Below are 71,628 nucleotides of genomic sequence, written 5' to 3'. Positions count from 1 at the left end.
GCCTAAGCCGTGGCTTGGGGAACCATGCTCTCTCAACGAAATCTCCTTTCTTCATTTTACAATTCTGTAAACGGTGGCGAAAGCGGTGGCACTTTGAACTGCGCGCTGTCTGTTAGGTGTGGGAATGATTCCTTGTGAGTGCGGCTGCAGGAAAGGGCCTTTTGTAGAAATCACTCACAACACACCTCGCACTGCAAATTCATTGTGCAAACGCGTATCATGGTCACCGGGTCTCGCATTAGTGCTCTATTGCAGCGAAAAAAACGCGCGATCGTGGCTTGAACAGGCAAAGATGTAACTGTGTGGCGAAATGGGATAGGGCCCTTGCGCCTCTAGAGGAGCGACGCCTTGCAGCCGTGCACATCGCGTAAAAACGCCGTAGCACACTTCGCTTTACGCTATCTTATGCAGCGCGGGTGGCCCTGTCGGCGTTCCCTCGTTTATCTGTTGTACAGGTGCTTTGCATTCATGCTCTGTGCGGGGCGTCTATCGAAGCGAGTCCCGTGCTCTGTGCGCTCCCTCGCGTAGTGCAGCGACTGACCACAGAAAGTCGCAGCGCTACAGGGCGGCGCAATGTATGGATAAGGTATACTACACGCTCCGCCTTCGCTGTCGCGCCAATCAAGTGGTGTGGTTTCGAGAGAACCTTGCTTGAATGTCGACTGACGTAAGGAGCAGTTTGGTGCCTAAGTGGTGTGGGCACGTATTCTTTCCACTGCGTCACCGCATATGTTACCTTTCTTGAGATGTATGCGCAAATGATAAAGTTTGTGTGATTGTAGGCGGCAAGCAAAGCGTCGAATTTTGAAACATGGTCTCTGTTTGTACGCTTTAATGTCCCCGTTGTCGGACTTTGTGTTTCTTGAAGTTCACCAGTCAGCTAGCTGTGAAGAAGGACTTTTTACACCTTTATGGCTGCTTACCCCAAGATCGCGGTTTCGATTCTTGACGGGTGTTCGATTATAATGTCTACTGGAAGCAATGCCGACCGCCTGCTGATATGCTGGTGTACGCTACAAGGCTCTGATAGCTATCGCGAAATTTTTAGACCAAATAGCTGGTAATTCTTCACAGAGAAAATAAGTTAGTTATGCAACATTACAGCAAGACAAAAGGACATTGGCAACGTGCACCTGCGTTGATATCATCACAAAATGAACCGGTGTGTCATGGTGCCATCACTGTAAGCTCACAACTTTTCTTGATAGGCTCGTCTGTGGTGTGTTATTATTTGTTGTTAGTCTTTATCTAGCGAAGCACTTCCGTTACTAGAAAAAATTTGGCTGTTCTACTTCTCTCATCATTTCGCCGTAAACTTCCCGCTTGTCAGTTTCCCTCTTTGTGTTTTAATATTGGCAAGTTTTGCATTCTCATCGATATGGTACTGCCCGCCGCGACAGAAATGGAATATATACGCCTAGTTGGACGATAAACGTGAGCGTAAAGGGTTCTTTTGTCCGGCATTCATATCAGCCAGGAACAACTGCAACGTGGTTTCACTGTCCAGTGAAACAAGCGTTGGTTATGAGACACCGTGGAGTCGTGCACTGAGTGACGACTGTTAGGGTCAGGCGATCAGCAAGTCTACGTGCCGATTAACCCGATAATGGAAATTCCTGGCGTCCGACAACGGCTGCTTTCCGGCCCATGCAGACAGCCTTGGAGATAGACGGTGATATAAGCAGAGCGCATTGTAGCGATAATGCGTGCAGCCCTAGATCGCCTGCTTGTCGTGGATTTCATGCCGAGGCATACGAGCGGCCTCAGTGAAAAACGTGCCGTCGCTTACTGCGTGCATCTTAGGCCAACAATGAACAAATCTAATGAGTGGCTGTAGAATTATGCATCAGTATTTTTGAACGCGATTGTGCGAAAAGAAAGCCTTTTTATAGGTCTTTATCTGTCAGGAAAGATAGATAAAGAAAAAAAAGCGAAAATAATTGAACCGTCAAGCATTCTCTGGTATCGCGCACGGTCGATTATTGCCCCTCAAGAGCCGTGAATGAAAAATTCCTGCGAGAAATACTTCGTGAACTACAACATATAACCGCACTGGGCTTCGATTTTCGTTCTTTGATTATTCAGATTCTGCCTGCTATACGTCGCCGAACCAAACCTGCTGCTTAGTTCTGTGTCTGTTCCTACGAATTTTCATGCATCCTAGGAATGTCCACTTAAATTGTACATTTATAATCTCGATGCTCTTGCTTTTCTCTTTAGTTAACCACATCGATACGTGAAAAAAAAAGGGGGGCAAACCTGCGGATTCCAGACGCCGTATAACTCCCGGTGACCAGTCAGTGGTTTAGTGCGTAATTCCTGTGAAGTGTGAAATGATCTCAGTCCTCATCAGAGCGGCTCTTGCACGACGTCATTAGCGAGAACCTACGGGAAATAGCGTTGATCGTCGCAGGAAGAAAAATTTGCACTCTTTTTGCCAGCAGAGTTTTACGCCGTTGCTTTTCAGGTGCTCACAGTGTAAATGCCCTTGGGTTATTAGAATGTAATGATGATGGTGATTTCATTTTTAATCGCAGAAATGCAACTTGACCAAATAACGCGATGCATACTAACGAGTATTGTCTGCACAAGGTGGGTGATAAAATGCGTATCGCCCACCTTGTGTCTCTTATCCCAGCTTGTGCAACTAAAGGAGTAATAACACCGTTATTCCTTATATACAGTCCGCATCCTGTTATAGTCCGCACCTGCATGGTGCATAGAATCACGTTGGGTATTCCATGACATATTGGACTATATTGAAAAGGAAAATTCGGTTTAGTACGCACTTGTAAGCAGCCCGCAAAGCCCAAAATTTTAAGATTTGAACATGTATAGCCCGTGGACTGTATACCGGAATTTGCGGTACTTGATCGGCTTTTACTCGCCGTAGCAAACGGCGGACTCTGAGGCACGCCGTATCTGAGAGCGCTGAGCTAATTACGACCACCCAGTGTTCTTGAACGCCTACCGAAATATCAGTGTGCACGAGTGTTCTTGCATTTCGCCTCTGTCCATACGGGGCCTCCGCGGCAGAGAATCGAACCCGTGACCGCGGACACAGGAGCCGAAAACCATTGCCCCTGAGCCATCGCGTTGTCGAGGAAATAACCCAATGGCTGCATTTAAGATATTTGTACTGTGCTACCATAAAATAAAGCACATAAGTTTTGCTCACTTCCCTTCAAGTTCGCAATACCTAAACGAAGCGCTCTTGAATTTGTGTATATGCAGCTTCTTTGAAGGGGTTATCATTCATGGCACGCGCCTTAGTTTGTGACGCGCCTCGCATAGCACCGTTGGTGATAAAGATTCATATTTCAGTCGTGCGTGTAGGTGTATTCCCGTGAAAATTTTATGCTGACACGAGTACTCTCGCAGTCGAGATGGACCTTGTTTTCTTTTGTAAAAAAAAATAGTTCCATTTATTGTGGCGTTAATGAGGCCCCTCAATACGGCATTTACGCGGTATTTTTTTTGTCTCTGTTGGTTCACGCACAACATGCTTTAGTGGAAAGTATACAGCTACCGGTTTAATGTTATCAGGAATTGTGGACGTGCGGTCAGGAACTCTGACATAAATAAAGTGCGGCCTTCCCAGGTGAGCTAGCGCGCAACCACTGATGTACTGTATTCCAAATGTGCATCAGGATGTGCTGCGGGTGCGCCAAGCTGGGAGGCGGGCTCATTTACGCGATGAGTGCAACGGCAACGCTAAGGGCATGTACGTGGGATTGTCGCCATGTTGCGCGGATAGCGGCAGGCGACGCGCGGCGAATTTATCGCGCGAATCTTCATCCCCCTTCTGTCGACTTCGCGAGAGCCTCTAGTTTCACAAGCGCGCAGCATGCCTCCTGCGCTGTGGTGTGGCGTGCGCTTTCGAGCAAGAAAGGAGACGCACAGCACTTCCTCCTGCTGTGTGCGCTTGTACAAAATAGACCGGTGGTGAAGCGGGTGCTCAGTGAAGGTCGCTATAACGCGCCGCCGCAGCCGAATGTGCGAATGATGTCTATCGGATCGCGTGATTCGGCATATCGCTACATCTTGATTCGTGACATCAAACTGGGTTTTTTCTATGGCGGCTGCGGGCAAGCGATAACAAACGCAGCAGTCAGCGCAGGAGTCCATGCACTTTTAGCTCTGAGTGCGTGGGATCTCTGTGGAAAGGGCTGTAATCATGTCGAAATTGTTCTCCCGCAAAACGCAACATGTTGAGTGTAGTACAGAATTATCGGAAAGGTAATCAACTATGCCACAGTGCACATATCAAAATGCAAATCATGATAATGGTGGCATTAATATGGTATGGTATGGTATGGTATGCGGGGTTTAACGTTCCAAGGTTGCACATGGGGCTAGGAGAGGCCCCGTACTGGAGGGCTCCGGATTAATTTCGACCACCTGCGGTTCTTTTAAGTGCGCGGGCACCGCACAGCACACCGCTGTCTTTTTGCATTTCGCCTCCATTGAAATGCGGCCACCGCGGCCGTGATTTGGTCCCACGTCCTCGGACTAAGCAACCGAACGCGATAAACACTTAATCACCTTGGAAGGTGGCGGCGTTAACAGTAGCAGCAACAGCTACAACGCCACTACAGTCGCTGTCAATAATAATAATAACAAGAAGACGAAGAATAGAAAGAAGAAAAACAACCGATTCTTTGGTAAATATCGAAATGAAGACTTTTCCACTTTTATAGGCTCTAAAATCTTACTGAACTGCTCAGAATGTGATTTTTCTTTAAGGGCGCCAGAAATAGGAGGAGCCTTACAAGCCCGGAAATCATCATCTTCCTATATTGCAAGTATTTGGGCTCCGAGAGGAAGATTTTTGTTGACATGTGCAGCAGCCAAGGATCAGTTTTCGCAGGAGCTTTGCACGCCTATATGTTGGCCCTGTACATGCATGCTTGTAGCTATTACATTTGTGCTGTAATTGTTACGTAGGCACTTCCCATCGCTGTAATTTTCTTTTTCTTTTTTCAAATCACTTTTGCTCTCTTTGCTAGCTTAAATTTTGAATCTCCGGGCTGTTTCAGCTTCCAGTTGACATTAACTTGGTATTTAGCTCATGAGAACGCGACAAGTAAACAAGTGTTCATTTTTATATTCTCTTTTTTTAATTTCTTGTTTTAATTCCGCTCTTTAACTTCATACTTTTTGCAACCTCTCTTTGTATGCAGCGAAATAATGCGCGTTTCATTAGCTAACAAGGTTCCTAATGGTTTGCGGGTGGGGTTTTTCACCTACGTAACCACAGCCAGCCCCAGAAAACACGCGTCAGTTAACAGTAGTAGCTAGACGCAGAGCAACCAGCAACAGCACAGCGTTGAAGACTTTGCACGAACCGCTCCTATCGGCCAGCGATGTTCCTCCGCTTCCGGTTTCAACAATGTTTAGGCTGCGTGTATCTTTCCATTCTCAACTCTTCGTACCCTTAAGTCGTTCTCATTTTTTGTCGGCTGGGTGCGGTGCCACCATTTTTCAATGTCAACCATAACTGACGAATCAAAATGGCAGGCTGCGTTATTTTACTTTAACTGGACATCAGCCGAATTCTAAACATCTGCAGCATACGTGACATCGTTGCGCTGAAATGTTTGATCAGAATGGCGAGACTCTGAGCACTTATGTGCAACCTACATGCTGCGTAAAGTTTTGTTGATATCAATCGTGCGAGAGAGAAAATTCAGAGAAAGGAAATGTACTAAGGTCAGACAGAAATATGCTCGGTTGGGTACCCTGCACAGGGTGAGGAAGATGAAAGAAGGGAAAGGTGCAAAGAAGGGAGAGACAGCCCACATAAAGCGCACTCAGAGGAGGATGCACTGTTGTGCAGCTAATATAGCTGCCGTGTGCTGCACTGACGCAGCATTTAACTCTTTCTGTTGAACACAAAACCGACAAGCGTGGTCCACATTTATTTCCAGAAGTCAAGTTTTAAAAACAAGTTTGAGATGTGTAAGACATGGCCAGCACTGTTATCTCTATTTAGCAACAGGTTCCTCGTGGTGGGACGTTGTGGCATCGCGTATTCTTTTAAATGCATCCATTGCCGATGCACATGTGACGGCAGTCATCTTTCGCAACATTCATTGGGCAATCGATGCATGCTGTGCTCCCCACGTGACGCCGTATTGCCTTTTGGCTTGCAGCCTTCGGCCGCTGATTCTGCATAACCGTGACGGTTTCAGGGGTAAATGACCTTTCGTAGTCCGTTCCTGTCTAGTTTCTTCACGCCAGAAGCAGGCTTGGCTGCCGCTTTGGAAAGAGCCCTGCACAAAGATGCCAGCAGCCGAAGATTCTTCTCTCGGACAGAAATATCACAGGTTATGTCAACAGTGTATGTTGAGAGTGCACGTCCGAAGTCAAACGCTGAATGATGGCACATGGGCGCAGCAGTTAATGAAGGCTGCGAATTTGACATGCGCTTATTTTGAGCAGATCAGTAAACTCCGGCCTATTGTACCTTTCAGAAGTGTTTTCTTGCTTGTAAACATTTTATTGTAAAATCGTGCAAAAATATTCTCCATAGTGCCCTTGACCTTCTGCAAAAGGAAGGCTCTTTCTTTGTCCGTATGGCAAACCCGCCGATCAGCTTATGTTTGCGCGCATATTCCACGCCACACAATTTCCCCTTCCAAAACTATTTTTGGCTCTATTCACCTAATTCTCAGACGCCTACACGGACTCTTACAGGCAGAGCCCTAGAGGTGCAGTGGCCTTAGCTCAGATGCAACGGCTTATTGAGCACTGCTATCCCCGCGCTGCCTACATCCTGCCAATTTCGTTGACCGCATACCAAATCGAATGTAGCTCTGTTCTTTGAGGTGCTGCGGGCCTCATCATTATTCACACAGAGTCCGAAGCGTTCCATCAATATTTGTCTTCGACCAGATAGTCTCTTAAAGCTTGTTTACATTAAAATCCCTCCGCACTTGTGAGCCTCGACAGTAGAAAGTCGCGCCGCGAGGGGCGACTCGTTTTTATTTCTCTCTCTCTCTCTCGTTGTGTAGTCAGCTCGATACGCCTGTAGTGCCTCCTCGAGACCTATGAGAGCACCTGTTGTCCACATTAATTCTCTGCCGCGAAGCAGACGCCACAACGATCGGCAACGGCCCACGCACGCGTGCTCGCTCTTCTGAAGCTGCTGTCTACGTTGTAGTTCGTTTCGGGTCACAGAAAAATTGTGGTGAACTTTGACACATGATTTTCATTAGTGAATTGTAAAAGAAAGAAAACTGTGCAGAGAAATAGTGAGCATGATTCTTTGTTCGGGCATCTCGCAAGTGACTGATCTCCAGAGGAGCGCGTCCAGTCCTTCGTCCCGCACTTTCCGGGACAGGTTCCTCGCTTGCCTGAAGGTCAAGGTCGTAAGGTGGCAAGAAGTAGCAGTTTCCAGCCAGGGCAGCCAGAGGAAGCGCCGTTGAGACGGCCGCGTTCCTTTCACACCTGGGCCAATTTTCTTCGCTTCCTTCTGGGAGGCCATCTCCTGCACTTTCTTTGTTCCTGACAGTCTGCACCTGCATGATTCGAAGGCTAAAGCTCACATCTATTACGAGGCTTCATCTGACACTTTCGCTGCGGGAAATCCACACACCACTGCAAAAGATCAGCAGAGCAGTCATGATTGCCACAACATTTTGCTTTGACGGATGATACCGTGAATATCGTGGCGAAAAATTGGTTAGCTTTTAAGGGATTGAATATGTCGATAAAAGCCTTTATTTTTCGTTGGAGTGGGTGGCAGACTGACCCAGTTAAAAACGCGCGTAGAGTTGAAATATAAATTTATCGCACCTAACCATAACTACAAGCTATCATGCAGTCTTCTTTCTACTATTGTTCGACTCAGCGGGGCTATGATGTAGGCCAGTTACTGCGAGACACATTTTTTGTTAACACTGGGGCTTCGGAACAGGGCGGGGGGAAGCAGGAGAGGAGACGCAGACTTGAAGCCTCGTTTTCAACTCTTCCCTTCCAACCTCGTGTAACCAAACTGACGTCTCCGGAGTAGCTGGTCGAAACAATAGGGACAAAAGCGTGACGGCATCTGTGAATGTGAATGAAGTATTTGATAAGATCCGTAATACTAAGGCCTAAAAGGCATCTGTAAGGCATAAAACTGCAAAAATTAATCTAACCTTCAGTGTGTCCCGCACGTACTTTAAGTGTATGTGCAGAGTTGATTATATGAATACTTTATAAGGCTGATGACAGACATTGTCGTTCGACTTTTCCTATAGATCCTGCTGGCCGGCCTGGTAATCGGCGTGGGATCGTCCACTGAATTGCTTCCTGCTGGCACAGGTGAAGCGGATAGCAGCAACAACGTAAGACATACCCCTACCATCTACAAAGTAATCGGCCCCGTCGCCTTAAAGGCTAGGGAAAGTGTCGATGAGAAGTGATGATTTTGATGCTTAGTACCATTTCCTCCGGCCTTTGATGTGGTTTACGAGGTTATACTTTTTTGCGGTGTGAGTGTAAAACTTCGTCTCTCATCTTGCTATTTTGATTTCAGGCACAGAGAACTGAAGTCGTAGCCGGTACTCCTGCAGTGTCATCGGAACCGTTGGTGGCGAATCCGGTAGAAGCATTAGAGAAACTTGAAGCACCAGGAGGCGCTGTTATCGATGCTGGGCACAGTGACAGCGCCAGAGGCTTCGCGCCTGTCCCCATAGGCATGCCCACCCACGAAGCTCTCGTGCTCATACCGAGTCCCATGTTTGAGCCGTTTGCATTACCCTTCCATATGCCCGTCCCTTATGACCCCGTGTCGCGTTTCTCGCCGGGTGTGCCGTACGTAATACACAGGCACCCTGCCCTCGGCGCCGGCGCTGGGGGATACCCGCTGGAAATATACCACCCTGCAGTACCGTTCCTGCCAGAACTCTCCTATCTGCCGCCGCTGCCACCACCTCCGCCGGGATACCCGCCGTTGCCACCCCTGCCAGGGCGTCCCGGCGGGCCTCCGTCGCCACCTCAGCTTCCCAAACCACAGCCACTGCCTCCCCTTCCAAAGCCCCAGGTACCGCCCCCGCGAAGACCTCAGCTGCCTCCTAAGCTGCCGATGCCGCCCAGGCAGCCACCGAAAATTCCGCTGCCGAAGCCTTCCCCTCCCGTCAGGCCAGCTCCTCCAAGGCGGCCCCCGGCGCCGCCGAGGAAGCAGCCTCGACCTCCAATATCCAAACCCGCGCCTCAGCCGCTGCCAGTGCCGAAACCTTTGCCGGTCCCAAGGCCTCCTTCTGTGCCCAGGCCTCCGGTGTTGCCCAAGCCCGAGAGAAAACCGGATCCCGAGACGGGACCGGTTCCGTTGCCAGAGGATGGGGACGACACCGAGATCGCCGACCCGCAGTCCGATCCACCCGTGCTCTCCGAGGAGAACGCCCCTGGGCGGAGGCTTTTCCCGAGTTACTCCCAACCGGACGCGATTCAGCCCCGCGTTATTGCAGACAAGGTCGGAGGCGGCAGCGACACCACGGGTGACACTGTCGGGCCTGACGGTGCAGTCGACGTGAAGTCTCAGCAGGGATCCTTTTACGATGGCCAAGCCGTCGAAGTATAATGCGTGATGAGCACATGCTACATATTGATGTCTCGCAATGTATCTGCCTCTTGCATTTTGAACATGAGCTGTTTAACAATGCTTTTCAGCGCTATAGTGAAATGAAAACACCGAATTGCCCTAAGTGCGCAAACTCATAGGCTTGTATTACTCATTGAAACGCGTATTTATTTCTATTCACGCGATAACTTTCTCCATTTTCAAGGCTGACTGTTGGTGGGAAAAGAAATACAAGAGAACGGTCTTTATTGGGGCGTCCTTGCGTCATTATGTAGTGCCATACGAACTACTAGAAAGCAATACCTTAATCCAGTTTTACTACTTGCGTCTAAATACGTGTGTTTGTTTATTTTACGGTGTGTGCAGTGTTGTGTCGCCTGATCTGGCGACTGGCCTAACAGAGGCCATCCAGTGCATAGCCCTTCTGTGACCGTGCTTGACAGCTGCAGTTTATCCTGCATAAGTCTTCGCTTTTGAGAAGGGCCCATTCTGAAGATACCTCGAGAAACGAGCGAAGAGCCTTTAGGGTTCCTGGCACGGAAAAGCGCCGCCACAATTATACAGACAATGATATCCACACTTTCCTTAGGTCGCCAGCGTGTACTAAGTGACGCTGGATTGAACAACGACGCCGCGTCTTTACGCCTATTGTTTTAAATATTGTCGTCAAGCTGCACGGTCTTGTTCTCCCTTCAGGAATTAGTACGATTAAGCGTGCGTGTGTGACTGTGCGAGTGCGAATAAATGAAAACAATTGACAATAAACACATGTGAATTGTGTTTTCTTGTTTTGGAAGCTAGAGCCGAGTAGACGACAGTCTGGTCAAAAATTTCGTCTTGATATGCGGCATTCAATTTTTTTTTCTCCCAGTTGAAATACCTTCATTGCTTATTAAACTTTTACTGCTCGGCGTCTAGTAGTTTGGGTATAATGTATACAGTACGATGGTGGTGAGAAACATTGAATTAAATATAATAGGCCGGCAGAAAAATCTAAAGGCTGATCCCACCTGTGGCTTACAGTAACCTCAACTCAACTGTGTCTCTGATAGTGAGATCACATGAATTATTAGTGGATACATATTGGCAGTATCACCTTTTGGCATTTGGGCTCGGGCACATTTGTACCAGTCAACATTACCAGGTTTAGATTACTGGCCAGTCAACAGCCGTGCCTGTCATATAGTCTCATGTGGCGCAAAGTCGCACACGTGGCAGATTTAATGTGACATTTTAATGTTATACAGGCTCGCCTCAGGCATCCAACGTGTGGCGCGAATTTTGGTGATTGTGCTTGTTTCATTACAGGACGCTTGGATACCGCTCAGTGCCTTCGCTGGTTTGCTTTATGATAGCGTTTGAGAACATGCTGGAAAAGCTCGGAAACTTCTTTGCGAGTGTCAAGTAGACCCACGCACTTGTTAGAATATACTGCCATGAATATCCGAGCCACATATTACTTCTCTAGAGTGCGGTAGAGCACGCACAATTTCGCTCACAAATTTGGCTTGTCCTTTCCTGCAGCAGTTTGGAATCCCTGCCATAATACGTCGACACTTACGTACGCACGCCTCAAGCGGATAATGGCCGGCTTCCTTCAAAACGTCACGCACAGATAGCGCCAGCTCCCGAGTGGCCTTGAATGGAGTGTTGGAACGCCGCGGCCATGCTGTGCCTCGTGAAATACTTGCAGCGCCGTGATATGCGGCACGTAATCTACCGTGGGCCCCTAGGTTGGCCTTTCACGGTGATGAACACGCAACAGTTAACGCACCGACCGATTGCAAACTGTTCATTCGTGCAACCAGCTTCGTGAATTCGTACACTGAGTGGCTGACGCGAGCTCTAGTTCTACAACGCTTCGTGCTTAGTGGCGGAGAAAGCGTTTTATTGAAAGCGGAGTAAGCAGAGCGCGGCACCTTCACATCGTCCCCCTCTCGGGGAACATCCGCCGCTCAGCGGCCATTTTCCTCCTTAGTATTTTTCCTTTGTTCGCGCCAAGTGGGTTACCTCGACAAAGGGGGTGGCAACCCACCAACAGAAAAGAAAGGAAATAAAGCCCAGCCGAAGGACAAGGACAGAGATGTCGACAAAAGCACTGATGACAGGAACTTTCGAATTTCTGCCGCGAATCGCTAAAAACTAATTCCAAAATGTTTAAAAGTTACTTCAAAGTCACCGGGCTTTCTTCCAAAATTCCTCTTTGCCATTTTTTTTTGCATGATCCTTTCACACATCTGCGTCTTTTTTTGGAGGGGCTCGCCAAGTCACCAATGTGGGTATATGCCACTTCAGCAGAAGACAACTACAACTTCTTTGTTTTTTCTTTCGCACTTTTTACATTCATAATCATCATCAGCCTGACCACGCCCACTGCAGGGCAAAGTCCTCAGCCGTATCTCTCCAATTAACCATGTCCTGTGTCAGCTGCGGCCACCCTACCCCCGCAAACTTCTTTATCTCATCCGCCCACCTAACCTTCTGCCACCCCCTGCTACGCTTGCCTTCTCTTGGAATCCAGAGCGTTATCTGTTATATTGCCTTCGCATTACATGCCCTACCGAAGTTAATTTCTTCCTCAATTTCGGCTAGGATGTCATTAACCCGCGTTTGTTCCCTGACCAACTCTGGCCTCTTCCTGTCTCTTAACTTTACACCTATTCTTTTCATTTCTATAGCTAGCTGCGTTGTCCTTAACTTAAGCTGAACCCTTTTCGTTATCCTGCATGTTTCTGCCCCATAGGTGAGTACTGGTAAGGTACAGCTGTTATCTACTTTTCTCTTGGGGGGTATTGGTAAACTGTCATTCATGATCTGAGAGAACCTGCCATATGCGCTGTACCCCATTCTTGTTCTTCTAGTTATTTCAGTATGCCTGCCCTAAGTAGACGCATTCCCTTGCCACTTCCAGCACCTAACTACCAATTATAAATTGCCATTTTCTTCCGAAACTGTTGAACATTACTTTAGTTTTCTGCATATCAGTTTTTAGACCGTCCGTTCTGCTCTGCCCGTCCAACTCATCGATCATGTTTTGCAGTTCATCTCCTGAGTGACTTAGCAAGGCAATGTCATCAGCGAATCGCAGATTACTAAGGTATTCTCTATTAACTCTTACCCCGAACTGCTCCCAACCCAGGCGTCTGAATACCTCCTCCTGTAAACAGGTGGTGAACACTAAATAGTATTGGCGAGACCGTGTCTCCCTGCCTGACTTCATTCCTTATTGGAATTATATAGCTGACTTTATGGAGTACTATGGTAGCTGTGAAGCCGTTGTAGATATCTTCCAGTATTTTTACAGAAAGCTCTTATACACCCTGATTCCGCAATACCTGCATGAGTGTTGAGGTTTATATTGAGTCAAATCCTCGAAATCCATGAAGGATATATACGTATAGGGGTTGGTTATATTCCGCACATTTCTCTACCACCTGATTGATAGTGTCAGTATGGTCTATTGTCGAGCATACTTTATGAAAACTTGCCTGATCATTCGGTTGATTGAAGTCTAAGGTTGTCCTCACTCTATTAGCGATTACCTTATTAAATATCTTACAGGAAACAAACAGTAAGCTGATCAGTCTGTAATTTTTAAGGTCCTTGACGTTCCTTTCTTATGGTTTAAGATGATGTTAGCGTTCTTCCAAGCTTCTGGTACGCTTGAAGTCATAAGGCCATTGCGTATATCTAGCATAATCTCCCTGCCGTCCTTCAACAGATGTGCTGTTACCTGATCCTCACCAGCTGCTTTACCCCTTTGCATTGCTCCTAACGCCTTCTTTACTTCCTCTTTCGTTACTGTTTACATTAATGGATCGAAATCAGCTAGCACGAGTTAATAACGTCTTGCCGAGGCCACGGATGATACCTCCACGCAAGAAGACCGTCCGAGCCGGCGGAGAGTCACAAGAGAGGTGAAAAGTCGGTGAAAAGTCCAATGAGATGAATGACGAGTTTCGGCCCTTCGTAATGCATGCCATTCGAAGCGCTTTTCTGCGGTAGGATGCTTCGCGAGTTGGTGGCTTTTTCACTACCGAGACAGTTTGCAAGTTCGCTGCAAAGTGTTCCAGGGCCCGTTTAAAGCTTTCCTCTGTCTGTGCAGGTGGTCCATATCTTTATTCCATGAACTGACATGAATAGTTGTGTTCATAAGCTTTTTTTTTCTAGGCGGGGGGAGCTCAGAATTTCCTCCACGCGCTCTAATGAATGTGCTACACGCGTCTGTGGTTAGGTTGAATAGTGCGCTGCTGGGGCACCACTGAACTGTTTTATTCGCAGAATTAGCGCTTTAAAGAATTTTATTTTCTTTCTTGCTGTTGCATGACATTAAAACTCACCTTCCAATTACACTCCTTCAAACTAACTAGCTGTCCGGCGTAGAAAGGCATGACAGCCTTCAGACGCTACCAGCAAAAAAAAAACAATATATTTGGTATTTGTTTCCGTGCTGCGCTTTATTTCGCTGCCGTTGAGATGACAAGACTTTCGATCCGAGCCGCCAAAGAAAACACCCGATGTCACGATAGCCGGGAAGTGCGCGTACCCCTGACGCCAAGTGTCGAGTGTTTTGTCCCCAGGAGCTGGGCATACCTTCTAGGAGCGCTTGCGCACCGGCTGGAAGATAGTATAAATCCAATGAAAGAACGCAAGCAAATAGGTGCCCACGGCAACACGCTCCCAAGTGCCATGCCGCCGAATCGCGTATGTGCCGAGCGCGGGCGCAAGGGAAGCCAGCCGCTATCTGCCACTATCGCCAGGCTGGAGCTGTCGTCGCCGTTGTCGATCCAGTTGCGTGCGCCTGGATAGCGTTTATTGAGGACGAGGCTCCCGGAGGGGGCCCGCACTGATAAGTCCCGACCTCCTTATCTGCCCAGCTGAGCATCGTACGACATCTGCTTATCGAAGACTCGAGTTTCTGCAGGGGTGTGTGCTCATGTTGGCCAGACCCACGGTTCTTGACGCGACGGCGCATGCCTCGCCGCGGCTGGAAGTCGGCACGAATATTGTCTCGTTGATAGATGAGCGTCGAGGATCCCTGCGCGCTGATTCACCGAACTGTTCGCTATTTCTGCATCTGATATCGGAGTGCGTTGGGGAGGAAGAAAGTGTGCCGGGGAACTTTCAACTGTTAGGGGAAAGTACAGAAAATACATACATTTTGCTCGAGTGCAGCGTGGGCTGATTGAGTGAACTTCTTTATTTGTTAGTTTTTTTGTGACAGCATTGAAGTTCCTGAGAACTGCATTGAGTTCCTGAGAACGTCTTGTCCCTATCATACCTGAGTTCGTAATCCCGTTTAGTATCAGCGACAGCCCCGTTGTAAACGCTTTAATCTCCCTATTACGGTCACCATCGCCTCAGCCAAAATGACATCAGACAAGTCTCATAGAAGACACACAAAGAAACCGACACAGCGAGTAACTTTCATTAAATTCTATCGTGGAGGATCCCAGTTATATTGTGGTTCGTCTATGGCGTAAATCTATTAACTTTATTGTTAAATGACGGATGGCAGGGCAAATTTATTCTTGAAATTTGAAATCCTCTTTCGTCATTCTTTCTTATATATACTGCACATAATGAAGTACGTAGGGCGACAAAAATATGCAAAATGCTACAGCTGACATGCAGTATTTTGTTACAGAAAGAAAATGATCGTTTTTTTTAATTATACTAATTTTCTGTCGCTTCCTCTTCATATGTGTAGACAGACAAAACTCTCGGCATTTTCGATCATATTTATTTCGAATATGCTTCCTCTCAAGCAAAAAGAAGAGCTGAAGCTGTCTGTAAAGTAAGGGTTAGTGTTGTTGGCATTTTTAGAACCGTAGTACTGTGCATTGTGCGTACGGTTGCACTGTTGCGAACACAACCTCAGGTTGCAACTTGGATTGGTGTGGTTTATGGGGATTTAGCGTCCCAAAGCAGCTCAGGCTATGAGGGACGCGGTAATGGGGGGCTCCGGAAATTTCGACCACCTGGGGTTCTTTAACGTGCACTGACATCGCACAGTACACGGGCCTCTAGGATTTCGCCGCCACCGAAATTCGACCGCCGCGGCCGGGATCGAACCCGCGTCTTTCGGGTCAGCAGCCGAGCGCCGTAACCACTGAGCCACTGCGGCGACTGGTTGCAACTTCAGCATTCACCTCGCGGGGGGGGGGGGGGGGGGGGGGGGGGGGGGGGATTTGATCCCCAGTGTCGCCGGGTACCTTCAGTGGGTACAAGCTTTCCCTTGACCTGATGCTCGACGGATATGGGGTGATATGCTTGGGAAAGGGGTTTTTGATCCCACCTTGTGTAAGGAAAATACCTTATGCCATGGTGCTCTTTGGTCAAAGCTGTCCTTGCGACAAAAAAAAACCATCATAACGAAACTTTAGGTTGCAAGCTATGGCGTAAGCCATGCTCTTTGTTTTCAATTTTTTTCAGTACATGCCCAAAGCAGGGGACTTGTTTTGTTCCTGTAGAGTTCTGTGATGTTATCAATGAAAACAGCGCAAACATTTTTTGTTCGTTGTTTTCATTCGCAGTGTTAAGTCACCAACTCGTCCAACAACGTAGTACATTAATTCATTCACAGTTGTGTCGTGCAGATGAGCTTTCAGCATGCACTCACTTCCTGCACACTACGACGACACCTGTGATTAGAATGTGATGTCTCCTAAGTGTTGTACGGCTCTCTCCTTTTCCTTTCTACTTGATTTCTTTTAGCCTATGTATCAACAAAAAAAAAACAGACGCAGCAGGCGAGGACGCACAAATAAGCACCCGAATCTCTCTTTCTCCTTGGCATCTGCGCTGATACAAGTGCACTCGTTAAAGGGATTACCCGCGGTGCTCGTCACTGTGGTCAGTTAATCTATTCGACATGATCGACCAATGAGAGGTGGGCCCGGCTCAACCGCTGAGAGTGACAAAAGCAACGGCAAACGACTTCTGCGGTGCTAGTACCGGTAAACGTCTCCCGCGAAATAGGGCGGAGTGGTGGATGTTGTCTATTTTTGTCGTTTGCTCATTAGTACAAAAAGACTATAGCTTCTCATCTCAATACATACAAAAATCAGTTGCGAATGATGTAATGGCTTCAGTTCCGCAAATACACATATATCTTGAACCTGCCATACCTGACCCGAATCAAGAGCTTCGATGCAAATTTCAACTAGTCTTCGGGAACAACCTCAAACTAAGGCGAGAGTTCTTTCGTTGTTTGATTGCTTGTTTGTTTTTGTTCGTTTGGTTGTTTTTGAAAATGTGCTGCAAAAGTTGAAAACATGTTTTGAAATATGGGTTATAAGACCTCGAAGTGACACATTTCCAACTCGCAAGGAAACACGGAGGAAACCAAGCCAACGCAGCGTCTGACGAAGAAACGTGCTCTGCCGAAACATGAGCTTAGCAAAATTATCGGATGGCTTCCCAGGTCATCTGCGTAGCTTTGGGCAGCAGGCTCGTCAAAACACAAAATGACAGTACGGCTCATTGAAGCTGCTTCCGTTAGGCACACTTAGATCACCACGATCTGCGGCTTACGGGCTTTTTCAGCGCCTCGAAGGTGAAATGAGCACAAATAAATTGACAAAGTAGCTACAGCAAGCCTCCCAAAAATACCAACAAATTGTGCGACACCGAAGCTACGACGTCCGGCAACTCCGCGACTTACCGGGCCAGTAGCACCCTGGGACAAAATGTCTTGCACATAAGCGCCATAGATGTAGGACAAGAACATAGATTCTGAAAGCGTTACAGCAAGAGGACAGTACTGCTTTAGGCTGATCCGCCACTGGAATGCCTAAAACAGCATGACGTGAGATATGATCCCAACGTCTGGCAGGGTCGATGGTAAGCAGTCCACGATAATATCATTCGTCGACAGAGACATACTGTCACCGGTGGCCTTGGATGTCCAAGACTGCGCAGAAACTATCGTCGAACACTCCCACCACCTTTAAGGCAGTTAAAGAGCATTGGACTTTGCTGACCGATGCACTATCACCCTACATTAAGACGACCTCCAAAAGTACCATGATACAAGATCCCTACCAGGAATCGCCACTTCATGGAACACCGACTATCTAGATATATCGGGAAGCATCAGAGCTGGCAGACTTGCCTATGCAATCGGCTCTGCCGTCTCTCGTACCCCTAAATTTATGGCCTTCGGCGCTTACGACCACGAAAGAAACTTACAGAATAACTAGAAGAGCTACAGCAGAAGGCGACACTTTTACGCAGTCCTTCACGCTATGAGAAACAGGGAGAATTGTGCGCTCATTGTACAGAGGTGATAGATTAGGCCGTACCCGCACCTATACACTCACTGCCTTAATTTAAAACCCTGCCAAGGAGCCTCCTAAATCTCCAAACTGCGACCCCTGCGCGGACAGTAAACGCGCCCCACAGACCGACCCGAATGCAGTTGCATGGCGGACACAGCCATAAAAAGTGGTGGTAACACAGACAGAGAGGTTTAGTGTTACCCACAAAAGTTTCCCGTCTTTCGCTTCACCCAAGTTTTTGCAGTGTATCTGTACATAACTCGAACGGGCTGGCATTTACGCTGGACATGTGTAAACACGCCAGAATCTCACGAGAAGAAAAACGAAGCAGCACTAAAGGTGCATGATTTATTTTGCGCCAGATCACCGAAAGATCCCTGTGTAGCCTACGTGAAGATTGGTAAAATTAATTTCCGCGACGTAATAACGAAGTCAAAGAGTACACATAACAAATGAATAAAGTTAACACGCGTAGACCGAGGTCCAGTAGCACAATAGTGCGCATAGGGCTTTATATATTGTACGAGGAAATCAAGGCACTCGGCACAGTGACGCTGATGGCGGTGATAGCGAAGAATCGGAGCGTCTCCCGTGAGTGGCTGCGGCGCGATCAAGCGCATACCGAACTGTCCATTGTTTCTGCCGTTCCGATACTCCATCGCGCCTTCGCCGATACGACGTCCGATTTCGCTTTTGTCCGGTCTGCGAGTATACGACACAGCGAACCAGCGAAAGGCTCGCCTGCGCCACGGCTCGAAGCCGCTGCAGGGTGCAAGGCAGCTCGCTCCAAACGAGTTTCCCCACTTCAGGGAAGGAGGGGGGCATGCCGTGTTTTGGAGGAGCCCTATCAGTCACCCTGGCCAGCGAGCCGAGTCGTCGTACGGCTTTGCATCGTAATGGAAAACGCCGGCTGACGCTCGGGGTCAACGAATGCTCGCCTATTTCGTCAAAAACAAGTTCCTCTACCTTTTATCCAGCTGACGTAAAGTCTCCGCATCGCCAGTGTGCAGAGGCGCCGCACTCAACAGTACAGAAGCGCGTGGGCAAAAATCGCTTGCTGAAAGCAGCGCACGCTTTTTTGCTTATTTTTTGAAGTGCGTTCAGCGCGCGAGCGTGGCAGTAGCTTATTGTTGGTGATCTCGTATATATTTGAATCATGCCTGAAGTCTGCGCTGAGCCACACAAACTTGCTGCTTCGGTACAGGGGCTCAGATTCCTTTTGTTCGTGCTAAGGGCGCGCGTACGGCCTGTTCGAGCTGTAACGGGAGGAAGTTTCCGCGTATATTACGACTACCTGGCGCGCGGAGGTGACCTTCCCTCTTCGCGATTGTTTCTGCGGTGGGGTGGTTTCCGTCACGCGTCGCCGACGGGTTGATCTCGCGGCAACGCCCCCTCGCAGCTACCCCACGTGCCTTCGTTTCGATCATACTTAGCGGCATTATCTGACTCATTACTAGGACACGTTCTTTCGAGCTGTGCGGTCAAGTAGCCAGAGTGCTGTAGAGCGCTTTAAATGCTTTCGCAGGAGCAACCTTAAGGCACATTGACGAACATTGACGAACGAGTTAACGCATCTTCTAGGACGTACAGATCCCTCCACTGTGAAAGGTAACAACCAATTTGCACAAAAAGATGAGTTTTTTGTAATTTCTCTACTAAAGTTGAAAATGAATTTTGGATATTATACGCCACGAGGAAAACTAGTTCGAAAAGAGGAAAAGGTGGGCTTGTCACGCATAATTATTGATCAATTATTAATTGACTGCGCAATCCTTGTTCCCTTTCATATTAAGGGGACTGCACCATGTTATCTGTAGAGTCTAGTGAGTGCTACTTACTGGCCAAAAGAAGTAAGTTTGTACATGACATTTATTACGGAACGGTTTCCTGCTACATGTAGACCAGAGAGTATGGATCTCCTAGCTCGCGTGCGCTTTTCTGAGCGCCAGTGTTAAGCAAAGTAAATTCATTTCAGGAGCTTATTGCAGATCGCATCGTTTCTGCGCAGCTACGTACAAGTGGTGCGGATAGGTTTTGCCCACTACTGAGCATAAAACACAAATTAAAGTTTAATGCTAGCTCAAGGAGGTTTTATAATACTAGTGCTTATAACGTGTTTATCTGGACACTTTCAATTTAAGCAGGACTGGCGCAAGTACTTTATTAGTGCGGAGAAAACAGCAGGAGCTTGACGACGATATCAACGTTCATTCGACGCCCTCCAGTTAGTCATGTTTACAGAATTTTAGTAATGTACGAAAAAAAAAAGTCTGAAGGAGGGAAAGCGACCTTCCCCTACACCGAGCGGTCGCAGCGAGTAGTTGTCTGTAGTGTATAAGACTCTACGCCGAGCCTAACGAATTATAGCTAGAGCGATTTTTGATGCGGAAATGGCTGCAGCTCGCGCTCAGAAATGCTGGACAACCTCCACAATCCGACATTTTTTCCCATACGTTTCTAAAATGTAGCCTGTGTTGTACCGTCACTGATCAGCTAGCGTTGTTTTGTACAGCGATAGAACGCCTATCGAGAAAAAGCGTCAAGGGAGCGTTGCGGCCACTTAGTGTCGATCACTTGAGAGTGGATGTTGTCGATTTCGAACCAGGAACTGCAGACACCGGGACACTGACATCAAGGCGGTTTATTCTAAACGACCAGAGAGAAAAAAAAAGAACGAAGAAGACGTACGAAAAAAAAAAGAAAAGAAGGATTAACCCGTGCATGCATCAGTGTCTTCCGCCTGCGGTAGCAAGATGGAAATGTGGAGAACTTGTCACGCATGGGTTGCAGCCTTCGGAGAAAAAATTCCGCGTTCTAAACGTGGCGAAAGACCGTAAGACGCCAAGTTAAAGCGCGCTCCTTTCCTGTACATCATTCGTTGCCACCGTGCCCTCGGCAGCCATTGCTTCGGTCCTCGACCAGATGATGGATATCGCCAAAGTCAACACGTTCTATGCTACTACTATTTTTACCCCTCCGTAGCGCAGAAGGTGGCTCGGGTTTCTTTGTTTTTTTTTTTTTGCTTTAGCACTACAACACCGAAGAAAAAGAAAACGGCTTTCATTTGAGGCCGTAACCAACGCTTACGCTTTGAAGACACAACTTAACTCGACGCACAAAGATTAACCCCACGCAAGTGCAGTGAAAGTACGTCAAATTAAGTCGCGCGGAAAATAAATGTATTAGAAACAAACAAGCCTTGCGATCTTGCATGCGCAGTGGACTCCGGTGCATAGCGCGCGCACGTGCGCGTCAAGGTCAGGTGTATAGAAGGCGTCCTTGCGGAGCATATCCCATCGCACAGGCCTGTGAGCTGACAGTTGGCGTACCTAGTATAAAAATAACTAGCGTGTCATGCTCACCTTCGTGAAGTGAGTGTCAGAATGCGAGCGTTCTGGCGCCTTCGCGCGATATCTTTAAGCGCACTGGTGCGCATTTACTTGGTGGGAATTCCATTCCTCGAGTAAGCTGGCTTTGATAAGTCGCGAGATCGCCCGCATTTTCTCTTTCTTTCTTTCTCTCTATCTTTCTTTCTTTCTGTCCGCATCGAGACGGCAACCTCTTCCTTACAGCACCCTGCTGATGTATGCTAAACCAACCTTATACTGCACCATGCCGTCTCTATCACGAGTCTCCTTGGCAATGGCATCCGGAGCGTTTACAAAATATGCTGCCTAGAGGCGGCCCAATTCGCATAAAAACTGCAAATCGTCTTCCTTCTACGTCCAACCACGAAATTTAATCGCCTGGTATATCTTCCAAGGAGGAACCTGTTTAAAGCACAACGGCAAGGTAGGTTGAAACTGATATGCCAGGTGTAATCATGGGTTGAATGCTAATTATGTGAACTGTACCACACTGAACCGCACTGTCTTCGACCACTGTCGCTGCTGGTAACAGACTAGAGCGAAATTCGATCTTTTGCATTTACGCAGAGCTCGCCGTCAGAGGTTTCTCAAGCCCTCGTGCTATTTTAACAACATAATGCTCTATCATTTAATTTTTTTTACGCGGTGTTCTGTTGAGCAACATTCTTCGATGTGCATTTTGAAGTTTTAAAGGTGATCCACAGACGACATAGATCTTTCGGTAAAAATGTCAGGATTTCACCCCTTATGTCAAAGCAGACCTAGATCAAGAAGTGCATTTATTGTAACTTACCATACAACTCGACTTTTCACGTTGAGTCGTTGCAATTCAAACTATTTGTTTTGTGACAGTCACATTCTAAGGCTCACCACTTCTGTTTTCTTTTGAGTGAATATGACACACACACACACACACACACACACACACACACACACACACACACACACACACACACACACACACACACACACACACACACACACACACACACACACACACACACACACACACACACACACACACACACACACACACACACACACACACACACACACACACGCACGCACGCACGCACGCACACACACACACACTCTCTCTCTCTCTCTCTCTGCTACCCATGTTAGAATGAGTGCAAGAAAATGCCGTTCTTGACAGCATAAAACACTGAATAAGGGTTGAGGGGAGAGCCTCAGTTTGCTTAGCCAACGTTTCGGCAAGAGGACTTGTCTTCGTTTGGGCTATATACCAGGTGTTTCAGGGAAGCCAGCCACTAAATTTTAAAAATAGTCTTTTTGAGTTATGGCGACGGCTTCTGCGGCAGAATAATACCAGTGTCGGCGGGCATCAGAAAACAGGTGGACAAAGTTAACTAGTTAGCTAGTTAACTAATTTCAAATAATGAACTTTTTAACTATTACAGTTAGACACATGGTTACTATTAGATGTTCGTAGCCGGTCGTTAGTAACAGCCGTATCAGTTGTTAGGATTTCAAAAACGCGATTACCCTCAACGCTGTCGCCCACCAAATTTTGGCTACATCGTGCCAAAATGCATGCGCTTTCGGAAAGCATGCAGGCAAAGCAACTCCTCCAGTGCGCGTAACTAGTCGAAACAGCCAAATTTTGTCGAGTCACAGCGCCGAGGGTAATCGCGTTTTCCAAATTCTAAAAACTGATATGCCTATTAGTAACGACGGCTAGAAATCTCTAATCGCAACCAGTTTTCTAACTGTACTGGTTAAAATGCTAATTATCATAAATTAGTTAACCGGCTAACTAGTTTATTCACCAGTTTTCTGATGTCCGCCAACACCGGTTTTACTCTGCCGCGGAAGTCGTCGTCATAATTGAAAAAGCCTAATTTAAAAAATTAGTGGCCGGCTTCCCTGAAAGACCTGGTATATGTCCTACACAAAACAGTTTAGCGAGAAAAAAAATGGTGCTGTGAAGACATGCTTTAAGAGAGATTAAAGCAATAATTTTGTCACCGTTCTAAATCCTCCACTCAGGGAACCGTTCCCAGCGCCTCACACGAAAACATCCCCATGGCATGGTGTCTCGCGCACCACGCAGACAGTAACGTTTTTTCTTCCCCCTCGACAGTTGTGTCTGCGACCTGACACGCCTTCTTTTTCAACAGGCTACCTCGTGCGCAGCGTCGCAGCCAAGCGGGAAATGCCAACGGGAAATCGGCGCCGCGCGCCTTTCGTTTTGACGTCGGCGCTGACACGCAGACGGAAAGGGCGGGAATTATCTGGAAAGAAGGAAGGAAAGGGGAAAGGTGCGGCTCAGTTAAGCACGCGCACTTTCTTTATCACGCGCGGCGCGTCCTGCCTGGCCAGCGCGGCAGTCCATTGTCATCGGGACCATTACCCACGGCGGAGAGAGCGCGCCAAGGCTGCCGCCGGCCCCCGCCGCCGTCGCAGAGGTTGCACTGTGAGGCAACAGTCTGTGCTGCTGGTCGTGGCGATTGGCCGAGGAGGAGGCGCCCTCCCCCTCCGCCGCTCTCTCCCGTGATCGCTTCGGGGAGCGCCGCGTCCGAACTGAAAGCTGCCGCTGCCTGCACTCCCTTCTGCCACGTCTCGACCACGCTGCTTCCGAAATGGCCAAGGTGCCCGGACAGTCATCGGAGAATAGTATCGAGGGGTGAGACCGGCCTGCATCGCCTTGCTCTTGCTTCCCGCTGCTTTTTTTTTGCCTCCTTAATGCGTGTCGCCGTCATACTTGCCTCCACCGTCCTTGGCCCTTTGCGGAGTTGAGCGACGGATGAGAGTTTAATGTGACATCAGCACCTGCCACTGCGGAGTGAGGCGCCTCCTCGCACCCATCGGCGTGTAGCGTAGCGGAACAAATCTGATTGTTGACATTCTCTGCGAGTCGGTATGCTCTTCCGATTTGTGCACGTGTGTCGAGAAACGGCGCTTTGCCTGCGCTGGACGTCCGAAGCGGGTTGAAAGGAGAAGCAGCGGTTGTTTTTGCAGTTACCTCAAACCTCAGCGTATTTAAGCCACTAATGATGCAATATTTCATCGCTGATCTTTTTTTTTCCTCCCGAGGTGATGGCGAAGTGCGTTTTCGATTATTTCTCATCCTTCCTAGCGATCAGAAACAAGTGCGTGTCACGTTTCCTCACCTTCATTCGAGATCTTAGACCGGATAAATAAGCTCCGAGGATTCGTTTCGCATAGTTTCAACATTAGGACGCTGGAAGGCGCCAAACTGCACGCAGGCATCCCGGTTGATTGGAATTTGAAGGCCGCCACCTGGACAAATTTGCACGGGCTTCCACATGCTATTCACGACCGCGCTTCATTCCCCTCTTCCTTTATCCTGCAGTCGCAACACGAGTTTATGTGACAATCCATGCACGTGGTATTGCTAGGCCCACACGCATCCTGAAAGCATCATTTGTATTTTTAGGTCCTCTATCTGCTGCGTAAAGCGAGCATGTTTTCCGAGTTAGGGTTCAATATCGTGGATTGTAGGACATAAGAATGTAAAAAGCACATCGCACAAAATACCTCCTGATATCGCAGTTATACCGCCTATTCCACTGTTATCGACCTTGCACTTCCTTGTCCGTGGGATAAAAACGCCTTGTACGTTGCTATTTCTCATTTATAAAGTAATTAATAAAGCCTACCAGAAAAAACTAAAATGACCACCAGTTCCTTTGAGATGAGAACCTTTAAACCAAAAAAAAAAAGCAATATTGGTAAGAAAAGGAGTCATACATCAGAAGCCTTCCGTGGCGCGGATTTGCGAGCTGCAGATTCATTTTGGGTGTATAAGTCAACGGATATAATAACTGCTTCGCCATGTTTGTCATCCTAAAGAAAATCGGGAAGTTTCTAATCGACTGTCAGAACAAAATAACAAAGCTTTCGCAGCGGGCTTGTAATGAGGTTTTAGATCCGTTTTCGTCCTCAGTCTTGACAAATAAAATAAAAAAGGGCGGGTTTTGTGGGACGTGCACTACCTCCATTTTTCTGGTGCGCGACTTTCCTCAGTCGATGAATAAAAGGAAACGAGTTGGACAAGAGTTCTGCTGACGGCGTTCGACTAAGGCGTTTGAATCAAAACAGATTAGGCTGGCATGCATATGGCGACGGGACAAACCGGTTGCCCGCACAGTCCTTGCTTCGTGAAGCGAGGTAATTGGTCTGATGTTGGCCAGATTGCCAAAGGCCAGTTTATTCGCAGCTTCGCACTGGCGAGCATACTAAACGCAGTACCCGCACAAACGGCCTTCCGACTAGTTGCGGACTTGATTTCACGGCACGTGCTGCTGATCGTGCGATATAATGAGGAGATTAGGGGGCTGTTAGTGGGCCATACAAGCGCACTTAAATGGTCTGTCGCCTTGTAGGAAGTACGCAAACTCCAAAATAAAAGCCATTCGTTGTGTCTCGCTTTGTACTTTGGGTGTTGCAAAAGGAGGCGTTGCCCACGACAGCATAACACTGAGCTACGATTTCGCAGCCGAACATTTTAAATGTTTAAACTTATCAATGCAGAGCAAATTGAACATTACAATGAAATTCGTGAGCTTCAAGATGCAAAGCGTGGTATGAACTCACGTTACCTCTGCGGGTGTTGTAAGCGTTAAAACAAATACAGAACGTGATAAGCGCCCTTGTTTTATCGTCATGTGTTCAAACGCAGGCCGTTGGCACGAGGGCACTTTGTCGCAATGCCTAATCTGTGCGCAATTCTGTCTTAGCTTTGAATATATTTGGTGCTCTAATTCCGTATCAGGCTTTTCCTCTTTTCTGTAACGGCAGACGTGGACAGTAATACACTGCTGAAGTTCATACGAAGTCATACGAACGGCGCGTTGCATATGCTTTTACCCTCCGTGCCGGCAAAATGAAATCAGGGCTCAGCATATCGCCGCAGTTTTGACCACTTTGATTTGTCAATAGTGTTGTTCTCATAAGGCCTGCCCGTAAGGCCGCGTCATTCCCAGATTACACGCTTTCATGCTTGAACGCACTTTCTTGTTTGCGGATTATCGTTTACATTCACGTAGTTATTCGCAGCCTGATGACGTCGTCTGCACGGAGCACTCGTTTCTGCGTGCTACAGGTTCTATGGCGCTAGTACAAACGGGGAAAAAGAATGCGGTCAGGAGACGGCGCTAATAAACTGAACGACATTCCGGACGTAGACATCACTTCAAAGAGGAAAATATATTCTGGAGAAAAACTACTCACGAACAAACACACTAGAAACCTTACCACATACGAGAAGGAAAGCGGCAGAACCAGTCTTACAGTTCAAGGTCAGAGTGCGGAATGGCGCGCTTTCTCTTTCCTCTCTCTCTCTCTCTTTCTTTATGCGACCTTTTGCTCAATGTCGTCGATATCAGTGCCTGATCCACCCTGGCAATATTTCTCTCTACCTTCTAAGCATCGGCCATCGCTTGTTGTCGTAACTCGGTTTTCTATTAAATGGAACACTAAAAAGCCGGTTATGCGACATTACTAGCGGCGACGGCGCAGCACGGAACATGTTTTCAACTTGTGAACTGAAAGCTGTTTTCGCTTTCCTAGCGATCTTAAAGCCGCAGTTAGAGGCGGCTGCTCACCTTTAATTGACGCGACAAAAAAAAAAAACACCTAAATGGGAGTAAATGGCTTGTCCTCTAGCGCACACCCAAAAAGAGCTTTTGTTTACTCCATATAAAAGGAGTATTTACTCCCTTATAAATGAGAGTTATTTAGGAGTACAAGGGAGTAATTTTTTTACTACCCACTGAAATGGTGCCCAAAATGGCGGGGCGGCGGTTTATTCATCCTCATCCAGGCTCATTCTTACAGCAGTGCCATCGGTGGGAACGGGCAGCAGCTGCGGGGGCCGCCGGCAATCCAGCCTGGGAAACTGCGCTGCCGTAATGTGACCCCGCGTCACGCGTTCTTTTCGCTGTCTGCAAGCCCAGCGGCGGCGTAGGCGGAGGCGGCAGGAGTCGTCTGCTTTTGCTGCACAAGCTAGTTTGGTTGGCTGTGTTCGTAGATAAAGGGATGCAGCATTAGAATCAATTGTTCAAAACTGAGAAGGAGTCGCGGAGAAGTTTTCACGGTCATACACCATGCTATATTTGACTGAAAACCAGAGCAGAATAAGTTGAAAATGAAAACACCCCTGAAGGCAGTTTGGTAGGGCAGTGTTTGCTTTCATATTCACTTCTTTAAGGCTTGGCATTTCAATATGACTGAGGAAAAATGTAGCCTCATCAGCTCAGTCAAGAGCTCAGCGTTGAACATATGTTCTATCAAAGTTCCATGTTATGCAGCGCACTATAATCTTCTGAAACACACCGCGAGAATCACAATGAAAAAAAGCTGTGAGAATTAGGCCTAACCGGGAGCTGTAACAGAGTGGCGAGAGTAACAAAAGAAGGTCAGGTATGGTTAGAGCACTGGAAGCTTCACAAGAGCAGTTCAATTATGTAGCTTACTGTAGCAGAAAACGGCGACAATCCGATATCTTGTCCCGCGGCAGGTGTCCGTGAAGGCGCAGAAGTGAGCATAGATCCAGCGACGTTAACCAGGAGTCGTCACTCACCGCCATTATCAGACGACTGAACAGAAGCAGACGAGAGGTTAGGTGGCGGGGCGGATGGCGCAAAATGTTTTTTTTTTACTCCATTGGAGACTTGGGGTGCATTGAGACCAAGAAATTTCATATAAAAATGGGAGTTATAAAGAGGAGAATCCTCCTCTATACTGCCGCCACGGTGGCTGAGTGGTTATGGCGCTCGGCTGCTGGCCCGAAAGACGCGGGTTCGATCCCGGCCGTGACGGTCGAATTTCGATGGAGGCGAAATTCTAGAGGCTCGTGTACTGTGCGATGCCAGTGCACGTTAAAGAACCCCAGGTGGCCAAATTTTCCGGAGCTTTTCACTACGGCGTCTCTCAGAGTCTGAGTTTTAGTGCAGGGAGTATAATAGGTAATTTAGCACATTTTTACTCTATATTGATGGAGTAATGTTTCAGCATATGGAGTATATAGGGTGGCGCCAACCATTTAAACTCCCATTTGGGTTGATTCTTGTTTACAGTGTACGATTTGGTCTGCGGCAGTAGAGATCCTCGCGAGCTTGAAACAAGATGTTGCGCTACAGACCGCATTTCGCTGAGTTATACTGTGCTGGCACACCTTGCAACATGCACGATCAAACGAAAAAATAACTCACGACATAATAACAAAACAGCAATAAATATCGACGGAGACAATGAATGATAGAAACTGTTAAAAGTCAAAAAGTGTTACAATCCTAGTAAGCACAGTAGGTCTCCCCTGAAAAATTTAAAATCCTGATGAAATATATCAGGACCACATGGTGACATGACATTGCATGCACTGTTATGGTCGGACGCCGACCTCCTGCTCGAAAGGACGATGAATCAAGAAAGGCATCCGAGCGGTGTCGATTCCCGGCGTAGCCACGGTGACAGCAGAAAGGATTTCTTCCCCTTGTTGCGGCCCCGCCGCGGTGGCTCAGTGGTTAGGGCGCTCGACTACTGATCCGGAGTTCCCGGGTTCGAACCCGACCGCGGCGGCTGCGTTTCTATGGAGGAAAAACGCTAAGGCGCCCGTGTGCTGTGCGATGTCAGTGCACGTTAAAGATCCCCAGGTGGTCGAAATTATTCCGGAGCCCTCCACTACGGCACCTCCTTCTTCCTTTCTTCTTTCACTCCCTCCTTTATCCCTTTCCTTACGGCGCGGTTCAGGTTCAACGATATATGAGACAGATACTGCGCCATTTCCTTTCCCCAAAAACCAATTATTATTATTATTATTCCCCTTGTTGCGGGAAAACGGGGATCCAGCCCCATCTGGCCGGCAAGCCAATTTCGGCAGGGCGCCCACAGTTGTTCGGTGCAGCGCCGAAGAAGACAAGGGACCCATCCTCCCTGGACTGAGAACGGCGATTGCAGGGGAAGCAAGCCGTCTTTCGCCACTGGTAGCTGCGAACAGATGAGGATGACCTCCTCGGAGGCAGTGGTCTTTCTAGAAAAGGAGTGCAAAGTTCACCCTGGTGAGAGCCCAAGCCCGTCTTCAGCGGAATGTACTTGAGCTGTTAGAGAATCACCGTCGCTACAAGAAGTGCTGCGTCACAGTGGCATAATCGCCATCGCCACCGAAAAAGCTGCGAGAAGGCACAGGTCACGCCTCTTGCTGTGGGCTGCTCCGCAAAGTTCCACGAGTAACCCGCTGATTGGACAGCCCTTAATGAACTGCATATCCCCAGTTAGGAACCTGGAGATACCGGACTCTATTTAAATCGGCTCTGAAAGCGGCTGTCAGTAAATAAAGATGCAGAATACCTCCCAGGAGTACCTAGGATGATAAAGGATGCCGCTTCACGAATATCCTCCAGCAAAAAAAAAAGCGCTTTGTAGAAGCTGAGTTACCTGTAATAAAAATTTTAATGTCAGCATCTTTGCGCCTTTCCCTCTTTTCTCGTCACTTTTTATGCGCTCAAAGGTCGGCGCTCCTCCGCCGGTCCCACCGCCGACGGGCGGAGCTCCCTGGCCCGCCGCAGAGACGCTGCTGACTTCCCGCGGCCATGGTAGCTGCGTGACGCCTGAAAGAATCTAACCAATAGCAGTCACTGAACAGAATCACGCAGGAGCGTGCGACAGGGAAGGGCGCAAGCGTGCAGAAGCCGTGTGAAAGGACTCTGCAATTTTCGCGCGTGATTGTGGGTTTTCTGCCGCGTATAGAAGTGCATTATTTGGCTCAGGTGTTCATGACAAGGGAATGTAGTGACTGAGCCAGTTTATGTACTCACCTCAGAGGGTGTTTCAGAGCCGGACTGCGTGTGTGCCAGTGGCGTACAGCTCAGCGCTTACTCCTCGTCTTTTCTTACGTGCTCGGGCTCACGTGCGGAGCTTCAGGGATGTAAATATGTAAAAATAAACTGTACAGTCTTCAGCTCTCGCTACTTCGTCTCTGGCCGCGAATTTCTTGTTCCGAACACGTGTACAAACCTGGGCCACGAAAGTACACATCGTTTGCACAATGGGACTTGCTATTTTGAACGGCGACTCGTCAAACTCATGGCTTTGTCGCAAGGATCATCCAGACACCCGAAGCTTCATCAAATTTTGGTGTATGGGGGTTTAACGTCCCAAAGCGACCCAGGCTATGAGGAACGCCGTAGTGAAGGGCTGCGGGAATTTCGACCACCTGCGGTTCTTTAGCGTGCACTGACATCGGACAATACACAGGACTAGAATTTCGCCTCCATCGAAATTTTCCCGCCGCGGCCGGGATCGAACCCGCGTCTTTCTGATCAGCAGCCGGGCACCATAACCACTGAGCCAGATCGGAGCGACCTGTTTAAAAGCCATGCTTATAGTCATGCAGGCGGCTTTTGAAAACAAATTGCAGTTGTGAGGGAATTACTATCTCGAACACCAGAGAAAAAAAAAAGGGGGAGGTAGGCCTGTAGTTGCCGGGAGCAGTGGGCGCTCCGGCCTTAAAGGGACTATGCGATGAATTAAAAGTCGCTTGTAAATGTTTTCAATGCTTAGAAGTGATGCCAAAGAGCATTTACACTAAGTATGAGTCTTTGGAACTGTGCCGGCAATTTGTTATGAATTTTTAAAAAACGTGTTTCTCAAAACTCGCGGGCCGATTGGCGTTCTCGTAGTGACGGATTTTGCAACTAAAATCATGAAAATAGACGTCACTAGTACCGCGACGTCGGCAGGCCACCAAATGCTGTCATTTGCTGGAGCCACGACAGCCACGACGTCACGGGCGCACTTGCGGTAGCCGTGAAAGTCGTCTGCTCGTGCCGCCGCGCGAGCCCCTCAGGCAAGCGCGAGCCAGGTCACTGCCTTCGCGCATATGGTTTCAATTTACCTCTGCCGCTTCTCTCTGTCGGGAGTCACCGGAGTCGGAGCCACCTGCAGTGTCTTTTTTATCCGCAACAACAGACGACAAGCAAAAGAATCCGACGCGCGCCGCAATCCAGATAGGCGATGAGAGACCACGGAGACGCTGGCGGTGCTGCTGCTGGGGCGCTGGGTGCGACAACCGGAAGTTGCAAACCGAACGTCAGTAAGTGACGTATTCATAGGCGGGGCCCAGTTCCAGACCGGTTTTCTTTATTTTTTTCTGGTGCCCCTCATGTACGAGTTGAAGAGGAGAGAAGGAGCGTAATTTTTAATCGTCTATATCTTGGCTATTATTGATAGTAGCTCAAAAATTATTGCACTGGGGCGACGAGTGATCGAATGCCAGTCTCTCGTCTGCTTTATGTAACCTCAGTTAATGTATTGCATAGTCCCTTTAAATGTCAGCTCCTTTAAAAAGCCGCTAGTAGCAGAACTGGGTCTTCTCTTAGCACTTCAACTTTTCCCGCCGCTTGGAAAGAAGCTCTTGTTGTACCTTGTCCCTTCATTTTGCGTATGAGACCTCATGTGAATTACCCACAAGCCCGAACCATCACCTTTCTCGTAGTACCAGTTTTTAAAGGGACTATGCAATAAATTAATTGAGGTTACATAAGACAGACGAGAGATTGGCGTTCGATCACTCGCCACCCCAGTGCAAGAATTTTTGAGCTACCATTAATAGCCGCCAAGATATAGACGATTAAAAATTACGTTGCTCCTCTCCCCCTCAACTCGTACGCACGGTGCACCAGAAAAAAAATAAGAAAACAGGTCTGGGACTGGGCCCCGCCTATGAACACGTCATCCGCTGACGTTCGGTTTGCGACTTCCGGTTGTCGCACCCAGCACCCCAGCAGCAGCATCGCCAGCGTCTCCGTGGTCTCTCTCCGTCTCTGGATTTTGCGCGCGTCGGATTCTTTTGCTTGTCGTCTGTTGTGGCTGGCGAACAAGACACTGCAGATGGCTCCGACTCCGGTGACTCCCGACCAAGAGAGAGGCGGCCGAGGTAAATTGAAACCATATGCGCGAAGGCAGTGACCTGGCTCGCGCTTGCCCGAGGTACTCGCGCGGCAGCTACCGAAGGTGTGCTCGTGACGTCGTGGCTGCCGTGGCTCCAGCGAATGGCAGCATGTGGTGGCCTGTCGACGTCGCGCAACTAGTGACGTCTATTTTCATGATTTTAGTTGCAAAATCCGTCACTACGAGAACGCCAATCGGCCCGCGAGTTTTGAGAAACACGTTTTTTTTTTTAAAATTCATAATAAATTGCCGGCTCAGTTCCGAAGGCTCATACTTAGTGTAAATGCTCCTTGGCATCACTTCTAAGCATTGAAAACATTTACAAGCGACTTTTAATTCATCGCATAGTCCCTTTAACTTCTCTCAATAGGCTTATAAAAGGTGCGCTCGGATACAATTTTATGAGCAGCTAAATGTACTAAATAACAGTAATATACGCTGTGTTGTGTTTCCAGCAGGAACGTCTTCACGCGAGCCATCTCTACGCACGAAAATGGAGCAGCTTGTGAGATGAGCTCTAGTCTAGCAACGTTACTGACCGTATATCCTAGCTCATTTAGAAACAATCCACAGGACATCCGCACCTGAATACGCATTCTAAGCAGAAAGCCAGCTTGGGGTTTCGCGTGACAACTACCATTGTTTGAGCTTTGGAAATCCAGTGGCACAGAATGTGAGCATGCACATGTTCAGGCACGCATGAATCATTGTATGAAAAGGAAATGTATTTCTGTTTTCGCAGCGGATGAATACTCAGCAGAAGCGAATACAGGCGCGTAAACCTATAACGTTTTATCCTTTCATCTATTTTTTCTCCATTGCCGGAAAGAGTCAATAAAACACTGACGGGCCGTACCGGCATGGAATTCGCACGTCTTTCAGAGCTCAGAACAGCTTGAAGCCTACGCAGGAAAAAGTGGGGCATTTTTGTATGCAGACGTTGTTAGTGTTGGTCGCTTTTGCAGGCCGGGTAAAAAACGGTGTCAAGTCGCCGTTGCAGGCGGGCAAAAAAAAAAAAGAGTGTTTGGTCGCCGTCACAACAAGGAACGGTCTCATGTGTCGCTCGGGCACGGTTCCATATAACACACCGCCCCACACTCCCGGCGCCGCGGCAAGTTCCGCGTCTGCCAAAGGGAAATGATAACAGCAGCCAGATCTGTTGCTACCACCACTGGAAAGGCGCTTCTCTTTTATCCAGGAGCTGAAACGGTCAATTTAAATGCTTTGTAAGGGTATAGTCGCATATGCAATGAAAATGATTGCAACATATCTTGTTTGGCCGCTGCAGCATAAGAGGAATAATACGGTACTATAGCTCGTTCACTCGTTATCATGGGCATACGCTCCTTTTGCATGTGTTCGGAGGCGTCGGTAACAAGGGACATTTTTTTTTTTTTAACCACTCTGCTGTGTTGCACAGTTCGCTACTTTCGAACTGCAGATACCGTGTAGCTCACTGCAGCGTAAGGACTCGCGAGTAAGTGGTTAGAAAGCTGTCTCAAGTGTCGTTTGCATAAGTCGATTGTTGTACAGACTGTCTTTTTATCTTCTTGGGGACATTTATACAACAGTGTCAGGTGCCCTTGCGGAAGCGGTGCCACAGCGTGCGGGCCGGCACTTATTTGCGGGAATGGCACGTGTCGCTCTATTAGCTGAATGGGCCGCTGATAAAGAACGCTAGGCTCGCAATGCCTGTTGTTCTCGCCCCTCGAGATGGACACACATTTGGAGGGGCGTTACGGCTCTCCCCTGGAGATTGTGCTCGTCAAGTCTGGAGGGTCTCGCGTCTTGTTGTTAACGCTTCGTAAACGATACAACGGCCCCCATATCGGGGCGCTTTTTCTCCCAGGCGTTTCTCTCAGACGGGCAAGCGCGTCTCAGAAGAGTGGAGAGTCGGGCTCAATTGTTGGTTTACGATCATGTTTGGAACAGCGCTAACACAGCGCCTGTGTTGTGTCCTTGCTCCGCCCTGTGCTAGCGCTGTTCCCAACATGGTAGCGCGTCTACCCGCCGTCAGCGTATGACGATTTAGATTGTCCCTTTAAAGCGACTCGCTTCTGAACCGCTTCATGGCTGCATACAGAAAAGTATCCTTTTCTTTTCCAGTTGCAACTTCGCCTCACTTTCGTTACGTGAGTAGTCTATAACCGCAAGCGTATTTGTACCTCCTGCGTCGAAAGTTTACGCACCGTACGAGCCACGAAAAATGTTTAAATTTTCTCGCAGCTTGGACGCTCAGTCTGAAAATTGTAAATTGTGGACTCTAACGCCCCGAAGCGAAATGTGGTCTATGAGAGACGCCGTAAACGAGGGCTCCGGATTAATTCAGACCACCCGAGGCTTCTTTAACCTACTCCGACATCACAAAACACAGGGTTTTTTGTGTTTCGCCTCCATCTAAATACGGCCGCCGCGGCCGGGATCGAACCCACGACCTTGGGATCAGCATCCTAACGGCAAAGCCACTGAGGCATAGCGGCGGGTTATGCACTCTGAAAATGACGAGCGCTTAATTCTGTGTTTTCGCGCCGAACTCGCGTGCTGAAAGCTTTGACGCTGCATGCCTTGGCCGCGAGGGTGCGTTTTTAATGCGAGAGCATTACTTGGATCATTGTGCGAGAACCTCGCCGTCATCAGAAACCCGTGCCCGAAACGCGGCACGGAATTGACGTAATCACCCTTCTTGGAGAAAGGCCGCCGGCGTCCCCACCGCCAGATACCTCAAAGCGCGATCGAGGTGGTCGAAATTATTCCGAAGCCCTCCACTACGGCACCTCTCTCTTCCTTTCTTCTTTCACTCCCTCCTTTATCTCTTCCTTGACGGCGCGGTTCAGGTGTCCAACGATATATGAGACAGGTACTGCGCCATTTCCTTTCCCCCCAAAACCAATTTGCCCACTGACCCAGGTAGCCAGCTATGCGCCTTTCCTTTCCTCAGAATCAACGGAGTCTAAACCTTCCGCTAGTTTTGAGAAAAGGAAAGGAGCATAACTGCCTCAATTTGTAGGTGGACGCCGCCGCCTACTCACAGCATGACTGGCGTGTTCACTGACCCAGTGAGCCAGTTACGCTTGCTTTCGTATTTATACATATAAGAACTGCTTAGGTGCCCCCTAAACTTTTCGAAACTAAGTTTTCGACGCCGCGCGCACCTGTGGACAGTGTCATGCAGAAAGGCTGATAAGGTACCGCGCTTATGTAAAAGAAAGCCCTAAAATAAAATCACTGTTATTTCGCTTTTTCATTGGACATTCTCGCTGACAGTAAGAAAATGAAGATGCGTATTCAGGTCTGTTCGATGCTTGGAGAGGAGCAACGCAAGGCTAATCATAGCTGATGGATGTTGACTCACCAAAGCCGAGTGAGCTTCTGTTGAGCACGTCATGCTGGAGGAGCTCTGGATTAATTTCGACAAATTGGTGGTTCAAACGTGCGCCCAAATATCATCACTGGGGCGTTGTAGCGTTTCGACTTAATCTAAATGTGGTCTCTGTGGCCATGATTAAACCGGCGACCTCGTGCTGAGCGGCAGAAAGTACGCTTCAACTATCTGAGCAACCCTGGCGGGCGGAAACACGAAACTAATAAACAAAGACCCCGAAAGTGCCCTTTTTGTGTTATCGTTATCTACGCACGTGTTTAAACGTCTTTTCTCGCACGCGTTTAAAAGCTCTGCACAGCATTCACTGACCCGTAGTTAAGAGTCCATGTGTTGAAGAGGCACTTTAACAGCCGTTATAGTGCCGTGGCAAAGCCGTGCAGAGACGCTTTGGGTCAGAAACGTTCCTTCTACGGATTACGTCTCTTTGCCTACGAGCCTCACATTTATTACAGACGTGAGAGGATATGATGGCTGTTACGTTGTTAAAAAGCGGCGCATTATCAGCCCTAGACAGCGAGGCATATAAAGCGGGTACTATCTTCCCGAGCTCACTTCGCGAGTTGCGCAGTCGTGCTAGTCGACATTTCGCTGCCTCAGAGGACACAACTTCGCCATGAGCTCCAAGGACGAACAGTAAGAAATTGGTTTCGCACCTCTATTACCTTCCGTTCTGATACGTCACCCTTTCAACGTCCCTTTAACCGAATTGGGCCTGGGGTTCGTCAGTGATCTGGGAAGATTAATTCGTCTAGTTTTCATGATTTTTTACTGCTCGTCTGCTCACACTGAGTTGAGCGAAACATGGGCCACTTTTCTCAGGCTAGCAAGTAGTCTGATTTCCGGACCCGATATCATGCTGTCCTCTCTCAGTGAAACCTCGTAGCCAAAAAAAACAGCTTCTGTAGAACTTGGAATACCCTGCGGTCACTACTTGTGGCCATGTGCGCACTGTTGTCCTGTGGAAGCGAAATAGGTGGTAGTTAGCCACCATTCTTATCGTTAGTTCGAACTCTACGCTATCTATATATTGAACAATGCAGCATCGTGCACTCAGGCATCGCGGTTGCGGGGTCAAATTATGCCTCGCTGTGTATTCGCTGACAGGAATAAGTTCTTGGACCCCATACACGGGCATATGTTGCTAATTTTAATCACACCATTGCTCGGCTGGGAATGTTTCTGCTTGTTTTAGTTGTAATGTGCTCTTATACGACGTCGCACTGCTTTTCAGAACGCGACCGTATAGCAAGCAAATAAGCATGGTATGTATAAATGCGAGCCGAGCTTAGCCATTCTGAAAATTTTTCTGCTCTGAAATACACGAGTGTGCGTAATGGGCATACCCCTCACGCACTCTAAGCTCTATTGACTCGTGCTCTTTTTTTTTTTGGACTATGTGCGCATGCTTGGCCATTATTTTGGTGTGAAGAATATAAATGCGCCAGAACGCCTTCCCAAAGTTTTTTTTTTTTTTTTTTGCGCAGGTACTCCTATGAGCACATCGAAAGTATTGCAAACTTTCTCTTGAGCAAGACCGAGCACCGGCCGACCGTTGGAATCATTTGCGGTTCTGGCTTGGGTTCCCTGGCGGATCTTATTGAAGGCAGCAAACAGTTTCAGTACAAAGAAATCCCTGACTTCCCTGTCAGCACAGGTCAGTATCTTTTGGTGCAACTATCGGGATCATACCTCGTCAGTAGTACGGATGTTTCTTTCCTCTTCTCTAGCCATTAAGCATGCAAAGCAGGACGAAAGTAAAAATGAATGTGAACTACTCGAAGTGTCAGTAGCATAACTTAGTTGATGCGTAACAAAATATATTCGCGACCAGTTCTATGCCATTACTGACATGTAAATACGTACTTGCTAGCGAAACGATAGTGGAAAACGAATACATGCGAAGGGGAAACTCCAGCTCTGTGCGTGTGATTTCTGGCAACTATATTCCACAAGTTGTATACTGTCCTTCCTGTCGGAGTGTTCTTTCGTTTGTTCAAAAATAATGGGCGCCAATGTGCACCTAACTATTGAAACGTAGTCCGCGTCACCTTTGTGTAGAGCGCTTGGGTGGTGCACTTCCTTGCAAACAAATCCACGTCTCGTCGCAACCTCTAGGGTGCGAAGGCAACACTTGCGCGGACATTGTGGCAGATGGACTCGCAAACAAAGTAGACACGAACACTTCACCCAGAAACCAGGAGGTGGTTTCTGATTTCAGTTTTTGTTATCAGGTTCGCACTCCTCGAGCGCTCTACACAAGGGTGACGCTGACGTTACAGTCCTGGTCACATTCAACGCGAACACGCCTTTTTATTGCGGCGTTGTTTGCTTGCATCGTCTAAACTATAATAGCTTAGTGCACACTGAGAGCGCGGGTACTGAAGAATATGCACGCGCTTCTTTAATGTGAATGATCTTCAGAATCGAGTGACACTAGAATGCGATTGTTTTTCATGTCGCAGCTGACACAGCATGCATCTAATCTGTTTGCTGCATGCTACTATAAGAGTTGCGTTAACATTTAAGAGTTGTGCATAACTCTCGCTTGAGAGAGCACTGTACCAATGTCCTCAGTGTACTTTTCGCACATACGAAAGTCACCCCTTTTACTGCGCTGCAAGGTCAGTGATGAATAGATAGCATAATGCGCAGAGCAGTCTACGCACGAAGTCTAGTTTTGATTGAAAGTTCTCAAAGAGAACAATGACATCTTCGAGGTGTAACGCATTAATCGGGAGTAAAATGTGTCTCCCCGTCGTCGGCTCTTGAGCGCCGAGATCCAAGCATCTATTTTGCGGGTCCGACTGGTTCTATGTTCTGACACGACTGCACTTCTGTTGGTCCATTACGTGGTAGCAGGGGAGAGCCGGTTGAACAGCCCACAGCGCGTAGGTGTTTTTCCAACCTTGACTCCGTCTGCGGTTTTCGAGGGCCCCTCGTTCTCCATCGCTCGGCTGTCTCGTTCCGTTTCGCTGGCAGATAAGGACCGGGGCGATGGGCGCCGTCTAGAGATAAGACCGGCTCGAGGTCACGTCATTTGTGCTGGAGCCGCTGATCTCCGCGTCAGATGAAAGCGCTCGCCCTGAAGTGGACGGAGAGGCCGCCAAACCTTGGTATGCAAGGTTTAATCAAAGTGCGATAGTCGGTCGGCTGTAATCTCTTTTATGCTGTGGGCCGCGACACCCAGGAAACATGTGTGCCTTTTTTCTCGTAGAAGGAAACGATTCTGCACTGCGGAAGTACTGCATCCACGCGACGTAAAAACTGTGCCTAATGCAGAATTTAGAGGCACGAGGAAATGATATTCCAGTATTGGCAAAGTATTGCGGATTCGTCTGTGCTTGGCTGTGTTGAGCGCATTTGCTGCGCTGCTTCTGTAAGCACATCGACTGAAAATGACTAGCTGCGGCACAGCCTATCAATCTTCCCTTATCTGAAAGCACGGACAAAATGAACTGCACATTATATAGCAGCGCAGTATATTTATTTCATTTTATCGGGTTTAAAGGGTCCCTGAAAAGCGTGTTTGAGGTTGTCTATAAAATCCTCGCATTATGTAGCGTACAGGCCAACGAGCGTTCACGGCGTCTACAAAACCTCAAAAGCGAGCCGATAATTTACAATACAATTTTTAAAACTTACGCTTTCGCGCCTGGCGGCGACCTGCGGTACTGGTCTTTCGCCCGAATCCCCGCTCCTTACGTCAGCAGCGAGCTGCTAGCATTGGTTCGCGCGCGTCGGCAGCCGGCGGAGGAGCGCCGACATTTCAGTGTAAAAAGTGACGAGAGGACAGGGAAAGGCGCGAAGACGCGAAAATTCAATCTTTGACTACCGATAACTCAGCTTCCACAAAACGCATCTAAAAAAATTCTTGCTGGAGGATATTTGTGAAGCGGCGTCCTTTAGCATCCTAGGCACACCACGTCTTTGTTGAGACCCCCTTCCACAGCCCCTTTAACGTCCCAAAGCGACTCAGGCTATGAAGGACGCCGTAGTGGAGGGCTGAGGGATAATTTAGACCACCTAGGGTTCTTCAACGTGCACTGACATCTCACAGTACACGGGCCTCAAGTATTTCGCCTCCATCGAAATGCGGCCCCCGCGGCCGGTATCGAACCCGCGTCTTTCGGGTCAGTAGCCGAGCGCCATAACCATTGAGCCACCGCGGCGGCTGGCAGGGCAGTAAAGAAGGCAAGCTATCTCACGACGCAAAATAATGCCGGATTAGCTTTGGTTGTGCCTGTCCAATATTACCATCAAGGTGTGTCCACGTGGCTAGCTTTAACTAAATTTTAAGAATCGGTAATAACCTGACCTCAAAGCTACTGTGAGGTTGGCGTCCAAAATCTCCGTAATGAAGGTAGCTTACAGTAGTATGCCGTTCATGAAAGTATGCGTTTAATAGTGCTATTAAAGCACTGAGGGGGAAGGGGGCGTACTGGGCTAATGACATAAGCCACTGGACACGTTTCTAATCAGTTATCTTCTAGAGGTAAAATAATTACGCTATTAATTTCTATTGATCATTACCGCAAATAAAAAAAGAAAAAGTTAAAAACATTCTCCTAGGTTCATTGGTTTCAGTAACTGTTGGCTTTCTTCATAGATGCTCTTACAGTTATCTACAAAGCGTCTTCACTGAGAAGTGAAATTCTTAGGGCGCTGGTTAAGTTATGAGCCCAACCATTACGCAACAGACAGACGCCATTGACACGTTATATCGCGCAACCGACTGCTGAAGCGGAACAGCATCAAGCATCGTTCCGCTATCGAGTTTTTTTACGAAATAGGGTACAACACCGGCAAGTATTTGTGAGCGCATGAAGGATGTATATGGGAACTTTACGCCGTCATATGCGGTGGGCAAATAGTGGGTATCTTCGTTTATTCATTGCAGCCAGGCTCTGTGGAAGGCGATCTGCTGGCCTATCAACCAGCTGAGAGGTCAACACTGGGGGAATTCGAAAAACACGATCGTCACCATCAAGAGCATGATAGCAGCGGATTTATGAGCAATTCTTTTAGGGGGCGGTCCCATTTGCACAAAGCGCAATACGTTGCGCCTCCGGGAGTACAAATAACTCTTGAAGTATCTATATACATGTTTCTTCTCTCTTTAGCAGGCATAGACATGCAAAAAAAATTACAGTCACAAACATGCCACTTTCGTTCGCCAGTTGAAGTCAATTTATTCACCGAAGCTACAAGTCACGCATCCTTCCGCATCCGCATAAGTAACGTTTGCATCGAAGCACTTCTTTTTTCTACTGTACTAGCGGCTGAGCATTGGTAGGAGTGGTGTGCGCGCCATCAAAAAAGCATGTCGTATCGAATCGGAACGGCTTTTTCCTTTCAACTGCAGACCGCCGAGTGTAATATCTCACATGCGCTTGCGATTGAGGTCGGCGCCTTGGGACCACCTCATAAGATTGTCTACTATTAAGAACAATTTCTAAAAAAAAAAGCAGGTACCTGGCTTTTAAGTGAGCAATCGCATTATGAAACGGGTTAATGAAATACCCATCTATTTCTTCTCAAGAAAGAACAGTACAACTTCTTGCTGTTAACAGTTTAAGCATCTGCCCCTATTCCAACGCCAAGGCGCTGCTGAGAATGCGCTCACTATGATGACACTGCTGTGCGCGCACGATTTTGCGAGGACGCCAACTGTGAAAAGCCTCAATGTGTCGTGTCTCCTTTTTGCTTGCAGTTCCTGGCCACAGCGGGAAGCTGGTTTTCGGGAAACTCGAGGGAAAGATAGTGATATGCATGCAGGGACGCTTTCACCCTTACGAGGGCTACCCGCTATGGAAGGTACATGTTTATGCAATCCTCGTGTCACCCGCACCAAACTTTGTCGCGCAGCCATAACTAGCACAGTCGCGTGTATGTTGTTCAGGCACGTCGTTATCTCACAGCGTGGTACAAATGAGTAGTGATGTGCATGGGCACGAAAAGCACAAACTGAAGCAGAAGAGGATTTTTGTCTTCGTACCCAGAAATTCTGAATAAGCAAATTTTTTTCAGCGGGAAGTTGTTTGTGAACGCAAATTTTTCCCATAACGTAAAATTGTACCATGGTACAATAAATATATCCGCAGATCTATCCTTGGAACGCTTGTAGTTTTCTGCAATTGTAAAAAACGCACCCAGTTGGTTTTTTTATGGCAGTCTGAACTATACTCGATGTGAGCGCATTGCAAACTTTAAGAGCAAGATTTCGCAACGCATCAGAAGGTTTGTCCATTCCCATCGATATATCCTATAACAGTATCCTACAATATTTCACAGTTGCCTCAAAATAAAAAGTGGTGTCCTAGAAAGCTGGATTTGTACGTGCTTGACTATACGAGAGTATTTTTCTGTTCCTTCTTTATCCTTCAGTTTATATCGCCAGAGTCACTTTTGGTGCACTGTGTTTGGAGTCCTACTAGTCCTGCGAGTTACGAAGTTAAAACCTGGGAGCTATTAATTGCACCTATACCGCAGCGGCACGGCTAACATGCAACACCATACGGCTTCTTGTGATTTTGGCTGTTGAAAGCCTTGTCTCCGTCACATACCTTAAACCCTGGAGTGATAGATTATTAGAACCTCTAAAAGTATTGTGATAAGTTTTGTAATGGTGCAGTAACAAGCTGTAACGAAATAGTGCGTGAAAGATAGTTTCGGAGAACTGTAGTGAAGAAAAGAGTTGTTAAACAACTGAGCTCAAGAAGCTTTTTCTAAAAAGCGCCATCTTTGTTGTAGGTGCCATCGCGAGACTTCAGGGCTCCTCCAATGTTCTTAGAGTTAACAGGATGTAGAGTTCTAAATAAAGAAGAAAATCTCATCACCAGCCTGCAGCGCGAAATTGAGCCTGATAGCTATTCATTATTGAGTAGCCAAAAACTTCTGCTGGTAATATTTTTTTTGTAATGTGTTGCATGTGCCGACAATGATAAATCAACTCGCACTGCCAGCGCACATAACGGCATCGTGTTGACCCCCCCCCCCCCTTTTTTTTTATTTTTCAGTGTGCCATGCCGGTGAGGTTGATGAAGCTGCTTGGCGTGAAAACCCTTATTGTTACAAACGCCGCTGGCGGTGTCAACCCGAACTTCAAAGCTGGCGATATCATGATCATCCGGGACCACATAAACTTCCCTGGTCTCGGTGGCGACAATCCTCTGAAGGGCCGAAATGATGAAAGGTAACTGTTTAGTTTTCAGCCTTCATATGGAGAAATGCGACGTGAATTACATCGCGAAGTTAACCAAGAGACACCAGAAACCTGAAACAAACATAAGTTTTCAGGAATATTTTGATCGATTTGAAACAAGAAGCGACAGCAGAGAATGGACACGCACTATAAAAATGCAACTTCCAACAATTCCTGTTTGATCACAGGCGTCTGACACGCAAATTGCGCTGAGTGCTGCCGACTTTCGCAGGGAATCAAATAATCGGCATACAAATTCAAAATACTGTTAGCCTTTGTAGTGAGTGATGCAGATGACATTATTGTAAATAATATTAATTGCGCTATTAAGCTTCCATTGTTAAGCGCCGTTATTCTTTTTATAAAAGCGGTAGGGTTGTCATGTACAGATTTTCGGGAGTATTGAGAAATGCATGCCTTCTCAGGCCATTGCCTTCCACAAGCGCTAATGTCAACATTTCACGCAGGTTGATGCCGTGAGAGAATCTGTCGTAAGTCTAACTGGCTCTGTATTTTATATCTATCTACAGGTGGGGCCCGAGGTTTCCGGCCATGAGCAACGCTTACGACAGGAAGCTCCGGGAGCTGGCCAAGAAAATCGCCAACGAAGAACTTGGACTGTGGCCTTACCTCAGAGAAGGCGTCTACTGCATGCTGGGTGGCCCAAACTTCGAGTCTGTAGCCGAGATAAATATGCTGCGGGTGCTCGGCGCAGACGCTTGTGGTAGGTGATCTTGTCCGCATCAGCCTTAATGATGTTTCCTATTAGCCACGACACTGACATGGCCGGCTTCAATTAACTAAACGAAAGAGCTCTCGCACTTGACCGTAGAAAGTGTGTCGACAAACAAACGAGTCGCTGAAGTCGTATCATTCCAAAATTTTGTTAGAGAAAGACACACCTTTGCACTAGCAGCCAAGCAACTTACAGGAACATCTCAGGCAGCATGCGAGTTTCATAGCATGGTTTCACGCAGCATGCAACATGTAATTTCTTACGGTGCGAGTTTTATTGAATGATTTAGTAAGCGGTATGACACACTGCGCGTGGCAACACTACCTCGGCTTCGGAGCTGAAGCTGTCCAAGTACACTTTGCTTGTTTCGTTTCCCTCTGTTCGCTCTTGTGTAGTAGGAGCAGGTGGACGACCGTTGCCCGTTTGATTGTCGCAGGCATGAGCACGGCGCACGAGGTCATCGTGGCCAGACACTGTGGCCTGCGCGTTTTCGGGCTCTCTCTCATCAGCAACGAGTGCATCAGCAACTACGACACGCAGCAGGTGGCCAACCACGAGGAGGTCCTTGAAACCGGTCAGAAGCGCAAGAAGGACCTCGAGAAACTCGTCAGGACTCTCATCAAGCGGATGGACGCCTGAGAGGCCGCGCTACACCCGGGAGTCACTTCGGCACGACACAGAAAGTACTTTTACGGACGAGCACTGGTCGTAAGCTCGTGGCATTTGTTAGGTATGCCCGGAGGTTTATGTGGAGGCGAAGCTAAAGCATACTGCGTGACCTCATTCTGTATGCTTTAGCTCGCGTTTCGAATAAGCAACAACGCAACAGAGTAGTGTTGCATGAATCTTCTCGAGAGAGCCACTGAACCGGTGGCGCTACTCTGAAGCTTTGTTGTTGTTTTTTTCAGTAGAGACAACGTAGGGGCTTCCGTACAAGAGAGTGCGAATCTGCTCCGCAACCAGCGTGCTCATGTGGCGCGCCCAGCCTTTGAGAGGAACTCCCGCGAAGAGGACCAGGACGCAGCTACCTGTCGCTCTATTTGGCGTCTTATAACGTGCACATCTTGTTTCAATCTCCATTGTCGTCTTCGCCAATGAAACAATCCGGTTTATTCATGCGCGTTTTAGATATGTGAAGAAGGCGTGTCCATAGTTTACGCTTCATGCATTAAGTTTTGTTAAGAAGCCAGAGGGCTACTTTGCAGCGCGTGATCGTCTTGTTCTTTTTGTCTCAGTCTTTTAGTTCCTTCTTACTTAAAATTACAACATACTTACTGTTGAAGCAGCTTTGAGACGAAATTATCAGGCAGCATTGCTTAGATATTTGCGATAACACGATAGTGCAACTGGTTTTACCAGCCCTGTATTGTGTATTGTGACCGCGAATAGTGGGCCAGAAAGCGAATGTAGAGGTGGCGTTATGTACCGGTGCTGTAATATGCGATAAAATATTCTGATGAATGAAACGTGCTGTTGTTCCTGCCTCCCATCTCTTCTTTCAGTTCGGTGCGACCCGCAGTAGCATTAATCAGTCGCACTTCAGATTAGTGCGGCTGAATAATGTAACTGAGGGGAAGCGGTGTTGTTTCACTTTTTTTCGCCTTTCTTTTCCCTCTGCCCTCCACGGTCGGCCAGTGGCTGTGGCGTTGGGCTGCTGAGGCCGAGTTCGCGTGATCCCGGCTGCAGTGGCCGGGAAACGACCGGAGAACTGCGCGCCCGTGTGCCGGGACATCGGAGAACGTTAAAGTGCCCATAGTGATCTAATATAATCCAGTGCCCTCCATTACTGCATCCCTCATAGTCTACAGTGTTGCTTTGGTTCGCACAACTCGAAAAACTATGAACTTTTATTTGTTTTTTTTCTCCAAACAGAAAACTAGCTCCTGTTGTCTGTACAGTTGTTTCAAGTCAGCGCTTGCGAGGGCTCATGACGATTGCCATGTAATTGCTGAATCAAAAAACACTTTTCTTGGAATTTCTTGGCGCTTATGATTATTTGTGGTTGATTATAGACGCGGAAACATCTTGCAGGCCTGCTAAAAAAAGCACGACGTAAACTACGTTCTTTGAGGTTGTCGAAGCGTCTTGTGTGGCCAAGTGAAGATGTGGCAGACGAACGCGGCAGGCAACTTGGTTGTCCAAACGTGAACCTCTTCACTGGCGCTTAGGAAAGTAGCAGTGACACACAGGTGTTGCTTTTCTACTCGGCGCGGAAACAAAAAAAAATTACTTTCAGGGCTCCGACCGGAGCTTCAGCGATGCTTCCATTATTACTACTATCGCAGCATGGACCTGCTGGGTTGGGAGCCGGAGTAAGATTTGTTGGAGTTGCCTGTGGCATGCGTACCAGGGTTGGCTATTGTTTGAGTTCACATGCAACATAATATAGCGCCCTCTTCGCGCGTGAAACTCGGGGTGTTGTCGCTGGAGAGTCGCAGTGCTTTTCCTGAGATTTCGGGGACTGCTGCTGTCTTCCCTTTGCGTAGTTGCTTGAGATGTTCGCGTGAATCGTAAAAGTCGAACCAGAGAGAAAGCCCCGATTTACACGGGAGGGGGAGGGGGGAATCACCTCCCCTGTCTAGTCCCCTGATATCTATTCAAATTGTTATGTTTAAATGAGGGTGAGCTGTTATATATTATCGGACTAGTGAGCGTATGTGCGCAGCAAGTTCGTTTTGTCGAAACTGGCTATACAGGCGCCTTGCGTCAAGCTTTGAGCCACTTTGTTGAGCGCGGAACATCGAGGTATATATCTATTTGAAAGCCTGCCGCTCTATCCTCAACGCTAGACTCCTCACTGCCATTTTCTTCTCAAGAATTTAATGCTGTGTTAATGAGTGAAAGTCCTGTCTTGCATATTATGAAAGAAGAAAATGCAGACCGCTATAACTCACGAAGACTGTAAGCACAGGTAGTCCCCTCCCTCTATCCTTCCCTCTAGTTTTAGTCGAGTGCGAGGGAGGATAGTGCACTAGATTTTTTTTTCCCTCGCAGTTTTTCATCGCTCATGGAACTTCAGTTGTATATGCCCGACTCAAAAGCAAATAATAGGTAACTTGGCCGATGGCGACGCGAGGTATTCGAGATTGTCGGTGAGAAGGCCGCATTGTCCTTCAGTCATGGCATGCCATATGTAACGTGACGCCTTTGGGGAGAAATTGTGCTGTTTCGAAACGTTTTAAAGCCTTTTTAATGTGTCTTGGTCAAATTTCAACAGCCAAGCAAGCACACAAACATCTTCGCACGAATTAAACACTCCTTCGCTGATGCATGCACCACTGCTTGCTTAGCCGATGCTCACTGTGCTGGACTGAGATGACGAAAGGCGCGCGAGTATCACTGACGCTAAATGAGCAAGAAGAAGTAAAAGAGCAGGAGTGCATTTGTCCTTGGCGCCTATTGTGTACACAGCTCATGCATGTGTTAGCGAAGTGCAGAAAAGTGGTTAAGGGAAGGCGAAATTAATGACGGGGCCATTATGAACGCGCACCACTGACTACATGTGAATATATAGGGCTGGTATTTACAGCTTACTTTTAGCTACAGCCATATGCTATAAAACTTCCGCCGCGACATCTTCCGTGCACGCAACGCTCTTCACCGCATCGCTGGGTCCGCTCGGTTTCTTCGCATTCTTGGCTCGCTCTTGCGCAAGTGCTTGCCTGTGCGCATGCACGCACACACGCACACGCGCGAACAGATGTGCGCGTACTGCAGCATGTTTGGCTTCCAAGAACATTTCCAGGCTGGCTGACGCCATTGGATCGCACAAGCTTGGTGCGGGGAGAAGGGGAGGTGTGCACGCTTCTTCGTGAACTTTGCTTCCCGGCCCACGTGGTTTTTTTTTTCTTGCTCCGTGGTAAACAAAGAGGGAAGGCCTCGCACCCTTCACGGAGAAAAGAAGTGTGCTCGCCCAGCCGCCAAGATAGAGGAATGTCTTCAACGAACGATATACCGCCGTCCTTTGAGCTGCGCTCCACCCGCTGTCGGCTTACGGCGATAAAAAGACACGACACCGGATGTGCAGGCTGCTGGGGCCGGTATAATACACTCCTGTTTTCCTTCGGTTACATTCCGTTCTTATCGTTCGTCGCGCCCAGTGGCAGATCCCTTGAGACAGCGGGTGTGTGCAAGTGGCGCTTGAGTATATCACGAAGGGTGAAGGAGTAAAAATAGAATTGGAATAAGTTCGTGATATCATCGGAGCCATTGACGGGGGAATAACGCGCCTAATATTTCCCTAACTTTTATGCGCATGCTTACCGATAACGATAACCCGCTTTTTACACAGTTGTATTAAGCATTTTGATTTTATTCGCAGTTGCTCGCCTAGTGCCTACGCGAAACTTAAATTATATCAGACTGCCGCGTTCACATGTGCGCGATAGAAAGCATGTATAAACGCCCTTTTTATGCGGTAACATGAAGGACGCTCCGCGAATACGTATAGGGATAATGACTTTTTCATAAGCCAAAGTCAAGTTATTAGGCCAAAGCTACACCACCAGGGCTATGGCGCACAGTGCAATAGAGGACTTCGGATTAAATCGACCACCTAAGCTGGTGCAATACGCTTGTTCTTTATCTCTTGATTCAATTCTATGCTTATCGTCCGCCGCACCGACTGGCAAAACCCGCCGAGAGCGAAAGTGTAGCGTCGCTCAAGCCAATGATGAGACGAAAAAAATCGAAATGGGATAGAACTGCTGTATCACCGGTGCCCTGCGGTTTCTCAACGCTCACCGAAATTTCAGTGCGCAAAATTTTTCGCAATTCGCTTTCATCCAAGGGAAACTATTGCAGAAAACATATAGGCTGCGAACAAGGAATTTGAAATAGGTGGTACTGTTTTATTATTTGGGGCGAAAAAAGAAACGGGGAAAATTTTCAGTCTGGAAGTTCAGACAGCACCTGCTTTAAGCACAGTTCAGTTAAACCTTTAATACAGTGAATAACAGCAAATTCAAGCACCACAGAGGGTGTAAGCGTTGTACAAGTAACACTTGAAACGTTAACGAAAAGGGTTTAAGCTTAACAGTGACGTTTAAAGCTTAATTAAAGCGAAAAATAAGCAATAAGGGATATGGTATAATGTCTATCGTTTTGCACCGCTTCGTTTTTTAGTGAAGAAACCGCTCCTCTTGTGCCACTGCGAACCACGGTTGTTATGAAAAGGCTCTGAAAATTCTGGAACATTTTTTTTTTACATTAAGCTCTTTTGATCGGCATATTAGGAACTTTCGGGCACCTGAGCAGCCACTGACTGGTTTTTCGGTGCTTTTTTATTTGCTTTTCGAGGTTTTTTATCACTTCTCTGCATGATCAGCGTGCTTGAAGCTTACACAGGAACACCAAGAAAGCAAGAAATTGAAGCTAGGAAATTTTTAGTGATCACTTGAGGTGCTAGCCTGGTTATTGAACTGGCAGGCCACTCCAGATGAAGGTGAGAAAGATAAAGCAAAAGACACTGACACTTAACTCCCGCACGCACGAACGCACGCACGCACGCACGCACGCACACAGACAGGATTTTCAGAGCGTATGTATCAGATCAGTGTACTCAACTTCAACGATAACAAAGTGGCACTTGGCGGCTGAAAAATCTGCCTGCTCCGAACCGCTCTAATTGCCAGCAAGAGTGCGCGGAGGTTCCTTCGGGCGGCGGAGATCGCACGCACAAAAGGCTCAAGTAACGATGCGCTCACGATGGGTTACAATTTGATGTGTTTACAGTAGGGAAGCCAAGAGTAACAAGAAACACTCGCACAAAACGTGAATAGCGGGATGAGAACTAGGAATCTCGTCTGGATTGATTTATGGGGCGTTAGAGAGAGAGTGCAAACCGGCCACTCATGACCTTGGTCTACCTTGTACCGGCCGGTGTCGCGTTGTCGTTTGTCCCCTACCGAGTGTTTTTTTTTTCTCTTTCGCACGTACTCCCCCTGTCATCGACCGTTTGCTGTGAGGGGAGTACCCAATTTCCAACAGCTCGTGTCCCTGGGAAATCTTAACGGGCAACTAAAGAGGCTTTAGAATTCGACGAGATTTAAGGGTCGAATGTGTGAAACTTGCACGTAAAGAATGCGAGATCTTTATGTGCTAGCATTTTAAAAGGTGACGTAATCACCGTATGAAGCCGCGTAGGCGCTCAGGGTTCTCCGCAGTGCACAGCGCTGGGCAGGAGCTGCAGTGGTGACGTCATGTGCGGCGGCGCTACGTTTGCAGCGAAGAAATGGTTGCTTGAACGAAGAGAACGAACGCCATCGAAGGTGAAGCCCACGAAGCGTTGTTTGGCGGCGTCGGACGACGAGCGGCAGCATGTGGGCGAATGCAGTGGTAATTTTAAATTTATGCAACGATGACGTCATTACAAGCTTTACCGCAGTTCTATTCCGCTGTTAAAAGAAGCCTTAACATCGTCGCTGTTTTAATCGGCGTCTATGCCGCCATTTCACGTGCTGCGCTAAACTACTTGATATTCTACACCTAGAAGCTCCATACATTCGAATCCTTGAATAACCTGGAAGTCTCAAAGACCCATTTCAACAACAGGGCTTACATTGCACGTAGCAGCGAGGCCGCGTTACGCGAAGGTTCTGGTACAGGTCCCTCTAATACGTAAGGAAACAAAGTTTGGGCCTTCAGTTAATGTTTACTCCGTAATTTTGAGTGATGAGCATAATTTTTCCTGTTTTCTAAATAGGCTTCCTCGTCGCTTATATAATGTCCAGAGCTGATTTTCTACTTTAGTAGAGAAGTAATTAAAACGTTTTTTTTTTTTGTGCAAACTTGTTCTCTTTCATATTCGAGGCACCTGTACATTCGCCAGGTTAAGGATGGAGTCCTGGGGCTTAGTTTAGCTTTGATAACGATAAATTTTAATGGACCAAGGCCGCCAAAGAGCGCCACGGCACAGGGTGTTTCGCTTTACACCAGCCGGGGTTAAAGACCCATTTCCCAAGCATTTCGCCCAAGATAACCCGAGCACCAGGCCAGTGGAAAGCTTGAGCCCATTGTGTCGCCGGTCTGTAACCGGCAGTAATAGGGATTACTGATCCGGAGTTCCCGGTTTATAACCCGACCGCGGCGGCTGCGTTTTTATGGAGGAAAAACGCCAAGGCGCCCGTGTGCTTTGCGATGTCACTGCACGTTAAAGATCCCCAGGTGGTCGAAATTATACCGGAGACCTCCACTACGGCACGTCTTCTTCCTTTCTTCTTTCACTCCCTCCTTTATCCCTTCCCTTACGGCGCGGTTCAGGTGTCCAACGATATATGAGAGAGATACTGCGCCATTTCCTTTCCCCCAAAAACCAATTATTATTATTATTAATAGGGATCGGACACTGCACCTACCGCATACGAGGGGAATGCTTAAACTACAAGGCCACCGCTGCGTTCTTAATTTATTTTTCAAAGTGAGTTCTCAAAGTTCTGCGTGATGGCGCAGAACGGCTGCAGCTACAAATCAAATGGACAAAGTTTTCCCGTACGCCACATGCTGAGTACACTGCGTTGCTGCATCGTCCGATTTGATAGAGTGTATGCTACATCGAGGCGATTCCGATGGAGACTTGTGCAGTCACGTCTATCTACACAGGTTACGCAGTATGTGGAAGCGAAGCTGGCTGTGAGCACAGTCCGGCCGTCTTAAGGGGAGCTGCAAGTGAGAGCTATCAAGGAACGGAAAGATGCAGCACGTGCGACGCGCACCCGTTGCTGGGCCACGTCCTCTCTTCCTCCTCTGCGCAGGCGCCGGCCATCATGTTACTCAGAGTAACATGCTAATGACATGAACGTTGAGACAAACATTCAAAGAGGTACGAGGGTAGGTTAGGGGCCATTTATGTATGACGCCCTAGCTCGGTATGCTTGGCTGGTGTAGACCGGGCTAGCTATCGATTCATGTAAACAGGATACAGAGCTGCGGGGCCGAGAACGAGGACGAAAACACTTTCCTCGTGCAGGTACAGAACACGAAGAATGTACAAAAGCAGTAACCGGAGTTCACACACGTCCGCGGGCTGCGATCGAACGAACATGCAACTGCATAAAGACGCTTGCGCTGAGTCACACAAGGCTGTTCTCGTAGCACGCGACGTTCAGGTGGGTGAGCACTGTTTATACGCCGACTGCTGCGGCCACAAACTCTGTATACACGCGCGCATGCTGATTGCTGACGTCTCCAGCGCCGATCGTCGACTGGGGCCGCAACTAACGGGGAAGTTGGAATTACAGCGAGTGGGCTATCGCTTCCTTTTGTTTTTATCTTGAGTTTTCTTGCCACCACCTGTTTCTTTTCGGCGGAGTCCGGGGAAGAAGGAAACGTTCTGGATACATTACGGCGTCTACGTCGCTCGAACGACAACTCGACACTACACGTACACTACGCGCCCTCGGCAGACGCAGCCTCGATACACTGCGCGCGCGTCTAGTGGCAGCCGCTGGCGTGACGCGAACTTCGCGCTGATGCACTTTTGAGTTGAACACCTGTGCCAAAGGACGGAAGTAGGTCGCTCTGTACGCGCTCTGGCTGCCGGTGTGTGCGGCATTGAGAGGGAGTACGCGCCTGGGATAATTTCGGCCGCCACCACACCCCGCCCATCGAAGAATCAATTTCGGACTCGCCGACGAGGGCCACACGCGCCTACCCGGAGGGTCACAAAGGTGGGAGGGAATTTGTTCATCATTCGCGTAGTTTGGTTCCGCTTTCCATGACGCCGAAACAAAGGCACGGAGGGGAAATCGGATGACAAAAAAAATTAAGAGAGCACTTAAACTCTAACCGGCATTCGGGTACGTGAAGTGAAAACAGCAACGCCTCACGATATGTTGACGAGTGCAAACCCGTTGGAGCTCGCGGAGGAGCACTTTTGTGGCTTGCTCCTTCGGCTGTTCTAACGTACAGCTCGGAACGGAAAGAAAGGTACTGCGCCTCATACGCATTATGCGGTCGACGTTGCGTCACGTTGACCGGTTCTCTATCGTGCAGCAGGCTAAACTATTCCTCGAAATGCGGTAGTGGGGAAGGGAAGACGTATCAAGTCACATGTAAGCAGAACGAGAAAAGCTGTTGATTAAAAATGGCGGAAATCGCACTGGCCTCAAGTGCACTCGGGCGCGAAAGATGCGGTTTTCTTAAGGAGTAAATGCTTGCGTAATTAGCGAAAAAGAGAAGGTTTCCCGGAGTGATTTATTTATTATTTCATTCATTTTTTTTTACCTAACAGCGCCAGCCCGAAGTTTGAAGTCTTGGCAGGAGCTGCATTCAGTACAAATAGATTGTCGCGCTTCTAAGTGAAATGACAGCAACAAAAACAGCATATGTACCGTACTTTTAAAAGATTCTATGGCACCATGTTCGCTTCTGGGCTCTGCAGTATGACTTGCATGGCGTGCAGGGCGCCAGAAATCTCGGTAGGATGAGAAAAAGTTTTATCACTTCTTGAACGCTCGAAGCGCCTGGGGAGCTATACCCCTGGCACGCGGCCCAGCAGTCAGTCCAACGACATGAGAACTTCTGGGAGAAACTGCGCATAGTAGAAGGCAATTTCAGTTGAGCGTGAAAGATTCGGAAGACACGGGACAACCACAAAACTGAAGCAAATCTCACAGCAAAATCTATTGCATTACCTGAAGGAGGAAACGAGATAAAAATGGAGAGAGGACCAGTTCGCGCTGGCACGTAGGAGCAAATTCCAGTCCGGATTGTTCTACGAAAGACCGAGTAACAGAAAGCGTTCGCCCTCACCTATGGCATTACTATTTGTTTGTTTTTCTTTTTTAGCGCTTAACTTGGGTTGGTCGTCTCTTGTTGAACTTCGTGCAGGTGTTCAAATTTATGCTTGTTGGGTTATTAATCATGGTAAGCGTACTTTCATCCGGTGCAGGTTGCGGCAATTTTGCAGCATTTAAAAGTGTATTCGATTAAGAGTGGTTTCCAGAGTCTGTTAGTGATGCCTCTCTATTGCACGAGGGATACATTATTCTTAGCGAACGCTTTTCTTTGCTCTCTTCTTAGGGTAATGATATCGTTCTGTATTTATCCCACGCAATGTCGGCACATTCGAAAAAACTGTCTTCTGAATGAGAGTTAAGCGTCTATTGTTATCTGGCCCGCTGAATGACGTCTTAACTTCTTTTAATTAGCATAGCTCTTCCGGTACTATTGAGAATATGATAAATATATAAGCATACTAAGTGAAGTTTCCTTTACTGATTATTTCAAGGTACTTAATCTGCTTACCCTCAAGGCTTCATCGATATTTTTTTTTTCGTGTGTGTATGCGTGCGTGCGTGTGTTTCTGTCATATGGATGACATTCTGGCTCACTGAAACTTATGTACGGGATCAAAACAGCTGAGAGATAATCGATGATAATCTTAACGTCAGGAATTACTGAGAACCTTCTTCGTCTTTGCAGAAAATATCTTCATTTTACGTTGGCATAATATATAAAGCAGTATAATTAGCATTGAGTAGTTTAAAGTCTATTGCTGAGCACCTCTACCACGTAATTGAGTTCCAAAATATTGAATCAAAATTTTAATGCGTTTGTTAGCTGTTAGCATAAAAGAGCCGATTATGATTTCTTTTTTCCGAATGTGACACATTCGGTGAATATGTTTGTTTTGGTATATCCGAAATCGGAAGTAATATGAGAGGTGCATGAAAGTTCACCTGCACATTCTGTTAAGGCGAGGCAGTGGCATGCGCACCGTTGGCAGCGACTAGTTGCTGAAAGGGTGCAACCTTCGTTTCTGCAGGAGTGCTCCGAAAAAGATACACGGTGATGAAGACAGTTTCCATGGGGCAAGAGAAAGAATAACTATGTCAAGAAGTAGGGAAGCGAACAGAACAAATGTCCAATGTCATGTTAAGCTTTGTCTTGTAAACGAAAAAGTTAATGCCGTTGAACGCAAAATATGGATCACTATGATGCGCGGTAGTTTAAAGCTCCTTGTGTATATTGCAATCAAACATGTGTAGAGGTAGTTAAGAAGAACTTCTTGTTGGGCGAGTTGGTGCATACTGTTGTAGGTACGAATTGCGCACAAAAGACACACACGGGAAAAAAGCACGAGGGAGACTGAAAGAGCGCAAACTATCAACTGGTGTTTATTAGATTCAGTGCCGCTTTTATAGGCAGTGTGCACACGTCCCTACGAAGAGGGGAAGGAGAGGAAAAGAAGGCAAATCAACCCTGCGCGACAATCCATCAAAACCGCCCCAAAAAATTCTTTTCCGCGTTGCACAATGAAACGGAGGTGTCACTCACACAGTTATCACCTCTTGCCTTGATGTGGTATGCCTCTAGAAGTTCACGGGAAACTTTGTCATTACTCCTGCCCAGAATTCTGATATTATTTAGCAGTGGCTCACAACCCGTGCATGCAATGCAATGAGCAGGCAAATTTGCTCCTTCTCTATTCCTAATTGAACGCTGATGCTCCCCTGCGCGTTCATTCACGCAGCGTCCTGTCTGGCCCACATACACGCGACCACACTTGAGCGGGATGAGATACACAACGACCGTGGCGCATTTTACAAATTGAGCCGCATGCTTTATCACGTTTGCGCTCTTTCAGTCTCCCTCGTGCTTTTTCCTGTGTGTGTCTTTTGTGCGCAATTCGTACCTACAATATGTGTAGAGGATAAAAATTGTATTTTTGAAAGAGTCGTGCCAAACCAAATTTTGCATATTTTTAACTAAGCCTCGATATGGAACTCTGTGGTTGAAGAGGGATAACTAGTCATGGAGTTGTTGCTTGCGGGCATATAGGAACAGCCAGGAAGGACGCACCTAAATTGTTCCGTGCGCATTGTCCCGGTAGCGTTGAAACAGTAGCTATAATTATTTCCCGCAGCGCACACGTTCCAGTACGTGACATTCCGGTTAGAGACCAACGAGTGCATTGAGTCTAAGGAAAACAAGCCTTGAGAGCAAATAGGGAACGGGGAGCAGGAGCGAGTGAAAGGGGGGGGGGGGGGGGGACGAAGTGCTGCGTTTTATTTTACCGTAATAAATTTTCTGTCCCCTGCAGCGCATGCAGAGAAATCGTTCTTGCATTGTGCTTGCTATTTCTGCCTGTTATTGACGCCGGTTCGGCGGAAAAACACCGGCGGCCGTCAGACGACGAAACCAGGACAGCGTTCCCTCGAGACCGGGGTAATGCAACGACGCTCTTGCAATCCTATTATATTTTTTATCTTCACGCTCTTCGCTAAACTAATATCCCGCGTTTAACGACTTCTGAGACTGTTTAGTCGCTGCAACGGCCGAACTGCTTGAAAAGCTTTCTGACACAACATATGGTTTCAATATCCAGGGCGATTTCTTTAACCTTTATAGTTTTTATGTTAAAAAAGTGCGAGAAATACATCGGTGCGGTTTTTTGAGCTAGGTTGTACAGCAGGGCGGACATTACGTAGCGCATATGGGTCAGTAATGAAACAATTAATGAACTAAAATAACGAATATTTTTTTTTACTTCGGGCGCACAGTGATACTGCAAAATTGATGGCCGTCAACATCGAAGGTGTGCTGTGGTTTTAAGTTTTCTTAATCGGCAATGTGTTTCGAAATATTGAACATCAAATATACGCATCTGAAAGCTCATTCAGTTAGCTTTTCCGCATTGCATATTTATAAACTTGCATCTTACACATCAAATGCAGGCGCAATTGGTGTATTTTATGACGTAGAAGCAGTTAACGTGATTCTGCCGACGATAACACACTCAGCGACGCCATTTTATAATCAAGTAATGCTGGAAAGCCAACTCAAATGAGCTTTCAAATGCGTGTTTTCGACGTTCGATGTTTCGAAACACATTGCTGACAAAGCAAATTTAAGAGCGCAGCTCACATTCGATGTTGACGGCCATCAATTTAGCATTACAACCATGTCCCCAAAGATAAAAAAATCTAAAATTAAAAAGTTCATTAGTTAATTTTTTTTACAGCACTACGAATTCTCTTCGAGCAGGGGGCAGAGGTGAAGGCAAGATGCCTGGCAGAGCCTCGATGCCCCTACAGTTCAAAGGAGCATAATGTCCATACAAGGCACGAAATTTAGCAACAATAAAATTTGGAAATAGTTTGAAAGCACATCTCCAAAACATTGCCAATCTTTCCATGTGCGGAATAATAAATATATTGCACTGTAACAAAACCAGGAAATCCATAAGCAGCAAATATAATAACAAATTTGGTATACATCACAAGAGAATAGAGAAAACTACATTGAATGCACTTGTCTGGTAAATAACTAGAACGGTAAATTAGACCATTTTAGAACAAACAGCAAGGATTTCTACTGACGTAGAATGTAAATAATCAAACAGTGCGCAATATAAAAGTGAATCCCTGAGAGACATGCAAAACATGGAATAGATTACATTATGTATTACAAGCAATGTATAGAAGTTATACAAATGTAATGCCACTTCCCACTAATAACATTCTGCATTCTGTTTGAAGATTTGGAAGGACTTTGCATACTGTACGCTGAAGTGATCATTTTGTCATATATTAATTGCTTGAAAATTCAATATTTGCCTCCAGTAATTAGTTCTTGTGGCGGGCTTTCTGTGGAGTGGTTTACGCATTGCGTACTAATTGCAACTGTCGACAGGTGTGGTGTGTAGCCTATTTTTATGAATCCACTGGAGCAGTTTGAAGTAATAAACTTGATCGGCCGTAAGCATGTTATATTTAAGGAAGAGCGGTTTTTTTCGAAGCGCTTGCATGTCACAAACGTAGTTTTCACACATTCTCAATTTAAGTTTATTAATCGTCTGATCATTGATCCATACGAGGTACATAATGTCGGACTGGCTGCACAATTCAGCTCAACAGACCGCACCAACGTGTCTATCAAATTTTTTTAGAAGTAAAAATCTGTAAAGGTTTAAAAAATCCCCCTATATATTTATATCAGCTTAAAGGGCATGTCATGCTATTCACATAACTTATCGACCATACCTTTCTTAAAAGTGCACAAAGTGCACTTGTGTGACTCCTTCATTTACACAGTCGGGTATAAGATCCTGGTACAGACATTGAGCCGGAGCGTTTGGTCGATGGCCTTCGGACATGCTGGGTCAACTGGCTGTGCCCGCAGGGCCGACGCCTTGTGTACAAGGTCGACTTTGTGTACAACGTCGTAGCAGGTGGGAAACATTTGAAAATACAAAAATACAGGCATATACCAAACAAAAAGCCACACTGCAAATACAAGCTCAAAAAAGAAAAAAATGTTCATAGCAGGTGAGAAATTTTTTTTCTCCAATTTTTCCCCAAATTTGTCCAAGGCAAATATATATATATATATATATATATATATATATATATATATATATATATATATATATATATATATATATATATATATATATATATATATATATATATATATATATACACACACGCAGCACGCCGAACTTGGACGGAGCCTTTTATTTCCTCAAGGTGCAAACAGCATTTTACCCTTCACAGCGGCCAAAAGCTTATTTTCCAGAAAAGTGTAGCACCTGTCAGCTGCAACATGCTTTGTGGGGTTCACTTCGCCGGCTTTAACTCATGAGCTGCTGTGTAGAAGGCGTGTTTTGCGTAACGTAGAGCCTAAATTTGTAAATCGACTGCAAGCACTGCGATTCCTCCTTGGGTGGGCTCAGTGAACGGATTGCGGGCTGGTGGCTCTGCGGTGATCCGCCGCGAGGTGGTTTAGTGACTACGGCGTTCGGCTGCTGAACAAAAGGACGCGGGACCGAATCCCAGTCGTGCGGCCGCATTTCGATGGAGGCGAAATGCAAAAACATCCGTGTGCTGCGCGTTGGCAGTGCACGTTGAAAAACCCTTGACGGACGAAATTAATCCGGAGCCTTCCACTGCGACTTTCCTCATAGCCCATGTGCAGCCTTTTGATGTTAAACCTCATAACCATGCCATGGCAATTCTGGCACAATTGCATCGTAATTCCAGTGGCATCTAATTCTTTTTCGCCACTGGAATGGCGCCATGCAATCATTACCTCCAGGATCAACGAGTGAGCGAGACAGAAGGTAAATGCGGAACACAAACGAATGAAACGTATATTCATGCATTCTGATCCCGCTCAGAAGCCCGTCCAGACACACGACTTTGCTAGGCAACTGACAGTTCACTTCGCATGCCTCCACTGCTTGGAGACTTTCATGAATCAAGGGCTCATGACGATATGCTTGGCTGGACATAAACGGGAGCCTCTCCTCGCTGGTTTGCTGAGCTCTTAAGCAGCATGTAAAACGTTACTTTTATTTGCAGCGTTCTTGAAGACTGCAGAGCCCCACAACGCGCTTGGCAGAAGTTTAATGCCATGCCTCTCTTGAAGGAAAGTAGAATGACTAGCATGTGCGGCACGCGTCTTACTGGCGCTTATCGCGTACTACTTCCAGGCTGCCGGTGTTGAGAGAGATTTCTCTCTGGGGCAGCGCTGCTCTTGATAACAGGGTGAGGCAATAGCAAGTGCAAAGTGTGTCTTCCCGGCGCTTATCGCGGGCTTCTGCCGAGTGGCAAATGCTAACGAAATAAAGAGTGCGCTTTTTAGCGATGAATGTCTTCCTTGACGGCTCATATCCAGCACCGCAAGCACCACACTCTCAAGAGCAGCACGGACAACGAGGGAAACCCCCTACATACAACCTGTCGAATTGTGCACTCGTTCCCGAAAGCAGGCGTAACTTTCTTGTGGCTGTGTGTACAGGGGGCCTTCCTTCAAGCAGATGGGTCTCACATTTCCTTGGCCACTCTCTCAGTGTGAAAACTTTTAGAAATCGGCGATCTTAAAAGAGTCGAAGGCGTGGAACTTGCAGGTAAAGCATGCGAAGTTCTTTCGGGATAGCATTTGAAATGGTGACGTAATCGCCAATTAAAATCACGACGGCCTTCAAGCTTCTCCGCAGCGCACAGCGCCAAGTGTGTGTGCGTGGGGGTGGGGGGGGGGGGGGGGGAAGGGGGTTCATAATGACGTCATCGAAGGCACCGGTACATTTCCAATGCATAAACGCTTGCTTTGAAGAAAAAAAGTCAACGCTACAGAAGGCAAAGCCCGCCGAGCGTTGTTTGGCAGCATCCAACGAGGAACAGCAGGGTGTGGCTGACGGCAGCCGTAATTTGAAATCATACCTTCCATGATGTAACACGGAGCTTCCCCGCACTCCTCTGTTGCTTTCAGGAGAAGCGCAAAATTCAATAGTCGATTATACGTCACTATTTTAAACGCGAGCGCAAAAACACTTGGCATGCTTTACCTACGACCTATATAGATTTTTATCCTTGAATATCGCGGAATTCTCAAAAAGTGGTGCAGTTTCCCTTTAACGGACGGAAATTTGATTATGTTCGGAGACCATGACGTTGTCAGCTAACGATCTAACTCGTCAATTCTAATGACAGTGGTAAACGGGCTTTCGACTTTTAAGGTTCTGTTATTTATTTCATTAAGATTGGCTTGTGAAGAAAGCTAAATGTTGCTGTCACCATCCCGAATTTGTCACAGTATGATTAAAAGGGCGGTTCAAAAAGTAGCGGTAAACTGATTATATTCACTTAAAAACAAACAAGTTAATAGTTCGAAATCTCCTGAAAAAGAAGAAGCATTTTCAGATGCTTCTCCTTTGTCTGGTGTTGATTACTCGTACGTGAGGAACTTACGTGCGAGTAATGAGAAATCATTGCAATTATATTCCCATTTTGTTCTCTTTCAGTTCTATTCTAAATTTGTTGTATTCCTTTGTAGTTGGTGCAGTTGCAAACAGTAGTAATGGCTATTACTGATGAGCAGTTCGTATTTTCGCCGCCTTTGATGACGTCACACCGTTTAGATCGATCGCGAGTTTTGTCACACCCCCTCGTTTTCGTCAACGCCGGGTATACGTGTCGATGAGCCATCTAATGCCTTTTTGTTAAAGTGTTTTACCCTTGGCGGTTCGCACAATGTAGGAGGGGCGGCAAGTCGTCAGTCTTCTGCAGTACGAAGGAGTGAAACCTCACGACATTCACTGGAGAAGGCGCACCACTATCAGGATGTTCGAATCCAGGGAAAACCTGCACAAGTGCAGCGGCGGCCTTTCGTGCCCACGGAGCACTATGCAGTGCAGGTGACTGACCTTCGACGCCGATTGGGCCCCCGCTCGGGCTATTCATCACTGCTGCAGGGATAGCACGGACCATAACTTGCCAGAAGTGGCGAGTGTGTGTTGTCGGGGACGTCCTGGTAGGCGGATCCTAAAGACTGGACACGTGATCGACATCACAGTGATTGGACCCATTTTTAATTAACAATGAACTAAATTCCCCAACTAGGGACCTGGGGACAGGGAACCCTATTTAAGCAGCAATCTGGCATGTGATCAACCAGCTCACGATTCACTCTTTCGAACTCTGTAAATATGTAAATAAACCATTTCAATCTCTTCTCCACCTCGAAGCCCATCTCGTCTCTTCGTCACCCCGTAGCAGCAGACTCCCGATCCGGAACCCGTGGACCTCGGCCTGGCGAGAGATGGCCCAGGCGAACCAGGGCCCGCATCTAACAACTGGTGGCAGCGGTGGGATCGAAGCGCAATTCCCCAACCCCGGTGGCCTGCTATGGGATAGAAGCCCCATCTCTAACAAGCTCTTCGCACAGATATGACTATAATTGTGAAATCCACACATTCGTTAGTACATGAAGTACTCCACTGTCAGGAATTCGGCTCATTTTTGGTGGCTTACATGCTGACGGACGTGTACGGCATAAATCATGTGCAGACTTTCGCAAGTTTTGGGGTGCAATATAACGAGCCGGGAGAAAGCTTTCTAGTGTATCACACCGTGGAACGAGTCCCGGATTGACTACGACGAACCTGAAATCTCACGACAGCTTTCAGAACGGCAAGACCGATGGTCTAAAGCTACAGATATCGTCCCACTCATAACCCCCCTCGACCGTCAAGGCGATGTTAGCTCCATTTTGGGACAGGAAGGAACCAATTCTTGAACTCCAGTGAAGATACAGAGAATACTTTTTTTGTATAAAAGGAGACCGACCACCGGAGCGACTTGTGGGTGGGGCCCTCAGCTCAGGACACCAGTAGTTTAGGCCGACGCTTTGGCGATGGCGACTAGTGCCTCCTGGTAGCCCAAGGTGCCGCTGGCCAGCACCGCGTTGGACGGCTTTAAGTGGTTAGGCTTAACTGTGAATGTCCATGTAATATGTATGAATGTGGGAATATCCCCACACCAGGTACATGCATCTGCTTATAATGTTGGGTGAGTACGGTGTAGGTGGTGGAGAGTGGGGAAAGTGAGTGTTTGGGTGCGTTTTAGGTGGTAGGAGTCTACTGGGGAAAGTCGCTTATGTGGCGGGGGGCAAAGATGCCGATTTAGGCGGAGGGTCTCTAGACGGGTGGAAAGGATGTAGAGGGTAGAGTAGGTGTGCCCCGCTCGGTAGGTGCATTCTCGAGCTAGGGCATCGGCCCTAATATCGCCATCGATACCTGCATGTCCCAGGACCCAGATGATGACATTATTATGTTGGAGATAGCCGCCCAGAATGCAGAGAGCCGTACGCGGGACACGACCACTCGTGTAGGCTCTGCAGGTGGCTTGGGAGTCCGTAAAAATGTGGCAGCTGTGATGTTGGGTGTTGCTCAATTTGATGGTAATGGCTATAGTGATGGCTTCTGCGGCCGCCGGGTCCGGGACCGTGAAGGATGCTTCAAGATAGGAGGTGTTCGCGTGATTGGGAGCAGCGCAGGCATATCTGTGGGGCTGTGCATACGAAGCCACATCCCCATACATGGCCGTGGTATCGCGCGGAGGTTGCGAAGACGGGCCTGGCGGCGCGGGCCCTGGGGCTTGTGGCTTATGTGACGAGGGACAGGGTCCCTGTGAAGGTGGGAGCGGGTAGTGGTGAGGACACTCCCGGTCAGGGCCAGAGCCTTGGTGTCTTGCGGGTCGCCTATTCGTGACAGGATAACCCTACCCGCCGAGTTGGTGAGGAGACGAGTGCGTTGGGAGTTCAAAACAGCATCCTGGATTTCTGAAAACGTGTTGTGAACACCGAGAGCAAGGTGTCTAGTGGTAGATGTACACATGGAGATGTCCAGAGCTGTCTTTGTGACCGTACGGATAAGGATATCGATCCTACTCTTGGCGGTGCGATCACGTGTATTGTACGACGTCAGTGCACGTTAAAGAACTCCAGGTGGTCGAAATTTCCGGATCCCTTCACTACGGCGTCTCTCATAGCGTGAGTTGCTTCGGGACGTTAAACCCCCATAAACTGAACCAGCATTGTGGTGTGGGAGGCAATACTGAATTCGACTGATGGCCAGGTCCATGACGGGGTGAATGATCTCGTCCTCGCGCATGCCCTTGCTATGTCCAGAAACACGTCGTACCATACGGACGATATTGAGCACGGACATGCGTGTGGCAATGGTGTGGGTGGGCTTGCCATTATGTTGGACCCAGAGAGCAATTGCTCGGATGAGCGATTTTTTCTCTGTAGGGTGTCGTTATCTTGGAGCATGATTGCGGGGACCGTGAATACGTATAATGTCCGATTTGCCCGGTGCGCATTGCATACCGCTGGCTGAACAAAATGCTTGACCATAATGATCAAGCATATTAAGGGCTTGCTCTTGTAGGGCTTACTCTTTGGCAGCGAGGGATCCTCGAGTTGGGCCATATGATAATGTCATCCGCATAGACAGTATATCCGATATCAGAGAGTGTGGAGAGCTCGTGGGCGAGAGGGGCCATGGCTATATTGAATAGGAGCGGTGATAAGACGGCACTTTGTGGAGTGCCCTTCTCAGGCGCTGGCAAGAGAGATGATCTGGTAGATCCGATGTGTGGAGGAAGGTCGAGATATATTGGAACATACGAGAGCCGCAGTGTGTCGACTGAGACCTTTAGGATGGCAGAGTGGGAAATGTTGTCAAAGACGCCCATGATATCAAGTGTGGGATGAAGGTGCTCTCCGTCGGGGGGTATCCCAGTGAGGACTTCGTGTTGGAAGAGAAAGATATCTGGAACGGTCACATGTACTCATTCATCGGCGTCATCGCTCTTATCGACAAGGGTTTATCTTTAAAGTGCTTTTCTCCCACATGATAACAAAAGCACAGGCATGGTTGCCGAAACTACTGGAAGATATCTGAGGCTGAGATTTGAAATCCTGCAGCTTCATCCATATACAGCCTCGATCTTGCTCCTTACGATAATTATTCGTTTGAATAACGGTAATACGCTTTAACGAGTCGGAGTGTTGGGAGCGGCCAGGAAGTCAGAAAATTGGTGCACTCTTGGTTCCATGAACAACCACGGATACTAGAGTGCACGAAAAAGAGGGAGTATAACGAAGAAAAAAAGTATCAAATATTGTTTGCATGTCGGTCCACGGTATGTGTATCGATATACTAAATTTAAAATATTTTATTAACTTTCGTAAGTTATGTTATCCCAATGCCCACATTATAACCACCGAAAGGGCGCAGTCTTTGGAATATGTAGTACCGAGATGGAAAGAGAGAGAGAGAGATAAAGAGGAAGAGGGAAGGCAGGGATGTTAACCAGAAAGGTGTTCTGGTTGGATACCCTGCACAGGGGAAGAGGGATGAGGGGATTGAAAAGGAAAAGAGGGAGGGTGCGAGGGGCGCAGTCAAAGCTGGTCCCTCAAGCCAAAAAAGTATCGAATATTGTTTGCATGTCGGTCCAGGGTATGTGTATCGATATACTAAACTTGCTAGATTTTATTAACTTTCGTAAGTTATGTTATCCCAATGCCCACATTATAACCACCGAACGGGTGGTCTTTGAAATACGTACTATCGCGATTGAAAGAGAGAGAGAGAGATAAAGAGGAAGAGGGAAGGCAGGGATGTTAACCAGATGGGTGTTCTGGATGGCTACCCTGAACTGGGGAAGAGGAATGATGGGATTCAGAGGGGAAAGAAAGAAGTTGCGAGGGGCACAGTCACAATTGGTCCCTTAAGCCAGTCGCTCTCATGAAGCTAAACAGTGCCTTGTAGGCTTTGAGGGCAGTCGATTCCTTAGGCCATGGCCCCAGGATTTTATCCTCTGTTAAATAGCGAGGATCGAGGCTGTCCAAGGCACAACGCAGCCTACGTCTTTCGGTCGCCAAAACAGGGCACTCGCGCCGGAGATGGGCAATTGGCTCTTCTTAGCCACACCATTCACAAGCAGGGCTGTCGGCCATCCCAATCCGGAACGTGTATTCCTTCGTAAGTGCAACACCGAGCTAAAGACGGCAAAGCAATGTTGTTTCACGATACGGTATATTGCGGGGAAGACGAAGGTACAGTCCAGGATCTAGAGCCCTGAGGCGACGGTTGAAAAATTGGTCAGTGTTCCACGCAGAAAGTGTGAGTTCCAGCACCAACCTGAGTAGCTGACACGCTGCGTCAACTCTTAATACAGCAATACAGACTTGAAGTCCGTCACTGTGAGCAGATCGGGCAGCCTCGTCCGCGTGGTTGTTTCCTTTGATACCGCAGTGTCCTGGTAGCCATTGAAAAATGATATCATGACCTTTCAATATGGCGCAGTGGTACACCTCGCGAATCTCTGCAACCAGTAGTTCATGCGACCGGCGGCGTAGAGCAGCTTGCAGGCCTTGAAGGGCTGCTTTGTCATCAATGAATACTGACCATTCATGTGGATGTTGTTGGCTGATGAACTGAACTGCAGCCCGAAGGATAGCTAGTTCCGCACCAGTTGAGGAAGTGCGTTAGGTCGTCTTCACCTTCATCAAGATCGACCTCCCCGGAATCACCACATACCCCGCAGAACTGTTCGAGTTGACTGAGCCATCTGTGTATACATGAATGCGGTGCTTGTGGTTAGAATGCAGTTGTTCCAACGTGATCGGTTTGAGAGTAGCCAATGATACACCAGCTTTCTTCGTAATTCCAGGAATACAAAGGTGCACCCGAGGTTTATGTAGACTCCATAAAGGCAAGCACGGTTTTGAGGCAGGGGTGAATTGCGATGGAAGATAGGTGCGATGAGTATCAATGACGCTGACGAATGCAGTACGTGGCCTAATTACCGAAAGAGTTGCGAGATGATGACAGGGAACCCGTTTGAGGTGGCGAATGTGTGATCTCATGGTGTGAACAGCAGAGTATGTAGTAACTGAATGTTCCCGGGCGATGACAACGGTTGCTGCTGCAGAGGAAGTCCAAGGCAGATACGCAGAGCTTGCGCTTGCACACTTTGTTGAGTCCGGACGTTTGTCTTTCTAATGTTACTGAATGTTGGAAAGCTGTACCGCAAGTAGCCCAGGAATAGTGAATGGTCTTCGGTAGCCCAGGAGTAGTGAGCGGTGCAGTTGTAGCATCGAGCGCTCTGATACGCCCCAGTACTTTCCCCCGAAGGAGAGGACATGAACAATCGCCATCAGTCTCTTTCTCGTGCTGTGTAGATGAGGACTCCACGAGAGACTCCTGCCGATGGCTACACCAAGGAAACGATAGCTTCTATCATAGGAGACAGCTTTGCCGTTGATGCTTATGACGTAACGTGACATTGTTTTGCGTGTGAACACCACAAGTGAATATTTCTTGGTAGAAATATTGCGGTCCTGCAGACGGAGGTACGACGTCAATATAGGCTGCGTTCCAATACTCTAGACGTCTCACAAGACGTCTAGTGTCACGTCTAGGAAGCCGTCTACATGTCCATGTATTGGAACTTGTCTACAGCTCACGCCGCCTCGCGGCATATTAATGTAACTAAAGCATATGAACAGTTGTACTACAATTTTTCTCAAACTGAGGAATAACGATAATTAAAAACGCGTTTTCAACATGTTTGCACATTTTTTCTGCAATGACTTTGCGCGTAAACCGGACTGGTGGATGTGCCTATCGGTCAGTCTACTTGAAGCAGACGGGGCCGCTCTCCGAAGACGACGCTAAAGAGATATGCGATTATTCTTTTATTATTGATGCTAAACTGTACATGCTCCTCGATGGTGCTCGTCCAGACGGTCCTGTAAACATAAGAAAGAATACGAAAGACTGTAATCAATATGCGCGAAATGCGATACGGCTAATGTACACTGCAACAGGAAAACACATGCGTGCCATTAAACCTGCTGTCTGCCTTACGTGGTACTCGGAGACGGCGAGAAACCTAAAGACAGCAGCGAGCTTTAATCCTGCAAAGACTAAAATCAATTCGCAACATGCCGCTGTGTTTGTTCTGAGAGTGTAGAGAGAAAAAAGAATGCACGCGAAAGAGTTGATGCAACTAATACAGCAACAGAACACATTTTTAACCGTCACGCCAGCCGTCTTAAAGCCCGTCGAGGAACCCAACGACAGCGACGAGTATTAATCTCTAAAATCAAGGTGCTAATTAAGATCCGGCATCTGACGATGCCGGATCACGTAAACAAACCACGTAAACAGACCTACAGCGTCCGCTGCTGTAGCAAAGCTCTCAACTGCACGATTTTCTCCTTCGTGATTCACTGCTAGAAATCGCACGTCCACGAAGATTAATTAGCCACTAATTTGCGTACCAAATAACATAATGAAATGACTCGCATTTTTCCTTTTCTATACTCTGTGTACAGTCCGACGCCCGCAAGAGCACGACTCGCTCATCCGCGTACATCAGCTCCGCCATCTTTAGACAGCAAGTTAGCCTACATCGATGTGGACTTCGGCGAATTAGACTGCTTCGTGAGAAATGGAACGCGTCCCAAGATGGCGGCTGTCCGGCTAGACGTCTAAGTAGCCGTCTACTTGGGAGTATTGGAACGCACCCATAGATACCGCCTTCTGAAGTCTGTCACGAACTTGGGGACGAGTCACACTTGAAGCCCAAGTACAGATACCGTCCGCGTATATGGAGGTCTGAGCGTATTGTGGCCGTAAGGCGACCAGGCCGACGAGAGCAAGGTTTGAAGAGAGTTGGGCTCAGCACCCCACCCTGTGGGACTCCGAGCGCAGTTCGATGCACAGACGTTGCTCCGTCCTGAGTCTGGACAAAGAGCGACCTGTCCGATAAATAGCTGCTATCCAGTTGTATATGCAGCCTCCGATTTCAGCCCATTCCAATACATCCAAAATGGCCTGATGTGTTACGTTGTCGTAGGCGCCCTTCATATCCAGAAATAACGCCACGGTCAATCTCTTCAGAATTTTTTGGTGCAGGACGGACGTTCCAAGTCAACCATATTGTCAATACAGGAGCGTTTGCGTCGAAATCCGGACGTAAGTTTTGGATATATTTCGTATCGCTCCAGGTACCATTCTACGCGGGTTAGCAACATTCTTTCCATCACTTTGCCGACGCAGCTGGCAAATGCAATTGGTTGGTATGATGTAATGTCGAGTGGTGATCGCGATGGAAAGAAACGCGAACAACGCGGCGCCTACACGCCCCGCTGTTCGATTTTTTTTCATTGTGCTTTTACTCCGGTGATGGCAGAAAGACACTTCAGTAGTCCGTGATACATTCTAGGACGACTCTAACGTCTTTTTCTTACCACCCAGGTAAAAGCGCGATGAAAAGAAATTCGAACAGCGGGGCCTGTAGGCGCCGCGTTGTACGCGTTTCTTTCCGTCGCGATAGTACCATCTTCGTCAAATGAAACACGAACAAGAAAACTGATCTGCCAACAAAAAAACACCAGTGCTGGAGAGAAAATATGTACAGACGCGATTGTTTAACGCTTCTAAAGCACAGCCATCGCGCCTTCAATATAGAATTAGTTTGCGCGAGTACTGAGGTTTCCCTGCTTAACACGATCTCATTTTGCAGTTCGTGTCTTAAATGTCTTGTTTGCGTTGCATTTGACACTGATAGTACACTTTTGTCCATTGTTTAGACGATAGGATTTGGAACACACGCCCTTTGAGCACTTCCAGACAAGTTGAAAGTGATGAAAGTTGGCCGATATCGATAAATTACCGGGTTAAGAGGACAACGCTATTTTCCCTGGAAATGGAGCTATTATAAGCTAGAAAAGGTAAAAAGAATGAAATGCAAGTGCTGCCACCAGCGGCCTTTTTCGCGAGGAAACTTAGATGACGTCAAGACAGTTTAATTCGTGTGGATCACTGAGCCTAGAGTACGTCGCCATCCACTTCCAGTCTGTGATCACGGAGCCCTTTTCGGTCTTGGCTTCACAAGTTTGAATCTAGTGCGGCGGGGAAAAAATGCTCTATTTTAAATCAATTTTCTCGGCAATTTCGGCAGCAGTATTTTGCTGCCGAAAAAAAAAACATTAACAGCAGCGTCTGTATTGCACTTTCATCCCGCACGTAGTGTCTGCAGCTACAAAAATGCCGATTTTCTCTAAAGTGCTTTTCTTTGCTGCTTTGGTAGAAAGAAAGCTACGTCGACCGTTTTGAAACATAGGCGAATATTTCGTACATAAGCCCTCACATAAATATCATTTGTCTATCCTCCATAAAAAATCTGCAGCGCTTTGTTGAAGGAAATGAGCAGAATTGCGATTCAAGTCGTGAAAATTCGATGAAAGTGCCAGACTTTCGGCGGCTGGGCCTGCCACTTAGATAAGCGCTTTCAAGTACTCCAGGGGCAGAGTTTCGCTCTTAGCTCCGCTGAAGCCTGAAGGGCGATTTCCTCTTTAAAAATCACTTCAGAACTTGCGCAGTTATAAAAAAAAAAGCATGAGGATAGTAAATGGGAACGACTGGTGGTTGCTAGTTGTGAAGCATGTCAGTTACTGCGTGGTTATCACGTTCAAAGCATACACCACGTGCTGCTCCCTGCTTGCGCTGGCGAGTATCGAGGTCGGCATGCGCAGGCTTGTGGTAGAATGAGTCACCGACAGATGGCAGGACAGGGCCGTATTGAGGACGCCGCAAGTGCTGGCGGGCAAAGAAAGAAAACGCAGCCGACTGCCGACAAACTAGGTACGGATGTAGGGTGCTTGCGTGCCTTTTATATGGAAACAGAATAGATGCCTTCCATTCTGGAGATCGTTGATCCAGTTGACATCGGTACACTTAACCTCCGCCCCATCTCTGACTGGAACATACGTAGTAGTATGTGGGGTTAACATTCCAAAGCGGCACGTGGGCTATGGGGGCGCCGCAGGGGAGGGCTTCGGATTAATTTCGACCACTATGCTCTTCAACGTTTTCTGCCATCGCATAATGCACGAGCGCTTTTGCCTTTCGCTTCCATCGCAATGCGGCCTGCGCGGTCGGGATTCGATCCACCGTCCTTCGTCTCCGAACCACTGCGGCTGGTAGTGTCATCTGTAGCCTCTTGGATCGGATAGTTCTTGCTTGCGTGTAATAGAAAATAACGCGAAATCAGACGTTTCACCACCTCACACCACTCACGCCTGAATGCACAAGACTATCTTCTTATGCTCCATCATGCATGCTGCAGTACCTCTACACTCACCAGCCACGCGCACCCTCATTGCATTCGATATCAACAAAGCCGCCGACTACATACCCCACAGCATAGACTGAGAGCGCGCATATGGCCGACATACATGTCAAGCCGCTCGTATTTGTCTGGGATTTCCTGTCGGACCGCACAACCGCATAGAGTCGGCACCACAACAGGACTGCAAACAGCAAATCCCATCGGAGTACCTCAAGCTGCGCTCCTTTCTCCTTTAAAACGTCGTTATGGCTCGTCTGACGGGCGTATCCACCTTCTGGTTCCCCATATATGCAGATCACCTCTGGATATGGAAAATAATGGGCTACCTTGGCAAGCAAGGGTACGACACTGCAAACTGGTCTCGATCAAATTTTGGAATTCCTCGCAGAGGATACGTCGCCAAGCGTCCTCTGTGAAAACTGAACATACAAGCATTCTCAGCGCCTCGAGGTTCTTAACAGCGAAGCATTCCTCTTCACCATAGGATTACCAAGGTACAGTCAAAAACACCACCTCTATGCTCACGGTGGGCTCAGTAAGCTTGAGAAAATCGCGGAGCAGCAACTCAAAGCACAGCGAATACGCCTCTCCATTCCCACTGCGGGACGCGAGGTCCTGCTGGACCTCAGGGAACCCAATTCCTCGCGACAGACGTCGAAACAACCATGACTACGCTCCTTCCGAGGACATGGGATACCTTACACGCGGTAAGCAAGAAAATACACAACCTGCATACCTAGAAATTGCCAATGAAATACACTTCGCCTAAGTGCGCCATGAGACGAGCGCAAATATTTATTCGGCTTTGAAAAGAACGGTCCTGTAAAAGGCGAGAAAAAAAAAAAACTCTTAGGCGATCCTTAATGGATCGGTTGAATGCGGTAGCATGTTCTGTTCATATTTCATTACTTGCATTTTTACAACACAACGTATTGGTTATTTAGGTCTCTCTCTCTCTCTCTCGCTCACACACGCACGCACGCACGCACGCACATACATCGCTCTTTTTGTAGTGGTGGTATTAGGTTAGTTATATCCGAGGTTGACACAATAAAGTTCCTTACATCCAAGGTGGTACACTAAAGATCGTTACATTCGAGGTCAACATACGGAAGTTTTTTTTACATCCAAGGTGGTAGACAGGTTCGTTATATCCGAGGTGGCATACTTAGTTTCGCGGTATCCGATCACGTTGCCACCTGTAACAACGATCGCCATTTCCGCCTGCACAGACCCTCCTAATGCTAACGCATTAATCATAGTGCAGCGCGAAAACTGAGTGAGACAAAGCGCAGCGGTGGTTGGGCATCCATAGCGTTATTGAGACTGACAGAGGAGCCAGAGTCGCTAACAGCCGGAAGGGAGCCTCCTATGTTGGCGGCATGTCGCGTCGGTAGCGTTAAGAAAATAACTGGAGCGCACAATTAAGCTCCGCCTTAATGGTATGACGCAATAGCGTTAATGGCTTATTGCCCGTATATATGAATTGGTCATTCACTGCTGTACATTCATACATATCTGGGAGTCCTCATACCCCTCCTGGCCGCCGCGGTGGCTGAGTGGTTATGGCGCTCGGCTGCCGGCCCGAAAGACGCGGGTTCGATCCCGGCCGCGGCGGTCTAATTTCGATGGAGGCGAAATTCTAGAGGCCCGTGTACTGTGCGATGTCAGCGCACGTTAAAGAACCCCAGGTGGTCGAAATTTCCGGAGCCCTTCACTAC

At 47.7% G+C, this 71,628-nt stretch overlaps 2 protein-coding genes across 4 annotated transcripts in view; both read left to right on the top strand.

The window, feature by feature from the left end:
* LOC144113555 (uncharacterized) overlaps positions 1 to 10,327 on the top strand; it is a 10,818-nt gene extending 491 nt beyond the window's left edge. The window contains exons 2-3 of the mRNA XM_077646689.1: positions 8,247 to 8,333; positions 8,525 to 10,327. Of these exons, the coding sequence (XP_077502815.1) occupies positions 8,247 to 8,333; positions 8,525 to 9,568 (1,131 nt within the window). The 3' untranslated portion in view covers positions 9,569 to 10,327. The remainder of the gene's footprint in view (positions 1 to 8,246; positions 8,334 to 8,524) is intronic.
* A 13,245-nt stretch (positions 10,328 to 23,572) lies between these two features.
* Positions 23,573 to 44,955, top strand: LOC144113552 (purine nucleoside phosphorylase-like). Of its 3 annotated transcripts, XR_013310823.1 has the most exons (7): positions 23,690 to 23,865; positions 37,020 to 37,189; positions 41,246 to 41,349; positions 42,552 to 42,727; positions 43,267 to 43,460; positions 43,909 to 44,202; positions 44,381 to 44,518. XR_013310823.1 is itself a non-coding variant. In XM_077646685.1 (6 exons), exons 1-6 carry the CDS (start codon positions 23,822 to 23,824, stop codon positions 44,109 to 44,111), a joined length of 891 nt encoding a protein of 296 aa, XP_077502811.1. In that variant the 5' UTR covers positions 23,573 to 23,821; the 3' UTR covers positions 44,112 to 44,955. The 3 variants fall into 3 exon arrangements, 2 of the variants coding, with proteins under 2 accessions (XP_077502811.1, XP_077502812.1); XM_077646685.1 differs by having other exon boundaries at positions 23,573 to 23,865; positions 43,909 to 44,955; XM_077646686.1 differs by lacking the exon at positions 23,690 to 23,865 and adding an exon at positions 36,036 to 36,168 and having other exon boundaries at positions 43,909 to 44,955.
* The last annotated feature ends 26,673 nt before the right edge of the window (positions 44,956 to 71,628 follow it).

The sequence above is a fragment of the Amblyomma americanum genome, chromosome 1, assembly GCF_052857255.1.
Source record: "Amblyomma americanum isolate KBUSLIRL-KWMA chromosome 1, ASM5285725v1, whole genome shotgun sequence".
Taxonomy (NCBI): Eukaryota; Metazoa; Arthropoda; class Arachnida; order Ixodida; family Ixodidae; genus Amblyomma; species Amblyomma americanum.
Note: the sequence above shows the minus strand (reverse complement) of the source record. Positions and strands in the feature narration are given on the sequence as shown.

Bases quoted from the DNA above. Each gene is read 5' to 3' on its own strand.
- LOC144113552 (XM_077646685.1), top strand. From the start codon at position 23,822: ATGGCCAAGGTGCCCGGACAGTCATCGGAGAATAGTATCGAGGG. The intron at 23,866-37,019 runs GTGAGACCGGCC...TTTTTTGCGCAG, and splicing joins TCGGAGAATAGTATCGAGGG to GTACTCCTATGAGCACATCG. The intron at 42,728-43,266 runs GTAACTGTTTAG...ATCTATCTACAG, and splicing joins AAGGGCCGAAATGATGAAAG to GTGGGGCCCGAGGTTTCCGG.